The sequence below is a fragment of the Sphaeramia orbicularis genome, unplaced genomic scaffold (genome assembly GCF_902148855.1).
Source record: "Sphaeramia orbicularis unplaced genomic scaffold, fSphaOr1.1, whole genome shotgun sequence".
Lineage (NCBI taxonomy): Eukaryota > Metazoa > Chordata > Actinopteri > Kurtiformes > Apogonidae > Sphaeramia > Sphaeramia orbicularis.
Window position 1 is genome coordinate 53009 of NW_021941653.1, and position 72089 is coordinate 125097.

Below are 72089 nucleotides of genomic sequence, written 5' to 3' on the forward strand. Positions count from 1 at the left end.
GTGACACTGGACTGACAGGGGAGACACTGGTCTAACAGGGTGACACTGGTCTGTCAGGGGTGACACTGGTCTAACAGGGTGACACTGGTCTGACAGGGGTGACACTGGTCTAACAGGGTGACACTGGTCTGACAGGGGTGACACTGGACTGACAGGGGTGACACTGGTCTAACAGGGGTGACACTGGACTAACAGGGTGACACTGGTCTAACAGGGGTGACACTGGTCTGACAGGGGTGACACTGGTCTAACAGGGGTGACACTGGTCTAACAGGGTGACACTGGTCTAACAGGGGTGACACTGGTCTGACAAGGGTGACACTGGTCTAACAGGGTGACACTGGTCTAACAGGGTGACACTGGTCTGACAGGGGTGACACTGGTCTGTCAGGGGTGACACTGGTCTGTCAGGGGGGACACTGGTCTGACAGGGGTGACACTGGTCTGACAGGGGGGACACTGGTCTGTCAGGGGGGACACTGGACTGACAGGGGTGACACTGGTCTAACAGGGGTGACACTAGACTGACAGGGGGGACACTGGACTGACCAGGGTGACACTGGTCTGACAGGGATGACACTGGTCTGACAGGGTGACACTGGACTGACAGGGGGGACACTGGTCTGACAGGGGTGACACTGGTCTGACAGGGGGGACACTGGTCTGACAGGGGTGACACTGGTCTGACAGGGGGGACACTGGTGTGACAGGGGGGACACTGGTCTGACAGGGGTGACACTCGTCTGACAGGGGGGACACTGGTCTGACAGGGGTGACACTGGTCTGTCAGGGTGACACTGGACTGACAGGGGGACACTGGTCTGACAGGGGTGACACTGGTCTGTCAGGGGGGACACTGGTCTGACAGGGGTGACACTGGTCTGACAGGGGTGACACTGGTCTTTCAGGGGGGACACTGGTCTGACAGGGGTGACACTGGTCTAACAGGGTGACACTGGTCTGACAGGGGTGACACTGGTCTAACAGGGGTGACACTGGTCTGACAGGGGTGACACTGTCTAACAGGGTGACACTGGTCTAACAGGGTGACACTGGTCTGACAGGGGTGACACTGGTCTAACAGGGTGACACTGGTCTTACAGGGGTGACACTGGTCTAACAGGGGTGAACACTGGTCTAACAGGGTGACAACGGGTCTAACAGGGTGACACTGGTCTAACAGGGGTGACACTGGTCTGACAGGGGTGGACACTGGTCTAACAGGGGTGACACTGACTTACGGGGGGACACTGGTCTAACAGGGGTGACACTGGTCTGACAGGGGTGACACTGGTCTAACAGGGGTGACACTGGTCTAACAGGGGTGACACTGGTCTGACAGGGGTGACACTGGTCTAACAGGGTGACACTGGTCTAACAGGGGTGACACTGGTCTAACAGGGGTGACACTGGTCTGACAGGGGTGACACTGGTCTAACAGGGTGACACTGGTCTTACAGGGGTGACACTGGTCTAACAGGGGTGACACTGGTCTAACAGGGTGACACTGGTCTAACAGGGGTGACACTGGTCTAACAGGGGTGACACTGGTCTGACAGGGGTGACACTGGTCTAACAGGGGTGACTGGGATCAGTCCCCCAGGTAAATGTATAGTTAGTGTTAGTGTCCGTCACACATTAGTTCATTCTATGGGTCCTCAGTCTGATCACAGATAAACTAGATAAAGGTTCATGTGGGATCATGTCAGGAAATCAAAGTCTTCAACTTGTCTTTAACTCCTCCATTCTCAAAAGACACTGAGACAGAAGACGGTCAGATACAGTCTCATCCTGTCACAGACTGTGGGTTTCCTCTGGTCCAACAGCTGCTGACGTCCGTCCTCACCCGTCCTCACCTATCCTCACCTGTCCTCACCCGTCCACATCCGTCCTCACCTGTCCTCACCCGTCCTCACCCGTCCTCACCCGTCCTGACCCGAGTCACCAGAGGACATTGTGAGGACAATGGGTGGAGTCGATGAGTTCCTGGACCGACTGATAAATGTTCCACAGACATGAATATGAGATTAAATGCATTTATCACCCAGTGAACTCTGGGTCCTTGTCTCTTCTGACTTCTTGACTTCTTCTGGTTCTGGTTCAGGGGTTAGGGTTAGTCTGATGGGGGTTAGGGTTAGGGGGTTAGGGTGTGTCTGATGTGTTCATCAGTCAGAGGAACCTTTGTCACATTCCTCTCAGGTTCTCAGTGTCTCGTCTGGTTCTAAAACACTAGACACCTGTGAACTCCAGCTGTGGACTTGGAGTGGAGCCCCACACATTTCCATGGTCATTTCACTCTTTATACACCCGAACGCGAGCGTGGAAAAGGATGTATGCCAGGTTTTTGTGCATAAGCAGGCTTTATACATGAGGCCCCTGGACTCCACAGGGTTAGAGTGTGTTTAATATACTCACCTGGACCCTCATGTTCACAGACTTGTGTGGATTTCATACATCAACCTGGTGTACGCTTTAATCCAGAAAAGTCCGTACGCACAAAAAAATCCAGATGAACAAACCTGAGCGTACGCCTGAATCCAAACACACTGCCTTTATTCATCCAATCAGCTGCAACTGAGCGCATGTGTTGGAGCACCTGACTCCTCCCTCTCCACGCCCACATTTAAATATGCAAATCAGGATAAACAGGGTCTGCAGGTGGGATTAACTCTGGGATTCACCTGCACGATCACATGATGACGACAAGGAGGACGAGAAGAGGAGGACGAAACAGACGGAAGAAGAAAAGAGACGAACTGAGACTGAGCAGAGAGAGGGGGGATTCACCTGCACGATCACATGACGATGTCAAGGTGGAACAGAACACACCAGCAGCAGCAATGGCAGCTTTGGCACTGTTAGAAGATCTACCAGTGGAGCAGACTGAAGGGAGCGGCTCATCACAGGCTGAGGATGACGACTGGCTCAGCAGCCTTCAGCTTCCCCAGGCCAGTCCTCTAAGAACTATGGGTGGAGCTGCGGACATGCTCAGAGCGCCACACAGCCGAGAGCCACGCCCTACCTGTGCCCATACAGAGCCACGCCCACGCCCTACCTATGCCCTTACAGAGCCACGCCCACGCCCTACCTATGCCCATACAGAGCCACGCCCTACCTATGCCCTTACAGAGCCACGCCCACGCCCTACCTATGCCCTTACAGAGCCACGCCCACGCCCTACCTATGCCCTTACAGAGCCACGCCCACGCCCTACCTATGCCCATACAGAGCCACGCCCTACCTATGCCCTTACAGAGCCACGCCCACGCCCTACCTGTGCCCATACAGAGCCACGCCCTACCTGTGCCCATACAGAGCCACGCCCTACCTATGCCCTTACAGAGCCACGCCCACGCCCTACCTAAGCCCATACAGAGCCACGCCCACGCCCTACCTGTGCCCATACAGAGCCACGCCCTACGTATGCCCTTACAGAGCCACGCCCACGCCCTACCTAAGCCCATACAGAGCCACGCCCACGCCCTACCTGAGCCCATACAGAGCCACGCCCTACCTGTGCCCATACAGAGCCACGCCCACGCCCTACCTGAGCCCATACAGAGCCACGCCCACGCCCTACCTGTGCCCATACAGAGCCACGCCCTACCTGTGCCCTTACAGAGCCACGCCCACGCCCTACCTGAGCCCATACAGAGCCACGCCCACGCCCTACCTGAGCCCATACAGAGCCATGCCCACGCCCTACCTGTGCCCATACAGAGCCACGCCCACGCCCTACCTGAGCCCATACAGAGCCACGCCCACGCCCTACCTGAGCCCATACAGAGCCACGCCCACGCCCTACCTGTGCCCATACAGAGCCACGCCCACACCCTACCTGTGCCCATACAGAGCCACGCCCTACCTATGCCCTTACAGAGCCACGCCCACGCCCTACCTGAGCCCATACAGAGCCACGCCCACGCCCTACCTGAGCCCATACAGAGCCACGCCCACGCCCTACCTGTGCCCATACAGAGCCACGCCCACGCCCTACCTGAGCCCATACAGAGCCACGCCCACGCCCTACCTGTGCCCATACAGAGCCACGCCCATGCCCTACCTGTGCCCATACAGAGCCACGCCCATGCCCTACCTGTGCCCATACAGAGCCACGCCCATGCCCTACCTGAGCCCATACAGAGCCACGCCCACGCCGTACCTGTGCCCATACAGAGCCACGCCCATGCCCTACCTGTGCCCATACAGGGGCTGACCACACTGGGCTTCCTAGAGCCACGGGGTCATTTCAGAGGGAGCTGGCTGACCGATCAGGACTGTGCCAGTGGACAGTGAGCCGAGCCATGCCAGCTGTGTAGGATGGCATCACCTGAATGTCACCCAGGCAGGTTCAGGTCCCATCCCCTGCAGCTGAACAGGCAGAGCTGGTTTCCCCAGTGTCACTGGAGCTGTCCACTGCACACACACTGCTGTGAAGGCACCATCACAAGATGAATGTGTGTTTGTCAACAGGACGCATTTCCATTTCATCAACGTACAGATCATCTGTGATGCGCAAATGCAATTATTTAACATTGTTGCGAGGTGGCCTGGATCAACACGATTCATTCATCTGAACCAACAGCGTGGTTGGGAACAGGCTACAAGCGTGCACAGTGCCGGATGGGGGGCTGCTGGGTGACTGAATCATTTAATTGTCCAAATTTTAATCCCCCTGATACGCACTGAGCATGTGCGGCCCTGAATGTCCTCCTGCTGTCACAGCACCATTACTGGTCAGTGGTCAGAGTTAATGACTTGCTGTTTTCGCTGCTTAAACTAGAGTCAGAGCTTCCACCAGCCCCTCCTTGTCTGTGTGTGTTGAAGTCATGTCAGTAAACGTGTGTGTGAAGTTCCAAAGTGACTGGATCAGCCTCACGTAGCCTCCAGTGCACAACTGCATTCACTTCTAATGTGAGCCATGTTAGCGGTGTGCCTAGTGACCTAATGCAAACCACAAAGTCATGTAGAAACTGGACAGACGTCAACTCTTTAACTGACCCCAGCTGACCGCGGCTGCCCTCTGAAAACCTGGCAGATGACCCCCAGACTGACCCAGAGCGCAGGTACAATGATGCCCATTCACGCACTCCATCAGTCGTCGAGATGTCAATGGGTGTGAAGGGCCAGTGGTGCTGCCTGGACTAGACTTGGGGAGGGGGGGGGGGTCTACAGAACTGAAAAGGTGTGCCGTATTGTGATGGCATGTGGCGTCCTCCACAGTGTGGCACACATGCACGCCATCCCACTGCCAGAGCAGCACACCCCCCCCACCACCACATGGTGGTGGGACACTAGACCCATCGATGCTAACCCCGCCTGGGGGGCCATGCGGGCCCGGCAACATGTGATTACTACCATGTAATGAGGTAAGGACAAGGAATTCACTGTTAAGAAAAGGATTCAGTGTGTTATTGATGTCACCAACTGCCCTGACCATCTCATCTACAGACTCCAGCACAGCACAGGTGAGGACACAGGTGAGGACACGGGTGAGGACACAGGTGAGGACACAGGTGAGGACACAGGTGAGGACACGGGTGAGGACACGGGTGAGGACACAGGTGAGGACACAGGTGAGGACACAGGTGAGGACACGGGTGAGGACACAGGTGAGGACACGGGTGAGGACACGGGTGAGGACACAGGTGAGGACACGGGTGAGGACACGGGTGAGGACACAGGTGAGGACACAGGTGAGGACACAGGTGAGGACACGGGTGAGGACACAGGTGAGGACACGGGTGAGGACACGGGTGAGGACACAGGTGAGGACACAGGTGAGGACACGGGTGAGGACACAGGTGAGGACACAGGTGAGGACACGGGTGAGGACACGGGTGAGGACACAGGTGAGGACACAGGTGAGGACACAGGTGAGGACACGGGTGAGGACACAGGTGAGGACACAGGTGAGGACACAGGTGAGGACACGGGTGAGGACACAGGTGAGGACACAGGTGAGGACACGGGTGAGGACACGGGTGAGGACTCAGGTGCGGACACAGGTGAGGACACGGGTGAGGACACAGGTGAGGACACAGGTGAGGACACAGGTGAGGACACGGGTGAGGACACAGGTGAGGACACGGGTGAGGACACAGGTGAGGACACGGGTGAGGACACAGGTGAGGACACAGGTGAGGACACAGGTGAGGACACAGGTGAGGACACGGGTGAGGACACAGGTGAGGACAGGGCCGGTGGGACGGGCATCCACAGCTGAACCGGAGGATCGGCTGAGGCTGGGGAGGCTGGAAGAACATCCCGCTGTGTGACACCAGAGCTGGCCTGCATGTGGCAGTCTCCTCTGTGTAGAAATAATAAACTGAATAATTTTCCCCTGTAAGTGGCTTTGGAAAACAGCGTCTGCCAAATGCATACATGAAAATGGAATTACACACGAGTCAGTGTCTGTGACTTCCTGACATGATCACACATGAACATTATCTTGTCCAGCTGTGGTCAGACTGTTGGATGACCAGTACTATCAACTAACATGTGACTAACACAAATACAACATGTGTATTGACCTTGGGGGTGATCCCAGTCACCTACATGTGCTCCCCCCACCCCTGACAGAGCAGTGTCACCCACGACTGTGGCGACCCTCTGCTCAAATGGGGGGGAGCTCATCCTCTCCTCTCCCCCCGCCCGTTTTGACCACGCTACGGCGGTGGGCGACAGCTTCACGTCCACCCTGAGGTCCGACCACTTCTGGAGCTCTGGGACGGTGCGCTGCTCGGACCCCACAGCCCTAACCCTAACCCCCTAACCCTAACCCCCTAACCCTAATCCCCTAAACCTAACCCCCTAACCCTAACCCCCTAACCCTAATCCCCTAACCCTAATCCCCTAACCCTAACCCCCTAACCCTAATCCCCTAACCCTAACCCCCTAACCCTAACCCCCTAACCCTCACACACTCTCCCACTCAGTCCTCTGTTGTTTTGTGTTGATGCCAGAGGACAACGCTCCAAAAACAATAGTTTGACCGGCCTCGACTTCATTAACCAACATCTCCAACTCACAATCAGTGAAGTTTCTCTTCTTCCCTGTTTTATTCTTGGCGTTTTCTCATTTTCTGATCATGCAGAGAGGGGAATCCCACCTGCAGACCCTGTTTATACTGATTTGCATATTTAAATGTGGGCGTTGAGAGGGAGGAGTCAGGTGCTCCAACACATGCGCTCAGTTGCAGCTGATTGGATGAATAAAGGCAGTGTGTTTGGATTCAGGCGTACGCTCAGGTTTGTTCATCTGGATTTTTTTGTGCGTACGGACTTTTCTGGATTTGAGCGTACACCAGGTTTATGTATGAAGTCCACACAAGTCTGTGAACATGTGGGCGCACAGGGTTCAAGTGTGTTTAATATACTCACCTGGACAGCACAGGGTTCAAGTGTGTTTAATATACTCACCTGGACAGCACAGGGTTCAAGTGTGTTTAATATACTCACCTGGACAGCACAGGGTTCAAGTGTGTTTAATATACTCACCTGGACAGCACAGGGTTCAAGTGTGTTTAATATACTCACCTGGACAGCACAGGGTTCAAGTGTGTTTAATATACTCACCTGGACAGCACAGGGTTCAAGTGTGTTTAATATACTCACCTGGACAGCACAGGGTAAAACTTCTGTCTCTGTCTCTAGAACGTCTTAGAGTCAACAATGAAACAGCTGATGAAGAGGAGACAAGAAGCAGAAAAGGCACTGAGAGACCTGGAAATGCAGTACTCACAAATACTGGTACTACATCCAACACAGTACTCACAAATACTGGTACTACATCCAACACAGTACTCACAAATACTGGTACTACATCCAACACAGTACTCACAAATACTGGTACTACATCCAACACAGTACTCACAAATACTGGTACTACATCCAACACAGTACTCACATATACTGGTACTACATCAAACACAGTACTCACAAATACTGGTACTACATCCAACACAGTACTCACAAATACTGGTACTACATCCAACACAGTACTCACAAATACTGGTACTACATCCAACACAGTACTCACAAATACTGGTACTACATCCAACACAGTACTCACAAATACTGGTACTACATCCAACACAGTACTCACATATACTGGTACTACATCAAACACAGTACTCACAAATACTGGTACTACATCCAACACAGTACTCACAAATACTGGTACTACATCCAACACAGTACTCACAAATACTGGTACTACATCCAACACAGTACTCACAAATACTGGTACTACATCCAACACAGTACTCACAAATACTGGTACTACATCCAACACAGTACTCACATATACTGGTACTACATCAAACACAGTACTCACAAATACTGGTACTACACACTGCATGAAAAACCAGATTATCGACCCCGTAAACGCCCGCCAACTTCAAAGATTCCCGGTAATTATCGTGCGTTTACAGAAAAGTTCAGCTGTGCCGGAAACTGCCGCAAACGGAGCCAACGGGGGAGGAGGAGCGGGGCAGGTGTGGGGGCGAGCGGGTGCGGGGGTTAACAGCTCGCAGAGGTGTGAACGACCCTCATTTACATTTGAATGTCACTGGTGCCTGCCATGTCCGACCACAGAGACACACATTGGATGTTTTTTTTTTTTCTTTTTATAGCATCCCATTGGATGTTACCACAAAGGACAGCTCACATGTGATTGGTCATCTGTGCAGCATTATAATATGCCCCACCCATTAAAAATATTATTATTATTGTTATTATTATGTTTATTATTCAGATATTTATTTACATATGTATTTATTGTTGCAGGGTAATAATTCACATACTGAAAACATCACCACCAATATCAATTAAGAAAGAACACGACTGCCAAGATCATGTTAAAAAATAAAGACAAGCTTTAATAAAATGTAGAATGCAAAAAGCACACTTACATATTTAAGAAAACAGTGCCAACACTTTCAGATTAAACACACTTAGAATGTCCACAGTCAGTTCAGTCAGATGTGCTGTCCTCACAACATGTGTCTGTGCAGCTCCAGCCACAAACAACAACACAGTACAGTCCAAACAAGGCTTTCTGTTCTGAGCTGGAGCTTCTCCTTTACTTGACGTTTTCTGAAACGTTTTTGTAAGTGCAACATATAAAATACATCCAACTTAAATAACTAACAGACAGTTATTATTAATTACTCTACACACGTAATGCACTCACACTGCTAGCTTGAATAGCATAAACGTTAGCTTCAGTACACGTTCACAGAACAGTTTCAATCAACCAACATCTAGAACCTAATGTTGTTTTCGGATATATACACTTACAAAAAAGAAAATTTTCCAAGGCACACAGTAGTAGAGCACACTTAACGAACATGAGTTTTTCTGAACTTTAACTGCAGAGAAAAGAACGAACGGAAATATACGGCAAAGATCATCTCTAGCAAAAGAGCGCCCACTCTGTATACAACCTGAGTGCACACAGAACACAAAGATCCTTAAGGAGAAGACATCTCACTCCTATCAATTCTTAAGCCAACTGCATTTTAACAGATTTTAACTGATTTATCTATTATCAACTTATTGTAACTTATGAAAGTAATTTATACAACGTATGAAATAAGTTTGATCTTTGACCTAAAAACATCACATCAGACAAGTGTTGGTGCCATCTTCTCTGAGGGTGGTCCAGTCCAGTCTTCTGTGGTGGTAGAACATGTGTTGGTTCTGCTGTAGTGTCTGTGGTGGTAGAACATGTGTTGGTTCTGCTGTAGTGTCTGTGGTGGTAGAACATGTGTTGGTTCTGCTGTAGTGTCTGTGGTGGTAGAACATGTGTTGGTTCTGCTGTAGTGTCTGTGGTGGTAGAACATGTGTTGGTTCTGCTGTAGTGTCTGCGGTGGTAGAACATGTGTTGGTTCTGCTGTAGTGTCTGTGGTGGTAGAACATGTGTTGGTTCTGCTGTAGTGTCTGTGGTGGTAGAACATGTGTTGGTTCTGCTGTAGTGTGTGTGGTGGTAGAACATGTGTTGGTTCTGCTGTAGTGTCTGCGGTGGTAGAACATGTGTTGGTTCTGCTGTAGTGTCTGTGGTGGTAGAACATGTGTTGGTTCTGCTGTAGTGTGTGTGGTGGTAGAACATATGTTGGTTCTGCTGTAGTGTCTGTGGTGGTAGAACATGTGTTGGTTCTGCTGTAGTGTCTGCGGTGGTAGAACATGTGTTGGTTCTGCTGTAGTGTATGCGGTGGTAGAACATGTGTTGGTTCTGCTGTAGTGTCTGCGGTGGTAGAACATGTGTTGGTTCTGTAGTGTCTGCGGTGGTAGAACATGTGTTGGTTCTGCTGTAGTGTCTGCGGTGGTAGAACATGTGTTGGTTCTGCTGTAGTGTGTGTGGTGGTAGAACATGTGTTGGTTCTGCTGTAGTGTGTGTGGTGGTAGAACATGTGTTGGTTCTGCTGTAGTGTCTGCGGTGGTGGAACATGTGTTGGTTCTGCTGTAGTGTCTGTTGTGGTAGAACATGTGTTGGTTCTGCTGTAGTGTCTGCGGTGGTAGAACATGTGTTGGTTCTGCTGTAGTGTCTGTGGTGGTAGAACATGTGTTGGTTCTGCTGTAGTGTCTGTGGTGGTAGAACATGTGTTGGTTCTGCTGTAGTGTCTGCGGTGGTAGAACATGTGTTGGTTCTGCTGTAGTGTCTGTGGTGGTAGAACATGTGTTGGTTCTGCTGTAGTGTCTGCGGTGGTAGAACATGTGTTGGTTCTGCTGTAGTGTCTGCGGTGGTAGAACATGTGTTGGTTCTGCTGTAGTGTGTGTGGTGGTAGAACATGTGTTGGTTCTGCTGTAGTGTCTGCGGTGGTAGAACATGTGTTGGTTCTGCTGTAGTGTCTGTGGTGGTAGAACATGTGTTGGTTCTGCTGTAGTGTCTGCGGTGGTAGAACATGTGTTGGTTCTGCTGTAGTGTCTGTGGTGGTAGAACATGTGTTGGTTCTGCTGTAGTGTCTGCGGTGGTAGAACATGTGTTGGTTCTGCTGTAGTGTCTGTGGTGGTAGAACATGTGTTGGTTCTGCTGTAGTGTCTGCGGTGGTAGAACATGTGTTGGTTCTGCTGTAGTGTCTGCGGTGGTAGAACATGTGTTGGTTCTGCTGTAGTGTGTGTGGTGGTAGAACATGTGTTGGTTCTGTTGTAGTGTGTGTGGTGGTAGAACATGTGTTGGTTCTGCTGTAGTGTGTGTGGTGGTAGAACATGTGTTGGTTCTGCTGTAGTGTGTGTGGTGGTAGAACATGTGTTGGTTCTGCTGTAGTGTGTGTGGTGGTAGAACATGTGTTGGTTCTGCTGTAGTGTCTGTGGTGGTAGAACATATGCTGGTTCTGCTGTAGTGTGTGTGGTGGTAGAACATATGTTGGTTCTGCTGTAGTGTCTGTGGTGGTAGAACATATGCTGGTTCTGCTGTAGTGTGTGTGGTGGTAGAACATGTGTTGGTTCTGCTGTAGTGTCTGTGGTGGTAGAACATATGCTGGTTCTGCTGTAGTGTGTGTGGTGGTAGAAAATATGCTGGTTCTGCTGTAGTGTCTGTGGTGGTAGAACATATGCTGGTTCTGCTGTAGTGTCTGTGGTGGTAGAACATATGTTGGTTCTGCTGTAGTGTCTGTGGTGGTAGAACATGTGTTGGTTCTGCTGTAGTGTGTGTGGTGGTGGAACATGTGTTGGTTCTGCTGTAGTGTCTGTGGTGGTGGAACATGTGTTGGTTCTGCTGTAGTGTCTGTGGTGGTAGAACATGTGTTGGTTCTGCTGTAGTGTCTGTGGTGGTAGAACATGTGTTGGTTCTGCTGTAGTGTCTGTGGTGGTAGAACATGTGTTGGTTCTGCTGTAGTGTGTGTGGTGGTAGAACATATGCTGGTTCTGCTGTAGTGTCTGTGGTGGTAGAACATATGCTGGTTCTGCTGTAGTGTGTGTGGTGGTAGAACATGTGTTGGTTCTGCTGTAGTGTCTGTGGTGGTAGAACATATGCTGGTTCTGCTGTAGTGTCTGTGGTGGTAGAACATGTGTTGGTTCTGCTGTAGTGTGTGTGGTGGTAGAACATGTGTTGGTTCTGCTGTAGTGTCTGCGGTGGTGGAACATGTGTTGGTTCTGCTGTAGTGTCTGTTGTGGTAGAACATGTGTTGGTTCTGCTGTAGTGTCTGCGGTGGTAGAACATGTGTTGGTTCTGCTGTAGTGTCTGTGGTGGTAGAACATGTGTTGGTTCTGCTGTAGTGTCTGTGGTGGTAGAACATGTGTTGGTTCTGCTGTAGTGTCTGCGGTGGTAGAACATGTGTTGGTTCTGCTGTAGTGTCTGTGGTGGTAGAACATGTGTTGGTTCTGCTGTAGTGTCTGCGGTGGTAGAACATGTGTTGGTTCTGCTGTAGTGTCTGCGGTGGTAGAACATGTGTTGGTTCTGCTGTAGTGTGTGTGGTGGTAGAACATGTGTTGGTTCTGCTGTAGTGTCTGCGGTGGTAGAACATGTGTTGGTTCTGCTGTAGTGTCTGTGGTGGTAGAACATGTGTTGGTTCTGCTGTAGTGTCTGCGGTGGTAGAACATGTGTTGGTTCTGCTGTAGTGTCTGTGGTGGTAGAACATGTGTTGGTTCTGCTGTAGTGTCTGCGGTGGTAGAACATGTGTGGTTCTGCTGTAGTGTCTGTGGTGGTAGAACATGTGTTGGTTCTGCTGTAGTGTCTGCGGTGGTAGAACATGTGTTGGTTCTGCTGTAGTGTCTGCGGTGGTAGAACATGTGTTGGTTCTGCTGTAGTGTGTGTGGTGGTAGAACATGTGTTGGTTCTGTTGTAGTGTGTGTGGTGGTAGAACATGTGTTGGTTCTGCTGTAGTGTGTGTGGTGGTAGAACATGTGTTGGTTCTGCTGTAGTGTGTGTGGTGGTAGAACATGTGTTGGTTCTGCTGTAGTGTGTGTGGTGGTAGAACATGTGTTGGTTCTGCTGTAGTGTCTGTGGTGGTAGAACATATGCTGGTTCTGCTGTAGTGTGTGTGGTGGTAGAACATATGTTGGTTCTGCTGTAGTGTCTGTGGTGGTAGAACATATGCTGGTTCTGCTGTAGTGTGTGTGGTGGTAGAACATGTGTTGGTTCTGCTGTAGTGTCTGTGGTGGTAGAACATATGCTGGTTCTGCTGTAGTGTGTGTGGTGGTAGAAAATATGCTGGTTCTGCTGTAGTGTCTGTGGTGGTAGAACATATGCTGGTTCTGCTGTAGTGTCTGTGGTGGTAGAACATATGTTGGTTCTGCTGTAGTGTCTGTGGTGGTAGAACATGTGTTGGTTCTGCTGTAGTGTGTGTGGTGGTGGAACATGTGTTGGTTCTGCTGTAGTGTCTGTGGTGGTGGAACATGTGTTGGTTCTGCTGTAGTGTCTGTGGTGGTAGAACATGTGTTGGTTCTGCTGTAGTGTCTGTGGTGGTAGAACATGTGTTGGTTCTGCTGTAGTGTCTGTGGTGGTAGAACATGTGTTGGTTCTGCTGTAGTGTGTGTGGTGGTAGAACATATGCTGGTTCTGCTGTAGTGTCTGTGGTGGTAGAACATATGCTGGTTCTGCTGTAGTGTGTGTGGTGGTAGAACATGTGTTGGTTCTGCTGTAGTGTCTGTGGTGGTAGAACATATGCTGGTTCTGCTGTAGTGTCTGTGGTGGTAGAACATGTGTTGGTTCTGCTGTAGTGTCTGTGGTGGTAGAACATATGCTGGTTCTGCTGTAGTGTCTGTGGTGGTAGAACATATGCTGGTTCTGCTGTAGTGTGTGTGGTGGTAGAACATATGCTGGTTCTGCTGTAGTGTGTGTGGTGGTAGAACATATGCTGGTTCTGCTGTAGTGTCTGTGGTGGTAGAACATGTGTTGGTTCTGCTGTAGTGTCTGTGGTGGTAGAACATGTGTTGGTTCTGCTGTAGTGTGTGTTAGAGTGCAGCTCATAGGTTAGAGCTCCAGACTCTGGAAGGATGGAGGCCTTCCAGTCCACCCAGATGTCCCATCAGTGCCATCTTCTTCATCAGACCTCATATCCATTGTGATCCCCTCCATAAATCTCCTCCTTGTCGTCCAGTTCCTCCTCTTTTTCCTCCAGCTGCTGTCCAGACAGAAGTACCATCAGTGCTGCACTGTGAGGCTAACAGTAGTAGAATGTGGTGTTTGTGTCAGATTCAGATTAAACACAGATTCTTCTAAATCTTCCCGTCTTTCTTCTCTGCTGTGGGCTGAAATGTTCATGTCTTCTGCCTGGACTGTTAGATCTGGTCGGCTGTATGTGGAGTTCCATTGGACTGTTTGATTATGTCTTACAGGCCACTGGAATTAAAATATACAAGTTAGGAAGAGTAAAAAAAATAGATGCATAGGATTAGAACAATAGAGAAACAAAACACAACAAACTATTAAAGTTCCTTCATCAGCAGGACTCCACTTTCTACTCCATTCAAGCCTGGACCTTCAGCTGGAGCTGCCATTAAATGAGCAGTCACTGCTTCACTGTGGGTGAGCTCAGTCTGAAAACCAAATAGAAATAGTTCAGAAAAAGCAGACATTAAAGGCATACATTTACTTCTACAGAGCAGAATGGATCCAAACTCTTTAAAATCTGACCCTTGCTCTGGTTCATACCATCTGTTGTTTCCTTCACTGTTTTGCAGACGGCGCACACCTTCCTAAAAAAATACCAGACTAAGTCACTTTGAGGAACAAACCCCTCCAGGTTCCAGCAGGTCAATGTGACAGATTCATGACTTTAATCAGTTCCACCAGTCAAACCACACTATCATACACTGTGCAATTAACTAAGAAAGTCACACTAAGATCAAATTCCACCCAAATAGCACATATGTAATAATTAATTGAATATATACTTACCACAGTTTGTGGATTGTGCTCCAGCCTTTTTGTGGTTCAGGTCCACAGTCTGGTGGCTCATCCAGTGTCTGCCTGGTTCAAGTCAGTCAGTTGTTGTGTCACCTCCACTGTAAACTGCTGTGTCATGTACGACTCCATTTGCATTTGTATAGCTCACAGCAGGACCATTTACATACGAAAACCTCACAAAGCCCAAGGGGCTGGGGAGGGGTTACTGCCAAGGCTCTGTAACCAGAGGGGGGGGATTCACGGCAATTCCCGGCAGTTAGAGAGAATTTTCTGTGGTGACTTCAAATTCCCACCAGTAGGCGTTAATTTCAAGTTCCACAGCAATTTACAGGGACGTTAACTGACGACAACCCCACTGTTCATGCAATGACATCCAACACAGTACTCACAAATACTGGTACTACATCCAACACAGTACTCACATATACTGGTACTACATCCAACACAGTACTCACATATACTGGTACTACATCCAACACAGTACTCACAAATACTGGTACTACATCCAACACAGTACTCACAAATACTGGTACTACATCCAACACAGTACTCACATATACTGGTACTACATCCAACACAGTACTCACAAATACTGGTACTACATCCAACACAGTACTCACAAATACTGGTACTACATCCAACACAGTACTCACATATACTGGTACTACATCCAACACAGTACTCACATATACTGGTACTACATCCAACACAGTACTCACAAATACTGGTACTACATCCAACACAGTACTCACAAATACTGGTACTACATCCAACACAGTACTCACATGTACTGGTACTACATCAAACACAGTACTCACATATACTGGTACTACATCCAACACAGTACTCACATATACTGGTACTACATCAAACACAGTACTCACAAATACTGGTACTACATCCAACACAGTACTCACAAATACTGGTACTACATCCAACACAGTACTCACATGTACTGGTACTACATCCAACACAGTACTCACAAATACTGGTACTACATCCAACACAGTACTCACATGTACTGGTACTACATCCAACACAGTACTCACATATACTGGTACTACATCAAACACAGTACTCACAAATACTGGTACTACATCCAACACAGTACTCACATGTACTGGTACTACATCCAACACAGTACTCACAAATACTGGTACTACATCCAACACAGTACTCACATGTACTGGTACTACATCCAACACAGTACTCACATATACTGGTACTACATCAAACACAGTACTCACAAATACTGGTACTACATCAAACACAGTACTCACATGTACTGGTACTACATCCAACACAGTACTCACAAATACTGGTACTACATCCAACACAGTACTCACATATACTGGTACTACATCAAACACAGTACTCACAAATACTGGTACTACATCCAACACAGTACTCACATGTACTGGTACTACATCAAACACAGTACTCACAAATACTGGTACTACATCCAACACAGTACTCACATGTACTGGTACTACATCAAACACAGTACTCACATGTACTGGTACTACATCCAACACAGTACTCACATATACTGGTACTACATGAAACACAGTACTCACAAATACTGGTACTACATCCAACACAGTACTCACATGTACTGGTACTACATCCAACACAGTACTCACATATACTGGTACTACATCAAACACAGTACTCACAAATACTGGTACTACATCCAACACAGTACTCACAAATACTGGTACTACATCAAACACAGTACTCACAAATACTGGTACTACATCCAACACAGTACTCACAAATACTGGTACTACATCCAACACAGTACTTACATATACTGGTACTACATCAAACACAGTACTCACAAATACTGGTACTACATCCAACACAGTACTCACAAATACTGGTACTACATCCAACACAGTACTCACATATACTGGTACTACATCAAACACAGTACTCACAAATACTGGTACTACATCCAGCACAGTACTCACATGTACTGGTACTACATCCAACACAGTACTCACATGTACTGTTACTACATCCAGCACAGTACTCACATGTACTGGTACTACATCCAGCACAGTACTCACATGTACTGGTACTACATCCAACACAGTACTCACATGTACTGGTACTACATCCAACACAGTACCCACATGTACTGGTACTACATCCAACACAGTACTCACATGTACTGGTACTACATCCAACACAGTACTCACATGTACTGGTACTACATCCACCACAGTACTCACATGTACTGGTACTACATCCAGCACAGTACTCACATGTACTGGTACTACATCCAACACAGTACTCACAAATACTGGTACTACATCCAACGCAGTACTCACAAATACTGGTACTACATCCAACACAGTACTCACATATACTGGTACTACATCCAACACAGTACTCACAAATACTGGTACTACATCCAACACAGTACTCACAAATACTGGTACTACATCCAACACAGTACTCACATGTACTGGTACTACATCCAACACAGTACTCACAAATACTGGTACTACATCCAACACAGTACTCACATGTACTGTTACTACATCCAGCACAGTACTCACATGTACTGGTACTACATCCAGCACAGTACTCACATGTACTGGTACTACATCCAACACAGTACTCACATGTACTGGTACTACATCCAACACAGTACCCACATGTACTGGTACTACATCCAACACAGTACTCAACATGTACTGGTACTACATCCAACACAGTACTCACATGTACTGGTACTACATCCAACACAGTACTCACATATACTGGTACTACATCAAACACAGTACTCACAAATACTGGTACTACATCCAGCACAGTACTCACATATACTGGTACTACATCCAACACAGTACTCACAAATACTGGTACTACATCCAGCACAGTACTCACATGTACTGGTACTACATCCAACACAGTACTCACAAATACTGGTACTCCATCCAACACAGTACTCACATGTACTGTTACTACATCCAGCACAGTACTCACATGTACTGGTACTACATCCAGCACAGTACTCACATGTACTGGTACTACATCCAACACAGTACCCACATGTACTGGTACTACATCCAACACAGTACTCACATGTACTGGTACTACATCCAACGCAGTACTCACATGTACTGGTACTACATCCAGCACAGTACTCACATGTACTGGTACTACATCCAACACAGTACTCACATGTACTGGTACTACATCAAACACAGTACTCACATGTACTGGTACTACATCCAGCACAGTACTCATATGTACTGGTACTACATCCAACACAGTACTCACATGTACTGGTACTACATCCAACACAGTACTCACATGTACTGGTACTACATCCAACACAGTACTCATATGTACTGGTACTACATCCAACACAGTACTCACATGTACTGGTACTACATCCAACACAGTACTCACATGTACTGGTACTACATCCAACACAGTACTCATATGTACTGGTACTACATCCAACACAGTACTCACATGTACTGGTACTACATCCAACACAGTACTCACATGTACTGGTACTACATCCAACACAGTACTCACATGTACTGGTACTACATCCAACACAGTACTCACATGTACTGGTACTACATCCAACACAGTACTCACATGTACTAGTACTACATCCAACACAGTACTCATATGTACTGGTACTACATCCAACACAGTACTCACATGTACTGGTACTACATCCAACACAGTACTCACATGTACTGGTACTACATCCAACACAGTACTCACATGTACTGGTACTACATCCAACACAGTACTCATATGTACTGGTACTACATCCAACACAGTACTCACATGTACTGGTACTACATCCAACACAGTACTCACATGTACTGGTACTACATCCAACACAGTACTCATATGTACTGGTACTACATCCAACACAGTACTCACATGTACTGGTACTACATCCAACACAGTACTCATATGTACTGGTACTACATCCAACACAGTACTCACATGTACTGGTACTACATCCAACACAGTACTCACATGTACTGGTACTACATACTGGCACACATTTCTTCAATTCTCAGCCTGACCTTCTTCAAACTCCATTTCCCAGAATTCCGCAGCTGAATGCCGGGAGCGGATCTCAGAAAAATACAGTCGTATCCACGTGGTTCTGGACGGGGATGAGCGTCTGATGCTGCAGATCATCGACGCAGAGGAGGCGTCCATGACGGAGTGGCTGGAGGCGCAGAGGGGGCTGGTGGAGGCCCAGATCCAGGACATAGACCGCCTCCGAGCCTCCAGCCAATCACTGCTGCAGGAAGCGAACAACCTGCGATTCCTCCAGGTAGACCGCAGACTAATCGCTGGAATCACACACATATGATGAGACTGAATGTGTAGACATGACTTGTTTATTCTCAACAGCAAATCACAGCCCAGAACCTTTGGTGAGTCCGTTGTTTGAGACATTCTTTCACATTCATGGACCGGTCTGTGTTTCTGAGGGCTTTCGTTGTCATTTCCATTGCAGCGACCCTTTGGATCTACCTCCGATCCAGGACGTAGACCGAGCCCTGTATGATCCAGAGAAGCTGAGGACGTTGGAGAAGCTGGTGGACGACCTGTCCACGGCTCTGTCCACACACTTCCCAAGGATGTGGTCATGTCAGTACAAACATCTGCACACTCTGCACCCCTACTGTGGAAGTAACTGAGTATATGAAGGATTTACTCTGTACTCCTACTGTAGAAGTAACAGAGTATATGAAGGATTTACTCTGTACTCCTACTGTAGAAGTAACAGAGTATATGAAGGATTTACTCTGTACTCCTACTGTAGAAGTAACTGAGTATATGAAGGATTTACTCTGTACTCCTACTGTAGAAGTAACTGAGTATATGAAGGATTTACTCTGTACTCCTACTGTAGAAGTAACTGAGTATATGAAGGATTTACTCTGTACTCCCTCTGTGGAAGTAACAGAGTATATGAAGGATTTACTCTGCACCCCTACTGTGGAAGTAACTGAGTATATGAAGGATTTACTCTGTACTCCTACTGTAGAAGTAACTGAGTATATGAAGGATTTACTCTGTACTCCTACTGTAGAAGTAACTGAGTATATGAAGGATTTACTCTGTACTCCTACTGTAGAAGTAACTGAGTATATGAAGGATTTACTCTGTACTCCCTCTGTGGAAGTAACAGAGTATATGAAGGATTTACTCTGCACCCCTACTGTGGAAGTAACTGAGTATATGAAGGATTTACTCTGTACTCCTACTGTAGAAGTAACTGAGTATATGAAGGATTTACTCTGTACTCCCTCTGTGGAAGTAACAGAGTATATGAAGGATTTACTCTGTACTCCTACTGTAGAAGTAACTGAGTATATGAAGGATTTACTCTGTACTCCTACTGTAGAAGTAACTGAGTATATGAAGGATTTACTCTGTACTCCCTCTGTGGAAGTAACAGAGTATATGAAGGATTTACTCTGTACTCCTACTGTAGAAGTAACAGAGTATATGAAGGATTTACTCTGTACTCCCTCTGTGGAAGTAACTGAGTATATGAAGTATTTACTCTGCACCCCTACTGTAGAAGTAACTGAGTATATGAAGGATTTACTCTGTACTCCTACTGTAGAAGTAACAGAGTATATGAAGGATTTACTCTGTACTCCTACTGTAGAAGTAACTGAGTATATGAAGGATTTACTCTGTACTCCCTCTGTGGAAGTAACAGAGTATATGAAGGATTTACTCTGTACTCCTACTGTAGAAGTAACTGAGTATATGAAGGATTTACTCTGTACTCCTACTGTAGAAGTAACTGAGTATATGAAGGATTTACTCTGTACTCCCTCTGTGGAAGTAACAGAGTATATGAAGGATTTACTCTGTACTCCTACTGTAGAAGTAACAGAGTATATGAAGGATTTACTCTGTACTCCCTCTGTGGAAGTAACTGAGTATATGAAGTATTTACTCTGTACTCCTACTGTAGAAGTAACTGAGTATTTGAAGGATTTACTCTGTACTCCTACTGTAGAAGTAACAGAGTATATGAAGTATTTACTCTGTACTCCTACTGTGGAAGTAACAGAGTATATGAAGGATTTACTCTGTACCCCCTCTGTGGAAGTAACAGAGTATATGAAGGATTTACTCTGTACTCCCTCTGTGGAAGTAACAGAGTATATGAACTATTTACTCTGTACCCCCTCTGTGGAAGTAACAGAGTAGCTGAAGGATTTACTCTGCACCCCTACTGTGGAAGTAACAGAGTATATGAAGGATTTACTCTGTACTCCCTCTGTGGAAGTAACAGAGTATATGAAGTATTTACTCTGTACTCCCTCTGTGGAAGTAACCGAGTATATGAACTATTTACTCTGTACCCCCTCTGTGGAAGTAACAGAGTAGCTGAAGGATTTACTCTGCACCCCTACTGTGGAAGTAACAGAGTATATGAAGGATTTACTCTGTACTCCCTCTGTGGAAGTAACAGAGTATATGAACTATTTACTCTGTACCCCCTCTGTGGAAGTAACAGAGTATATGAAGTATTTACTCTGTACTCCCTCTGTGGAAGTAACAGAGTATATGAAGGATTTACTCTGTACTCCCTCTGTGGAAGTAACTGAGTATATGAAGGATTTACTCTGTACTCCTACTGTAGAAGTAACTGAGTATATGAAGGATTTACTCTGTACTCCCTCTGTGGAAGTAACAGAGTATATGAAGGATTTACTCTGCACCCCTACTGTGGAAGTAACTGAGTATATGAAGGATTTACTCTGTACTCCTACTGTAGAAGTAACTGAGTATATGAAGGATTTACTCTGCACCCCTACTGTGGAAGTAACTGAGTATATGAAGGATTTACTCTGTACTCCTACTGTAGAAGTAACTGAGTAAATGAAGGATTTACTCTGTACTCCTACTGTAGAAGTAACTGAGTATATGAAGGATTTACTCTGTACTCCCTCTGTGGAAGTAACAGAGTATATGAAGGATTTACTCTGCACCCCTACTGTGGAAGTAACTGAGTATATGAAGGATTTACTCTGTACTCCTACTGTAGAAGTAACTGAGTATATGAAGGATTTACTCTGCACCCCTACTGTGGAAGTAACTGAGTATATGAAGGATTTACTCTGTACCCCTACTGTGGAAGTAACAGAGTATATGAAGGATTTACTCTGTACCCCTACTGTGGAAGTAACTGAGTATATGAAGGATTTACTCTGTACTCCTACTGTAGAAGTAACTGAGTATATGAAGGATTTACTCTGCACCCCTACTGTGGAAGTAACAGAGTATATGAAGTATTTACTCTGTACTCCCTCTGTGGAAGTAACAGAGTATATCAAGTATTTACTCTGTACTCCCTCTGTGGAAGTAACAGAGTATATCAAGTATTTACTCTGTACCCCCTCTGTGGAAGTAACAGAGTATATGAAGGATTTACTCTGTACTCCCTCTGTGGAAGTAACAGATTATATCAAGTATTTACTCTGTACTCCCTCTGTGGAAGTAACAGAGTATATGAAGGATTTACTCTGTACCCCGTCTGTGGAAATAACAGAGTAAATGAAGTATTTACTCTGTACTCCTTCTGTGGAAATAACAGAGTATATGAAGTATTTACTCTGTAGTCCTTCTGTGGAAGTAACAAAGTATATGAAGTATTTACTCTGTACTCCCTCTGTGGAAGTAACAGAGTATATGAACTATTTACTCTGTACCCCCTCTGTGGAAGTAACAGAGTATATGAACTATTTACTCTGTACCCCTACTGTGGAAGTAACAGAGTATATGAAGTATTTACTCTGTACTCCCTCTGTGGAAGTAACAGAGTATATCAAGTATTTACTCATTACTCCCTCTGTGGAAGTAACAGAGTATATCAAGTATTTACTCTGTACTCCCTCTGTGGAAGTAACAGAGTATATGAAGGATTTACTCTGTACCCCCTCTGTGGAAGTAACAGAGTATATGAAGGATTTACTCTGCACCCCTACTGTGGAAGTAACAGAGTATATCAAGTATTTACTCTGTACTCCCTCTGTGGAAGTAACAGAGTATATCAAGTATTTACTCTGTACTCCCTCTGTGGAAGTAACAGAGTATATCAAGTATTTACTCTGTACCCCCTCTGTGGAAGTAACAGAGTATATGAAGGATTTACTCTGTACTCCCTCTGTGGAAGTAACAGATTATATCAAGTATTTACTCTGTACTCCCTCTGTGGAAGTAACAGAGTATATGAAGGATTTACTCTGTACCCCGTCTGTGGAAATAACAGAGTATATGAAGGATTTACTCTGTACTCCTTCTGTGGAAATAACAGAGTATATGAAGTATTTACTCTGTACTCCCTCTGTGGAAGTAACAGAGTATATGAACTATTTACTCTGTACCCCCTCTGTGGAAGTAACAGAGTATATGAACTATTTACTCTGTACCCCCTCTGTGGAAGTAACAGAGTATATGAAGTATTTACTCTGTACTCCCTCTGTGGAAGTAACAGAGTATATCAAGTATTTACTCATTACTCCCTCTGTGGAAGTAACAGAGTATATCAAGTATTTACTCTGTACTCCCTCTGTGGAAGTAACAGAGTATATGAAGGATTTACTCTGTACCCCCTCTGTGGAAGTAACAGAGTATATGAAGGATTTACTCTGCACCCCTACTGTGGAAGTAACAGAGTATATGAAGGATTTACTCTGTGCCCCTACTGTGGAAGTAACAGAGTATATGAAGGATTTACTCTGTACCAACAGAGTATATGAAGGATTTACTCTGTACCCCTACTGTGGAAGTAACAGAGTATATGAAGGATTTACTCTGTACCCCTACTGTGGAAGTAACAGAGTATATGAAGGATTTACTCTGTACCCCTACTGTGGAAGTAACAGAGTATATGAAGGATTTACTCTGCACCCCTACTGTGGAAGTAACAGAGTATATGAAGGATTTACTCTGTACTCCCTCTGTGGAAGTAACAGAGTATATGAAGGATTTACTCTGCACCCCTACTGTGGAAGTAACAGAGTATATGAAGGATTTACTCTGGACTCCCTCTGTGGAAGTAATAGAGTATATGAAGGATTTACTCTGTACCCCCTCTGTGGAAATAACAGAGTATATGAAGTATTTAATCTGTACTCCTTCTGTGGAAATAACAGAGTATATGAAGTATTTACTCTGTTGTCCTTCTGTGGAAATAACAAAGTATATGAAGTATTTACTCTGTACTCCCTCTGTGGAAGTAACAGAGTATATGAACTATTTACTCTGTACCCCCTCTGTGGAAGTAACCGAGTATATGAACTATTTACTCTGTACTCCTTCTGTGGAAATAACAGAGTATATGAACTATTTACTCTGTACCCCCTCTGCGGAAGTAACAGAGTATATGAAGTATTTACTCTGTACTCCCTCTGTGGAAATAACAGAGTATATGAAGTATTTACTCTGTACTCCTACTGTGGAAGTAACAGAGTATATGAAGGATTTACTCTGTACCCCCTCTGTGGAAGTAACAGAGTATATGAAGGATTTACTCTGTACTCCCTCTGTGGAAGTAACAGAGTATATGAACTATTTACTCTGTACCCCCTCTGTGGAAGTAACAGAGTATATGAAGTATTTACTCTGTACTCCTACTGTGGAAGTAACAGAGTATATGAAGGATTTACTCTGTACTCCCTCTGTGGAAGTAACAGAGTATATGAACTATTTACTCTGTACCCCCTCTGTGGAAGTAACAGAGTAGCTGAAGGATTTACTCTGCACCCCTACTGTGGAAGTAACAGAGTATATGAAGGATTTACTCTGTACTCCCTCTGTGGAAGTAACAGAGTATATGAAGTATTTACTCTGTACTCCCTCTGTGGAAGTAACCGAGTATATGAACTATTTACTCTGTACCCCCTCTGTGGAAGTAACAGAGTAGCTGAAGGATTTACTCTGCACCCCTACTGTGGAAGTAACAGAGTATATGAAGGATTTACTCTGTACTCCCTCTGTGGAAGTAACAGAGTATATGAACTATTTACTCTGTACCCCCTCTGTGGAAGTAACAGAGTATATGAAGTATTTACTCTGTACTCCCTCTGTGGAAGTAACAGAGTATATGAAGGATTTACTCTGTACTCCCTCTGTGGAAGTAACTGAGTATATGAAGGATTTACTCTGTACTCCTACTGTAGAAGTAACTGAGTATATGAAGGATTTACTCTGTACTCCTACTGTAGAAGTAACTGAGTATATGAAGGATTTACTCTGTACTCCCTCTGTGGAAGTAACTGAGTATATGAAGGATTTACTCTGTACTCCTACTGTAGAAGTAACTGAGTATTTGAAGGATTTACTCTGTACTCCTACTGTAGAAGTAACAGAGTATATGAAGTATTTACTCTGTACCCCTACTGTGGAAGTAACTGAGTATATGAAGGATTTACTCTGTACTCCTACTGTAGAAGTAACAGAGTATATGAAGGATTTACTCTGCACCCCTACTGTGGAAGTAACTGAGTATATGAAGGATTTACTCTGTACTCCTACTGTAGAAGTAACAGAGTATATGAAGGATTTACTCTGCACCCCTACTGTGGAAGTAACTGAGTATATGAAGGATTTACTCTGTACCCCTACTGTGGAAGTAACAGAGTATATGAAGGATTTACTCTGTACTCCTACTGTAGAAGTAACAGAGTATATGAAGGATTTACTCTGTACCCCTACTGTGGAAGTAACTGAGTATATGAAGGATTTACTCTGTACTCCTACTGTAGAAGTAACTGAGTATATGAAGGATTTACTCTGCACCCCTACTGTGGAAGTAACAGAGTATATGAAGTATTTACTCTGTACTCCCTCTGTGGAAGTAACAGAGTATATCAAGTATTTACTCTGTACTCCCTCTGTGGAAGTAACAGAGTATATGAAGTATTTACTCTGTACTCCTACTGTGGAAGTAACAGAGTATATGAAGGATTTACTCTGTACCCCCTCTGTGGAAGTAACAGAGTATATGAAGGATTTACTCTGTACTCCCTCTGTGGAAGTAACAGAGTATATGAACTATTTACTCTGTACCCCCTCTGTGGAAGTAACAGAGTATATGAAGTATTTACTCTGTACTCCTACTGTGGAAGTAACAGAGTATATGAAGGATTTACTCTGTACTCCCTCTGTGGAAGTAACAGAGTATATGAACTATTTACTCTGTACCCCCTCTGTGGAAGTAACAGAGTAGCTGAAGGATTTACTCTGCACCCCTACTGTGGAAGTAACAGAGTATATGAAGGATTTACTCTGTACTCCCTCTGTGGAAGTAACAGAGTATATGAAGTATTTACTCTGTACTCCCTCTGTGGAAGTAACCGAGTATATGAACTATTTACTCTGTACCCCCTCTGTGGAAGTAACAGAGTAGCTGAAGGATTTACTCTGCACCCCTACTGTGGAAGTAACAGAGTATATGAAGGATTTACTCTGTACTCCCTCTGTGGAAGTAACAGAGTATATGAACTATTTACTCTGTACCCCCTCTGTGGAAGTAACAGAGTATATGAAGGATTTACTCTGTACTCCCTCTGTGGAAGTAACAGAGTATATGAAGGATTTACTCTGTACTCCCTCTGTGGAAGTAACTGAGTATATGAAGGATTTACTCTGTACTCCTACTGTAGAAGTAACTGAGTATATGAAGGATTTACTCTGTACTCCTACTGTAGAAGTAACTGAGTATATGAAGGATTTACTCTGTACTCCCTCTGTGGAAGTAACTGAGTATATGAAGGATTTACTCTGTACTCCTACTGTAGAAGTAACTGAGTATTTGAAGGATTTACTCTGTACTCCTACTGTGGAAGTAACAGAGTATATGAAGGATTTACTCTGTACCCCTACTGTGGAAGTAACTGAGTATATGAACTATTTACTCTTTACTCCTACTGTAGAAGTAACTGAGTATATGAAGGATTTACTCTGCACCCCTACTGTGGAAGTAACAGAGTATATGAAGTATTTACTCTGTACTCCCTCTGTGGAAGTAACAGAGTATATCAAGTATTTACTCTGTACTCCCTCTGTGGAAGTAACAGAGTATATCAAGTATTTACTCTGTACCCCCTCTGTGGAAGTAACAGAGTATATGAAGGATTTACTCTGTACTCCCTCTGTGGAAGTAACAGATTATATCAAGTATTTACTCTGTACTCCCTCTGTGGAAGTAACAGAGTATATGAAGGATTTACTCTGTACCCCGTCTGTGGAAATAACAGAGTATATCAAGTATTTACTCTGTACTCCTTCTGTGGAAATAACAGAGTATATGAACTATTTACTCTGTACTCCCTCTGTGGAAATAACAGAGTATATGAAGTATTTACTCTGTACTCCTTCTGTGGAAGTAACAGAGTATATCAAGTATTTACTCATTACTCCCTCTGTGGAAGTAACAGAGTATATGAAGTATTTAATCTGTACTCCTTCTGTGGAAATAACAGAGTATATGAAGTATTTACTCTGTTGTCCTTCTGTGGAAATAACAAAGTATATGAAGTATTTACTCTGTACTCCCTCTGTGGAAGTAACAGAGTATATGAACTATTTACTCTGTACCCCCTCTGTGGAAGTAACCGAGTATATGAACTATTTACTCTGTACTCCTTCTGTGGAAATAACAGAGTATATGAACTATTTACTCTGTACCCCCTCTGCGGAAGTAACAGAGTATATGAAGTATTTACTCTGTACTCCCTCTGTGGAAATAACAGAGTATATGAAGTATTTACTCTGTACTCCTACTGTGGAAGTAACAGAGTATATGAAGGATTTACTCTGTACCCCCTCTGTGGAAGTAACAGAGTATATGAAGGATTTACTCTGTACTCCCTCTGTGGAAGTAACAGAGTATATGAACTATTTACTCTGTACCCCCTCTGTGGAAGTAACAGAGTATATGAAGTATTTACTCTGTACTCCTACTGTGGAAGTAACAGAGTATATGAAGGATTTACTCTGCACCCCTACTGTGGAAGTAACTGAGTATATGAAGGATTTACTCTGTACCCCCTTTGTGGAAGTAACAGAGTATATGAAGTATTTACTCTGTACTCCTACTGTGGAAGTAACAGAGTATATGAAGGATTTACTCTGTACCCCCTCTGTGGAAGTAACAGAGTATATGAAGGATTTACTCTGTACCCCCTCTGTGGAAGTAACAGAGTATATGAAGGATTTACTCTGTACTCCCTCTGTGGAAGTAACAGAGTATATGAAGGATTTACTCTGCACCCCTACTGTGGAAGTAACAGAGTATATGAAGGATTTACTCTGTACTCCCTCTGTGGAAGTAACAGAGTATATGAAGTATTTACTCTGTACTCCCTCTGTGGAAGTAACAGAGTATATGAAGTATTTACTCTGTACTCCCTCTGTGGAAGTAACCGAGTATATGAACTATTTACTCTGTACCCCCTCTGTGGAAGTAACAGAGTAGCTGAAGGATTTACTCTGCACCCCTACTGTGGAAGTAACAGAGTATATGAAGGATTTACTCTGTACTCCCTCTGTGGAAGTAACAGAGTATATGAACTATTTACTCTGTACCCCCTCTGTGGAAGTAACAGAGTATATGAAGTATTTACTCTGTACTCCCTCTGTGGAAGTAACAGAGTATATGAAGGATTTACTCTGTACTCCCTCTGTGGAAGTAACAGAGTATATGAACTATTTACTCTGTACCCCCTCTGTGGAAGTAACAGAGTAGCTGAAGGATTTACTCTGCACCCCTACTGTGGAAGTAACAGAGTATATGAAGGATTTACTCTGTACTCCCTCTGTGGAAGTAACAGAGTACATGAAGTATTTATTCTGTACTCCCTTTGTGGAAATAACAGAGTATATGAAGTATTTACTCTGTACTCCTACTGTGGAAGTAACAGAGTATATGAAGGATTTACTCTGTACCCCCTCTGTGGAAGTAACAGAGTATATGAAGGATTTACTCTGTACTCCCTCTGTGGAAGTAACAGAGTATATGAACTATTTACTCTGTACCCCCTCTGCGGAAGTAACAGAGTATATGAAGTATTTACTCTGTACTCCCTCTGTGGAAGTAACAGAGTATATGAAGTATTTATTCTGTACTCCCTTTGTGGAAATAACAGAGTATATGAAGTATTTACTCTGTACTCCTACTGTGGAAGTAACAGAGTATATGAAGGATTTACTCTGTACCCCCTCTGTGGAAGTAACAGAGTATATGATGGATTTACTCTGTACTCCCTCTGTGGAAGTAACAGAGTATATGAACTATTTACTCTGTACTCCCTCTGTGGAAGTAACAGAGTATATGAAGTATTTACTCTGTACTCCTTCTGTGGAAGTAACAGAGTATATGAAGGATTTACTCTATACTCCTTCTGTGGAAATAACAGAGTATATGAAGTATTTACTCTGTAGTCCTTCTGTGGAAATAACAAAGGATATGAAGTATTTACTCTGTACTCCCTCTGTGGAAGTAACAGAGTAAATGAAGTATTTACTCTGTACTCCCTCTGTGGATATAACAGAGTATATGAAGTATTTACTCTGTACTCCTTCTGTGGAAGTAACAGAGTATATGAAGGATTTACTCTGTAGTCCTTCTGTGGAAATAACACTCATTAGAGTATTTTGTCGTATTTCTTTGTGTACTTGTACACAGTTCTGTGTACTTTCTTGCAGGTTTTCTCGTCATCTTTACGTCACTGTGTGTTTGTGTTTGCAGATCTAAGTTGTCCAGTTCTAGATTCTAGAACCGCTCATCCTCAGTTGCAGATCTCCGCAGATCGGAGGCGGGTCTCATGGGGGCGGCGTCCTGCCTCTGTCTCCGCCTCCGTGGACGCTCGTCCGTTCGACTCCCAGTTCAGCATCCTGGCCGAGGACGGCTTCACCTGCGGACGCCGATACTGGGAGGTCATCGTCCAGGACAAACCTTATTGGCTGATCGGCGTCACCACGGGGACCGACTTGGGGCCCGGGACCACCCCCGGGCCCGGCTCCGCCCCCAGGCCCGGCGTGGGCGGGACGTCGTGGTGCATCTACCACGCGGAGGGGCGGTACGTGGCCTGTCACGACGCCCAGGAGGAGCAGCTGTCTGTGGGGAAGAGGGTGAGGAAGCTGGGGGTCCTGCTGGACCTCCACCAGGGGGAGGGGCCGCTGGACCTCCACCAGGGGGAGGTGCTGTTCTACGACGCAGACGCCATGACCCGCCTCCACTCCTTCAACGTCCAATGGAACGAGCCCATGTTTCCGATGTTCAACCCATGCATTAATGTGAACGGACTGAACCACCAACCACTGAGTGTGTTCTGGATCAAAGAACCCTGGGACTGGGACGGACAGCAACTGCACAACTACAACAACAACAATAATGATAATAATAATAGAAACGAACTAGAATAATTATGGAATCAATAACAATAACAACAGTAATAATTAACAAAAATAATTATAAAAAATAAGAAATGTAAGCGAGTAAATTCTACTCCTACTAATCCAGATGGTCCCACTGATAGAATATTCTTCTTCATTCATTCGACGTACAGACCTTATGGAGCTTCTTTTCATTTACAGGTCGTTTGTTTTGGTCACATGATGACATTTGGTCATTGTTGTTTTTGCTGTCGTTTCTCAGATGAAACAGAATGGTGTTCAAATTCTACTGATGTGTTTGAATAAGTTTGAGGTCGTTGATGTTCCTTTCATTTTAAAGGTTTGTAGATGCTTTTATTTGACTTTCATGTGGAGTTAGTCGAACTTTTCTGTCATTTTTGTGTTAATTTTTGTTTTTTTACACTCAGAGGTTTGATGTGAGGTCAAATGTGTGAAAGTGCACATGAACACACATGTGATGTGGCCGGTCCAAGGCAGTCCCATGGGTCTGACTGAACATGCTGTTGGTGTTTCCAGGTGTGCACACGTTCTGCTAGGAAAACTCATTTCAAGGAAACTCAGTGAAATCAAACATCAGCTCATTTATTTTTTCATAGAATAGAAAAATACAACAGATCTGAGTCCAACAGGCTCGGTTCAGGACCCAGGTCCAGGTCCAGGTCCTGGTCCACATGATGCTGGCATCTAAACAGCTGCAGGCGGCGTCAGACCTGTCTGGACCCGGATCCAGTCCAGGAAGTGGGTGACCCTGGTGTAGACCCCAGGTTTGTTCTTCTTCCCACACTGGTCCCCCCAACTGACCAGACCATAGACCACATGGACCCCCTGGTCCACACAGGTAAGAGGACCACCAGAGTCCCCCTGGAGGAGGAGGAAGATGATGAGTAACGGACAGTGCAGTATATATAATCTCTGTTTCATCTCTGTATAATCTCATTATAATCTCTGTATAATCTTTCGTCTCTGTATAATCTCATTATAATCTCTGTATAATCTGTTTCATCTCTGTATAATCTCATTATAATCTCTGTATAATCTGTTTCATCTCTGTATAATCTCATTATAATCTCTATGTAATCTCTGTTTAATCTCGTTATAATCTTGTTATAATCTTATTAGTGAATCCTCTCCAGTTGAAGGTGAATGATTCTAAAGTTAATTAAACCTTATTTAGTTTAAATGAAACTGATGTGAATAAACAATGACAGTTCAACTCAAAACAGTTGAAATAAAAACAGAAAATGGACTAACAATAAACAGTAGAAATCTGATTTAAAGTCAGCCCACTCAGGTCTGATCAAATGTTTCTGTAAATGCTGTGAAATAAATCCGATGTGAGTGGAAATAAATAAACTTGAATAAACCCTGGGTTAAATATGTGAATATAAACGTATAAAACAGATCTGTCTAAATATGGGCATGGGCGGGGCTTCCTGTCTGACCTGGCAGGAGTCCACGCCCCCCTGCAGGTGTCCGGCGCAGAACATGCTCATGTCCAGGACGCTGCCGTAAACGTCCGCCTCGCTGCATTTGTCCTGATTTATGAGAAGAACTCTGGCATCCAGGAGGTGGGTAGAGCCCAACTGAGCTGAAAACAACAAACAAACAAACAAAACAAAAACAAAGAAACACAACACACAAACAAAGAAACAAATACAACAAAAACAACAGAGACACAAACAAAACAAACAACAAACAAAACAACAAAAACAAAACAAACGGAAAAAAGAACAAACAATCAATCAAACAACAGTTGAAGGGTCAGTGTTAAACAGACTAGTGTTAAATTCCCACAGTTGAAGGGTCAGTGTTAAACAGACTAGTGTTAAATTCCCACAGTTGAAGGGTCAGTGTTAAACAGACTAGTGTTAGTTCTCCTTACATTCCTCGGTGGCCCCCCACCCAGAGATGGTACATTCCTTCCCATCAGGCAGTGCGGCGTCAGGCAGACAGGCTGACTTCACAAACTGAGTCTCGTTGGCACAAACTCCATCGGCTCCGTTCAGACGCAACAAAGCTGAAAAAAACAACAACAAACAGACGACAGGACCAATAAACAAACACTGGATTCAACTGGAAACACATGAAATACTATAGAATTAGACCAGTGAGGAATAATAATAATAATAATAATAATAATAATAATAATAATAATAATAATAATAGGAATTATTGTGTCTGACCCTATCTGATCCCCCTCTGCAAACCTGGTCCTCTTTCGACCCAGTGACACTGGAGGACATCTCAGCACTTTTATCCAAAATGAGACCCTCCTCCAACTCTGCAGACCTCCTCCCCCATAAGCTCTTGTCGGTGTCTTTGACACTATTGGACCATGGGTCACAAAGTTTTTTAACCTGTCGCTCTCAAGTGGTTTGTTTCCCAGCTCCCTCAAACAGGCCATCATAGAACCTAAACTAAAGAAAACCACACTGGACCCCACAGACTTCAAAAGCTCCAGGCCCATTTCAAAGCTCCCCCTATTGGCCAAAATCCTTGAGAAGGCAGTGTCTAAACAACTGACAGCTTTTCTGGAGACACACCAGATCTATGACACTTTTCAGTCTGGGTTTAGACAACGCCACTCAACAGAAACCGCACTATTAAAAGTGTCTAGTGACATCCTGATGGAGGCTGACTCCGGGAAATCCACGGTCTTGGTCCTGCTAGATCTGTCCTCAGCCTTTGACACAGTGGACCATACCATAATGATTGAGAGACTGAGGGACCTGGTAGGGATGTCAGGTCATGTGCTAGACTGGTTCTCCTCTTACCTGACCGGCAGAAGCTTCACTGTGTCAATAAACAACTTCCAATCTGACTCAGCGGATCTACTGTGTGGTGTGCCCCAAGGCTCTGTCCTGGGACCAGTGCTATTCTTACTCTATGTCCTCCCACTTGGCCACATTATCCGACAGTACAGTGATGTCTCCTATCATCTATTCGCGGATGACATCCAGATGTACTGCTCCTTTAACTCCTCTGAGCCCCACAAACTGAGTTCCTTAATCATCTGCTTGTCAGAGCTGAAGCAGTGGCTAAATGAGAACAGCCTCCAGCTGAACTCCAGTCAAACACAGACCCTCATCATTGCCCCGGACAGTGCAATCCCAGGGATCAAACATCACCTTGGAGACCTGAGTTCCTCGGTAAAGACCAAACTGAGGAATCTGGGTGTCATCTTTGACCAGGACATGTCTTTAGAATTCTACTCCAAACACCTAGTCAAAAACTGTTTCTTCCAACTACGCAACATCTCCAAACTCAGATCTATGGTGTCCACAAATGAGCTCGAGATGATCGTTCACGCTTTTGTGTCTTCTGGCTCAGACTACTGCAACAGCCTGTTTACATGCTTAAACAAGAAGGAGCTGGCCCGTCTACAGTTTGTCCAGAACTCTGCTGAAGGCTCCTGACCCGCACAAACAGGAGAACCCACATCACTCCCATCCTTAAATCTCTCCACTGGCTCCTGTTCTAGATCGTCTTCATTTCAAAATTCTGGTGCTAACTTTCCGGGCCCTACATGGCCAGGCCCCTGCATACATTGCTTCTCTGATCCAGCCCTACAGCTCGACTCGTAGCTTGAGGTCTTCAGGACAGCACCTGCTGATGGTTCCACACACCTGCTGATGGTTCCACACACCTGCTGATGGTTCCACACACCTGCTGATGGTTCCACACACCTGCTGATGGTTCCACGGACCTGTTTTAGCACACGCGGTGACAGGTCTGTTAAAGCTGTGGACCACGTCTATGGAATGACCTGCCTCTACACCTACGGTCCATGGACTCTGTACAGAGCTTTAAGAAACACCTCCAAACCCTCCTGTTCAAAAAGGCTTTTTAGTCTCCCACCTGACCCAGGACCACCACAGACTGATTACACTCTATGTATTCATCATAACATACTCCATGTGTCATCCCCCCCCCCCCCCCCCCCCAGTCTCTCTATATCTCTATCGCTCTCTCTTTTCTCCTCCTTTACTCTCTCTCTCTCTCTTTAACCCCACTGGTCCAGGCAGACGTCCATCCTTCAGGAGTCTGGGTCTGCTCCAGGTTTCTGCTGTTAAAGGGAAGTTTTTCCTTCCACTGTCACCAATCACAAGTGTTTGTTCCTGAAGGATTCTGTTGGGTCTGGAAACGTAATTTGATTCTGATTTGAACTGATAAAGCACTTTGTGACTCTGTCTGTGAAAAGTACTCTAGAAATAAAATTTACTTACTACTACTACTACTACTACTAATAATAATAATAATATTATCATTATTATTATTATTATTATTATTATTATCATCATTATTATTATTATTATTATTATTATTATTTACTTTACTCTGTTTATTCTGTTTTATTTTTTTATCAGTTTTTGGCTAAACCTGTGTTTGTTTGTTTGTTTGTTTGTTTGTTTGTTTGTTTGTTTGTTTGTTTGTTTGTTTGTTTGTTTGTGTTCCTTTTCCACAGGTCTGTATTCAGAGCCTGGACAGACTGGATCTTGTTACCTATGTCGTTGTAAACAGCCACAGGTGTTTCTCGGTAGTCTGGGTGTCTGATGACCCGCTCCACCGTCAGAACCTGCTCTGTGGGTTCGGTGTGGTCCAGGTTCTGCCCACCCAGAACCACCTGCATGTCCTTCTGCGGTTCTCTGCACAAACACACACACACACACACGTCTGTTTGACCTGCTGACCTCTGACACAACCAGGTCCAACCCACTCAGAACCAACATTTCTATTCTATTCTATTCTATTCTATTCTATTCTATTCTATTTTTTTCCATTTTTTTCTATTCTATTCTTTTTTATATGATTCTCTTCTACCTTTTTGGGGGGGGGTTGTGCTTACATGCAGTGTCCTGCGGTCAACACCCAGCAGCTGTCGATGACCACCCCCCCACAGATGTGTCTGTAGGGGCCGCTGGACCCCCCTGGTCTGACCTGGACCGAGGCCTGCCAGGGCAGGGCCCCAGGCGGGACCTTCAGGCCCCCATAGATCCGTGTGATCTGCTTCTTAGGTTGAGGTCGTCCACAAGTGAGGAACCGAGGGGGCGGGGCCGGGGCGGTGGTGGGCGGGGCTGTGGGCAGGGCTGTGGCGGTCTGGGTGGGGGTCAGGGTAGGACTCTGGGACGGGGACTCGGTGGCGGTGGGTTCTGTGGTAGGTTCAGGTTCAGATCCAGGTTGGGTGGGTTGGGGGGTCTGTGGGGTCTGTGGGGTCTGTGGGGTCTGTGGGGTCTCGGGGGTCTGAGGGGTCTCGGGTGCGTTTGTTGAATGTTCTGTTGGATCTGGATCTGATGTCGGAGACACGTCTGAAAAACAGGAACACAAGGAGAAGGTTTTTGTCCTGGACGTGGACCCGTGGACCAGCTCTAAACCTTTGCTGGGGGACTGAAGGGGTCATGGGGGTCTGTCCATCCAGTCCCCAGGGACATCCTGTGGGGGGGCGGGGGGGGCTCCAGGAGGACAGGGTGTTAGTGGACATTCAGTCCCTGGACCCAAGGACTGGGAGTCTGCCTGTTGTGTGTTTTTGTGTTGTTGTTGTGTGTTTGTGTGTTGTTGTTGTTGTGTAGTTGTTGTGTGTTTGTGTGTAGTTGTTGTGTGTTTGTGTGTTGTTGTGTAGTTGTTGTGTGTTTGTGTGTAGTTGTGTGTTTGTGTGTTGTTGTGTAGTTGTTGTGTGTTTGTGTGTAGTTGTTGTGTGTTTGTGTGTTGTGTGTAGTTGCTGTGTGTTTGTGTGTTGTTGTGTAGTTGTTGTGTGTTTGTGTGTAGTTGTTGTGTGTTTGTGTGTTGTTGTGTAGTTGTTGTGTGTTTGTGTGTAGTTGTGTGTTTGTGTGTTGTGTGTAGTTGCTGTGTGTTTGTGTGTTGTTGTGTAGTTGTTGTGTGTTTGTGTGTAGTTGTTGTGTGTTTGTGTGTTGTGTGTAGTTGCTGTGTGTTTGTGTGTTGTTGTGTAGTTGTTGTGTGTTTGTGTGTTGTGTGTAGTTGCTGTGTGTTTGTGTGTTGTTGTGTAGTTGTTGTGTTGTTGTGTAGTTGTTGTTGTGTCTTTTTGTGTGTAGTTGTGTTGTGGTATTTGTGTAGTTGTGTGTTTTCACCGGTGGTCTCTGCACACTCCAGGACGTCGCAGTAGTCCCACAGTAGTTTTCGTCCCTTCCTGTAGAAACACCAGGGCATGGAGTCCCCGTCTGGGTTCCTGCAGCAGAGAGAACCTTCAGGTCAGAACCTTCTACTGGTTCTGCTGGTTCTGCTGGTTCTACTGGTTCTAGTTGTTCTAGGGGTTCTACTGGTTCTAGCTGTTCTAGGGGTTCTCATGGTTCTAGTTGTTCTAAGGGTTCTAGCTGTTCTAGGGGTTCTCATGGTTCTAGTTGTTCTAGTGGTTCTATTGGTTCTAGTTGTTCTAGTGGTTCTTGTGGCTCTACTGGTTCTAGGGTTCTGAGGGTGTGGTCCAGTTGTGGTGGACCGGTGTGGTCCGATTGTGGTGGACTGTGGTGGACCGCTGTGGTCCAGTTGCGGTGGACCTGCAGACCTGCAGAAGTTGTGCGGTCCCAGTCCGTCCTGGTCCTCGTAGGAGTTGAAGGGGTCGGCTCCGTTCTCCAGGATGAAGTGGGAGTTCCAGAACAGACACTCAGAACCGTCGTCCGTCTCGCTCACGTTACCGCGGTACGACTCCCCGTCCTCCACGAAGCAGTCGTTTGGACCTGAGGATGGACCGCACTGACTGGGTTAGAGGACAGGGGCCTGTGGACCAAAACCGGCCTTTTAAGGGGTCCAATCAGGCCCTTTAAAGGGTCCAATCAGGCCCTTTAAAGGGTCCAATCAGGCCCTTTAAGGGGTCCAATCAGGCCCTTTAAAGGGTCCAATCAGGCCCTTTAAAGGGTCCAATCAGGCCCTTTAAGGGGTCCAATCAGGCCCTTTAAAGGGTCCAATCAGGCCCTTTAAGGGGTCCAATCAGGCCCTTTAAAGGGTCCAATCAGGCCCTTTAAGGGGTCCAATCAGGCCCTTTAAAGGGTCCAATCAGGCCCTTTAAGGGGTCCAATCAGGCCCTTTAAAGGGTCCAATCAGGCCCTTTAAAGGGTCCAATCAGGCCCTTTAAGGGGTCCAATCAGGCCCTTTAAAGGGTCCAATCAGGCCCTTTAAGGGGTCCAATCAGGCCCTTTAAAGGGTCCAATCAGGCCCTTTAAGGGGTCCAATCAGGCCCTTTAAAGGGTCCAATCAGGCCCTTTAAGGGGTCCAATCAGGCCCTTTAAAGGGTCCAATCAGGCCCTTTAAAGGGTCCAATCAGGCCCTTTAAGGGGTCCAATCAGGCCCTTTAAAGGGTCCAATCAGGCCCTTTAAGGGGTCCAATCAAGCCCTTTAAGGGGTCCAATCAGGCCCTTTAAGGGGTCCAATCAGGCCCTTTAAGGGGTCTGCTCCGGCCCTTTAAGGGGTCTGCTCCGGCCCTTTAAAGGTGCACGAACGGAAACACATTTCTGTTCCGATGGAAGCTTTTGTGTCAGAACCACTTAAATTTAATGCCAAGTTTCAGTTCGCTGAAACTTCAACCGTCAAGAAAAAGATGTAAACGAGATGATGCCAAAAAGTGGATTTAAAAGATGAACCAATCTGAAAATAATGGAAAAAACAAGACGAAAAGGACGTAGAGACAAACATAAAAAACACGTAGGATTAAAACTAAAACTGGGAAAAAAAGACAAGAGTGACGTAAACGATGAAAAAGACTAGACAAAAACCAGCAAAAATGACAAAAAGTGAAACATAGAAAGATGAAAGATAAATACGAAACAAGCACTGAAATTAAATAAAGACATTCAAACAGATGAAAACAAAAAAGGACAGAAGAGAAAAATAAAGAAAAAGATAGAAACATTTACAAGAAAAAACAAAAAGACAAAAGTGACAGAAGATGAAAACTATACAAGGATGAAAAGAACAGAAAAAAGAGTCACATGTTCGAAAACAGTCATATTAGCTGTGGTCCAGGTCCAGGTCCAGTCCAGTCCAGTCGTTTCTGTATGTGTGTTTGTGGATCATTAATGTGGAACCATCTGATTAAACTCAGCTCCACTAATAAAACTGACCTGAACTGTCCATCCATCCATCATCTGCCTCTTATCTGGGGCCGGGTCACAGGGGCAACAGTCTAATCATGGATGCCCAGACTTCCCTCTCCTCAGACTCCTCCCTCTCATCAGACTCCTCCTCCAGCTCTTCCGGGAGGACCCCAAGGCGTTCCCAGTCCAGTCCACAGACATAGTCTCTCCAACGTGTCCTAGGTCTTCCCTCAGGTCTCCTCCTGGTGGGACATGCCCAGAACACCTCCCCAGGGAGGAGTCCAAGAGACATCCCAAACAGATGTCTGATCCACCTCAGCTGGTTCCTCTGGACATGGAGGAGCAGCAGCTCAACTCCGAACTCCTCTCTGGCCACTGAGCTCCTCCCCCTATCCCTAAGGGTCCGCCCACCCACCCTACAGAGGAAACTCATTTGGAAGCTTGTGTCTGGGATCTGGTCCTTTGGGTCCTGACCCAAAGCTCAAGACCACAGGTGAGGGTCTGAACGTAGACTGAGGGTAAATCCAGAGCTTCTCCTTTGAGCTCAGCTCCTTCTGAACCACAACAGACCCGTACAAGCACTGCAGACGCTGCACCCACCCACCTGTCAATCTGAACCTCCATCCTTCCCTCACTGTGAACCAGACCCAGACACTTGAACTCCTCCACTTGGACCAAAGACTCCCCACCGACCCAGAGAGGGCAGACCACCTTTTTCCAGTCCAGAACCATGGTCTCAGATTTGGAGGTGCAGATCCTCATCCCACTGGCTTCACACTCGGCTGCAAACTGCCCCAGATCACACTGAAGGTCCAGGTTCCATGAGGCCAACAGGACAATGTCATCTGCAAAAAGCAGAGACGAAATCCTGTGGTCCCTAAACCGGACCCCCTCTGGCCCCTGGCTGCGCCGAGAAATTCTGTCCAAAAAAAAAAAATTACGAACAGAACCGGTGCCAAAGGGCAGCCCTCCCAGAGTCCCATATGCACTTGGAACAGGTCTGACTTACTGCCGGCAATGCAAACCAGGCTCCTGCTTCAGTCATACAAGGACCGGACTGCCCGTAGCAGAGGGCCCCGGACCCCATACTCCGGAAGCACCTCCCACAGGATACCACAAGGGACATGGTCGAACACCTTCTCCAGATCCACAAAACACATGTGGACCGGTGGGGCACACTCCCATGAACCCTCGAGCACCCGATGGAGAGTGTAAAGCTGGTCCAGTGTTCCGCAACCGGGATGAAAACCTGAATCCAAGGTTCTACTTTGGGTGGGATCCTCCTCTCCAGTACCTGGAATAGACTTTCCCCGGGAGGCTCAGGAGTGGGATCCCCCTGTGGTTGGAGCGGATCCTCCGGACCCCCTTCTTAAAAAGGGGGACCCCCACCCTGGTCTGCCCATCCAGAGGTACTGTCCCCGACTGCCACGCCATGTTACAGAGACGTGTCAGCCAAGACAGTCCTGCACATCCAGAGATTTAAGGTACTCAGGGTGAACCTCATCCACCCCTGGTGCTCTGCCACCAAGGAGCTGTCCAACCACCTCAGCGTGGGTGATGGACCAGTCCACCTCTGAGACCTCAGCCTCTGCTTCCTCCATGGGAGACGTGACAGTGGGATTGAGGAGACCCTCCAAGTATTCCTTACACTGTCCGACCACATCCCCAGTGGAGGTCAGCTCCTCCCATTCCACTGGAGACAGTGTTGGTGGCGCACTGCTTTCCCCTCCTGAGGCGCCGGATGGTTTGCCAGAATTTCCTCGAGGCCGACCGATAGTCCTCCTCCATGACCTCCTCAAACTCCACCCAGACCAGAGATTTGCCTCCACAACCGCTTGGGCTGCAGTACACCTGGCCTGCCGGTACCCATCAGCTGCCTCTGGAGTCCCACGGGCCAACAAGGCTCGATAAGACTCCCTCTTCAGCTTGACGGCATCCCTTACTTCCGGGGTCCACCACCAGGTTCGGGGATTGCCGCCACAACAGGCACCGGAGACCCTGCAACCACAGCTCCGATCAGCCGCTTCGACAATGGAGGTGGAGAACATGGTCCACTCGGACTCAATGTCCCCAGCCTCCCCCGGGATCTAGGAGAAGCTCTCCTGGAGGTGGGAGCTGAAGACCACACTGACATCGGGCTCTGCCAGATGTTCCCAGCAGACCCTCACAACACGTTTGGGCCTGCCGAGTCGGTCCGGTTTCCTCCTTTGCCAGCGGATCAAACTCACCACCAGGTGGTGATCGGTTGACAGCTCTGCCCCTCTCTTCACCCGAGTGTCCAAAACATGCGGTCGGAGGTCTGATGATACGACAACGAAGTCGATCATCGACCTCCGGCCCAGGGTGTCCTGGTGCCAAGTGCACTTATGGACATCCCTGTGTTGGAACATGGTGTTTGTTCTGGACAAACTGTGACTAGCACAGAAGTCCAAGAACAGAACACCACTGGGGTTCAGATCGGGGGGGCCGTTCCTCCCCATCACCCCCCTCCAGGTCTCACTGTCGTTACCCATGTGGGCATTGAAGTCACCCAGGAGAACAATGGAGTCCCCAGTCGGAGCACCATCCAGCACCCCTCCCAGGGACTCCAAGAAGGCTGGGTACTCTGCACTGCTGTTCAGCCTGTAGGCCGAAACAACAGTGAGGCACCTGTCCCTGACCTGAAGGCGTAGGGACGCGACCCTCTTGTTCACCGGGGTGAACTCCAACACATGGTGGCTGAGCTGAGAGGCTATGACCACGCCCACACCAGCCCGCCGCCTCTCACCGCGGGCAACGCCAGAGAAGTGGAGAGTCCAGCCCCTTTTGAGGGGTTGGGTTCCAGAGCCCAAGCTGTGTGTGGAGGTGAGCCCGACTATATCTAGACAGTATCTCTCAACCTCCCTCACATGCTCTGGCTCCTTCCCCCCCAGCGAAGTGACATTCCATGTCCCAAGAGCTACACTCTGTGTCCAGGGATCGGATTGTCGAGCTCCCTGCCGTCGAATGCTACCCAATCCACACTGCACCCGACCCCTACGATTCCCTCGGTAGGTGGTGAGTCCACCAGAGGGAGACCTGAACTGAACTGACTTTATTCCTGTTATTCTTGTGCAGAGCCCTGACCTCTGACCTCTGACCCCTGACTAGGGATGGGAATTGAGAATCAGTTCTTTTTGAGAACCAGATCCCAGTAGCTCCATTCCTTGGAATCGTTTGCCTGCCTGCTTAATGATTCTGCTTATCGATTTCACCTTCATGTGCAATGACGTCACGCGTACGCTGCATTGTTTTGGTCAGGACGTAGCTAACATGGTGTTGAGGCAGAAATGATCTAAACAGACCACACCAGGTCTAAACAGACCACACCAGGTCTAAACAGACCACACCAGGTCCAAACAGACCACACCAGGTCTAAACAGAACACACCAGGTCTAAACAGACCACACCAGGTCTAAACAGACCACACCAGGTCCAAACAGACCACACCAGGTCTAAACAGACCACACCAGGTCCAAACAGACCACACCAGGTCTAAACAGACCACACCAGGTCCACTGGAACTCTGTCAAAGCTTCCATGTCTTCAAAAGGGTGGAATCCCTCCAGTCTGTTCAAACGTTTGTCCACAGCATGTGATTCATTTACAGGAATGTCGCGTATTTGATTCCCTACTGAGCGACGCTTGTGAACGTAGCGGCAGAGTGAACGCCCAGTTCCGGTTCCGTTTCTGGTGCAGCCAACAAACATCATACCCCCTCAAATAGAAGTTTCCGAAGGAAGGGGAAATGAAATGAGGTGCACAACAACAGGAGACGGGCCAAGTCCAGTCGAACTGGTTCCATGTAGTGGAAATGCGGTAATAGAGGAATTAGTAAAGAGTCTGTAGTTTCACTTTCACTGTACGCCCCCCCACCCCCCGCATCATCTGTTCTTATTATTTGTTCATACTGTATATGTTCTATTTTCTGTGCATTTGGAAATATAAAAGACAGTTAATGCAAACACACCTGTTTGGACTCTTCTATTCCCTCAGCCAATGAGAATCAATAAGGAATTGGATCGATAAGCAAAATCGATAATGGAATTAGAATCGTTAACTTCTTATTGATTCCCATCCCTACCCCTGACCTCTGACCCCTGTAGACTGTGTGTGTGTATTTACCGACATGGCAGAAGCGTCCTCTGAAGCCCCGAGGACAGTCACAGTCGAAGTCGTTCCCGTCCTGAACGCAGCGTCCACCGTTTCTGCACGGGTTTGGATCGCACACAGAGTCTGGAACACGCACACAATACACACACACAAACACAATACACACACACAAACACAACACACACACAAACATCACACATTAACACACACTCTGGATTTAGTCCAAATATATTTATTAGAAACAGATTTAGTAAAAGCAGATTTATTAAAGTCACATTTATTAAAAATATGTATTCAAACCCTGTTTGTTCAAACCATATTCTTAGGAATATTCGTATGAATTCCAGGGTTTCGTACTCACAGCTCCTACAGTTGGGAGGTTGGAACGGTGCCTTGCATTTACACTCATAGAACGGGGGCGTCGACGTCAGCACACATTCACCACGCCCACAACGGCCTCTTTTACAGGCTTTAGGACCTGAACAGTTCAAACAGACGCTTAGGACAACCAGCAAGAACTGGGAAAAACTGTTCAAAAAAACCATTAAAACCAGCAAGAACTGGGAAAAACTGTTCAAAAAAACCATTAAAACCAGCAAGAACTGGGAAAAACTGTTCAAAAAAACATTAAAACCAGCAAGAACTGGGAAAAACTGTTCAAAAAAACCATTAAAACCAGCAAGAACTGGGAAAAACTGTTCAAAAAACCCATTAAAACCAGCAAGAACTGGGAAAAACTGTTAAAAAAAACATTAAAACCAAGAAGAACTGGGAAAAACTGTTCAAAAAAGCATTAAAACCAGCAAGAACTGGGAAAAACTGTTCAAAAAACCATTAAAACCAGCAAGAACTGGGAAAAACTGTTAAAAAAAAAACCATTAAAACCAGCAAGAACTGGGAAAAACTGTTCAAAAAACCATTAAAACCAGCAAGAACTGGGAAAAACTGTTAAAAAAAACCCATTAAAACCAGCAAGAACTGGGAAAAACTGTTAAAAAAAAAAACAAAAAAACATTAAAACCAGCAAGAACTGGGAAAAACTGTTCAAAAAACCATTAAAACCAGCAAGAACTGGGAAAAACTGTTCAAAAATAAAAATAAAAAAATAAATAAAAAAAACTTTAAAACCATTAAAAACATCATTAAGAACTGTTCAAAACTGTTAAAAAAAAAAAAAAAATTAAAACCAGCAAGAACTGGGAAAAACTGTCCAAAAAACCCTCATTAAAACCATTGAAAAAAACATTAAGAACTATTCAGAACTGTTAAAAAAAAAGCCATTAAAAAAAAACATTAAAAAAACCCCCAAAACATTAAGAACTGTGAGAAAAAAAAAACTGTTAAAAAAAAAAAACATTAAAAACAATTAAAAACTTTTGAAAACCATAAAAAAAAACTGTTAAGAACTGTTAAGAACAGTTGAAAACTGTTCAAACCCATTCAGAACAGTTGAAAGTGTGTCCCACCTTTCTCACACCTCTTCCCTTTGAAGGGTTTGGGACAGTCACATTTGTATTTCCTTTTGGCCTTTTCCTCACACACACCGTTGTTGAAGCAGGGGTTTGGGTTACACTGGCCTGGAAACAAAACCAACCACCCAACCAAAACAAACAAACAACCAAAACAACCAACCAACCAAAACAAACAAACGACCGACCAAGCAAACAAACAACCCAACATACATTTAGAAGAAGAAAGACACGTCCAATCACAGGTCAGCATCAAACACCAGCAGGAAACCAACCAACAGCGACACACAGGTTATCATTATTATTATTTATTTGTTGTTGTTGTTGTTACTGATGACTGTGTTTCTCACCTTCTGGGTCTTGCAGATCAAACAGCCAGTCCAGACCACCGTGGTCATCATCATCATCTTCATCATCGTTTATAAACTGAAAGATTAAGTCTGAAAATACACACACACCAGGCAAATACAAACTAGTTATATATATATACACACACACACACACACACACACACACACACACACACACACACACACTATATTTCCAAAAGTCTTGTCTCCTCCATCCCAATCCTCAGACTCAGCTGTTCCAGTCCCTTCCATGTCCACAGGTGGATTAAATCCAGCCCTAGGCATGCAGACTGCTTTTACAAACATTTGGGACAGAATGGGTCTCTCTCAGGAGCTCAGTGAATTCCAGCGTGGAACTGTGATAGGATGCCACCTGTGACACAAATCCAGTGGTGAACTTTCCTGGCTCCTAAATATTCCACAGTCAGCTGTCAGCTGGATTATAAGAAAGTGGAAGTGTTTGGGAACGACAGCGACTCAGCCACGCAGTGGTAGGCCACGGAAACTGACGGAGCGGGGTCAGCGGATGCTGAGGCGCAGAGTGTGAAGAGGTGGACGACTTTCTGCAGAGTCAATGGTACAGACCTCCAAACTTCATGTGTCCTTCAGATTAGCTCCAGAACAGTGCGCACAGAGCTTCATGGAATGGGTTTCCGTGGCCGAGCGGCCGCATCCGAGCCATACATCAGTAAGTGCAATGCACAGCGGTGCATGCAGTGGTGTAAAGCACGCCGCCACTGGACTGTAGAGCAGGGGAGGAGCCTTCTCTGGACTGACCAATCACACCTCTCCATCTGGAAATCTGACGGACGGGTCTGGGTTTGGCGGTCTCCAGGAGAACGATACTTGTGGGAGCGCATTGTGCCGAGTGTAAAGTTTGGTGGAGGGGGGGTTATGGTGTGGGGTTGTTTTTCAGGAGCTGGGCTGGGCCCCTTAGTTCCAGTGAAAGGAACTGGGAATGCTTCAGCAGAACAAGACATTTGGGACAATTCCACGCTCCCAACTTTGTGGGAACAGTTTGGAGCCGGCCCCTTCCTCTTCCAACATGACTGTGCACCAGTGCACAAAGCAAGGTCCATTTGGACATGGAGGACAGAGTCTGGTGTGGATGAACTGGACTGGCCTGCACACAGTCCTGACCTCAACCCCATAGAACACCTTTGGATGAATTAGAGCGCAGACTGAGAGCCAGGCCTTCTGTCCAACATCAGTGTGGGACCTCACAAATGCGCTTCTGGAAGAACGGTCCAAAATTCCCATGAACACACTCCTAAACCTTGTGGACAGCCTTCCCAGAAGAGTTGAAGCTGTTAGAGCTGCAAAGGGTGGAGCCACGTCAGACTGAACCCATAGACTAGGAATGGGATGGACCTGACATTCATATGTGAGTCAAAGCAGGAGAGGGAATACTGTTGGAAATAGAGTGTGTGTATGTATATATATATATATATATATATATATATATGTATATGAATATGGATGAGTACTGAGAGGAAGAGTAATGAAACAATCTATCTATCTATCTATCTGTGTGTCAGAGGCTGTTTCTGTGTGTTTTGCTTCTACTTGTTCTTCATCTATCCTAAACTGTCCTGCTGTAGCTGTACCCCTGCCATCTGGTCCACATGTCCTGGTCCAACCTGGTCCAACCAGGTCCAACCAGGTCCAACCAGGTCCAGTACAGTTTGATTAAACATGGACACTGACCTCGGATGATGTCCTCAAACCGTTCCGTCTTCTTATGTCGTCCTCGGTGTCGTTCAGGCGCTGATGACGAATGTCTGTGTTTGTGTTTTCCACGTTTCATCTGAGGAAAAAAAAAACACACACACAAGGACCCTGTAACCACCCACAGACCATAATATGCACAGGCTGTTCAGTGCATTTGTTTTGAACTTTTTTACACTTTTTAAATATGTCATCACCTTCATCCATAAATAAAAAACCCAAATCTTCAGTAACTGAACTCATATTGAATGCTTTAAATGACAGGTTTGGAACAGAAACAAAACCGGTTAAAACAAAAAATACAAAAAACTATTTTATTCCAATTTTCTACATTTGAATTCTATTAGTTCTGTTTTTTCGTATTATTCTTCCTGTCACATGTCAGTGATTCACACCAACACTGGTTCAAACAGTAGCATTTATGATTTAAAAAAAAAAAAAAAAACATGAACAAGTGTTGAATTCTGTCTAAAAACAAACTAAAAAATATGATGAAAATAACGTGACCTTAAATAACAGGAAGTGGAATGTGTGTTTAATATACTCACCTGGACAGCAGAGGGTTAAAGTGTGTTTAATATACTCACCTGGACAGCACAGGGTTCAAGTGTGTTTAATATACTCACCTGGACAGCACAGGGTTCAAGTGTGTTTAATATACTCACCTGGACAGCACAGGGTTCAAGTGTGTTTAATATACTCACCTGGACAGCACAGGGTTCAAGTGTGTTTAATATACTCACCTGGACAGCACAGGGTTCAAGTGTGTTTAATATACTCACCTGGACAGCACAGGGTTCAAGTGTGTTTAATATACTCACCTGGACAGCACAGGGTTCAAGTGTGTTTAATATACTCACCTGGACAGCACAGGGTTAAAGTGTGTTTAATATACTCACCTGGACAGCACAGGGTTCAAGTGTGTTTAATATACTCACCTGGACAGCACAGGGTTCAAGTGTGTTTAATATACTCACCTGGACAGCACAGGGTTAAAGTGTGTTTAATATACTCACCTGGACAGCACAGGGTTAAAGTGTGTTTAATATACTCACCTGGACAGCACAGGGTTAAAGTGTGTTTAATATACTCACCTGGACAGCACAGGGTTCAAGTGTGTTTAATATACTCACCTGGACAGCACAGGGTTCAAGTGTGTTTAATATACTCACCTGGACAGCACAGGGTTAAAGTGTGTTTAATATACTCACCTGGACAGCACAGGGTTAAACTACTGATCATTTGCTTCAGAAAAGTCATGGTATTCAACATGTAACGGCTGCAGATTGAGTGGGTTTTTTTAGCGTTTCGTCATCGTCGTGGATACGTACTTCTGCAGGGAGGACGAACGCTGCCAGGACCAGGCAGACGAGCAGGAGCTGGACCTTCATGTCGGATCACGGGTGACCGTCCCAGACTGACCGTCCCAGACTGAGTGTCCTGGCGTTGAAGCCGACTTTAAACACACAAACCTTTGGCTCGTGGGCGTTGAACATCCCCCGCCTCGTCATGTGACCTCTGACCTCAGCTCTGTTTAACAGGTTTATTCAGTTTTTCTGTTTTTAGTCGGAATAGGACACAGGTTTGGTCTGGTTTTCTGAACGGTGTTGAACAGCAAATGGAAGTTGGAGGTGAGTTTGTGTGGATTTGACTTAGTTTATGATTGAAATGGACGGATCAGTCGACGTGTTTGTTTGAAGTGTTTGTTTTAAATCAGACTTTGGATTCGTTTGAACTCAGTCTGAGGTCATGGACTTATATAACCAAGCAAAAACTGAAGAGCTGACCCTGAAAAAGAACTGAAAAAGTGCTGACAAAGAACTGAAAAAGAGCTGAAAAAGAACTGAAAAAGAATTGAAAAAGAACTGAAAAAGAATTGAAAAAGATCTGAAAAAGAGCTGAAAAAGAGCCGGAAAAGAACTGAAAAAGAGCCAGAAAAAAACTGAAAAAGAGCTGAAAAAGAGCTGACAACGAGCTGAAAAACACCTGAAAAAGAAATGAAAAAGAACTGAAAGAGAGATTTAAAAAAAAAAGAAAAAGAGTTGAAAAGGAACTGAAAAAGATCTGAAAAAGAGCCGAAAAAGAGCCGAAAAAGAACTGAAAAAGAGCCAGAAAAGAGCCAGAAAAAAACTGAAAAAGAGCTGAAAAAGAGCTGACAACGAGCTGAAAAACACCTGAAAAAGAGCTGAAAAAGAAATGAAAAAGAACTGAAAAAGAGATTAAAAAAAAAAAGAAAAAGAGTTGAAAAGGAACTGAAAAAGAGCTGAAAAAGAACTGAAAAAGAACCGAAAAAGAGCTGAAAAAGAACTAAAAAAGAACTGAAAAAGAGCTGAAAAAGAACTAAAAAAGAACTGAAAAAGAGCTGGAAAAAAAATGAAAAAGAGCTGAAAAAGAGCTGGAAAAAAAATGAAAAAGAGCTGAGAAAAAAATGAAAAAGAACTGACAACGAGCTGAAAAACAACTGAAAAAGAAATGAAAAAGAATTGAAAAAGAAGTGAAAACTAGCTGAAAAAGAGCTGAAAAAGAACTGAAAAAGAAATGATAAAGTGTTAAGACTGGTAGTACGAGGACTGAACCCAAATGCCAGACCCACAGACAGGAATACAATGTAAGGGTGTTCATTAAACACAGTAAATACAGTTCACACAAGCAGGTAACGGATGAGTCTTCGGTGAAACTGTCATGTCTGCTCCCAGACTGTGTCTGTCTTTTCTGTTTTGTTTGTCATTTCCTGTTTTATTTTGTTAAGTTTCCCTCATGTGTCTTGTCTGTTGTCTTTACTTCCTCTCCCTGATCGTGTTCACCTTTTCCCTGATTACCTGGCTCCACCCTGATGTGTTCCACCTGTGTCCAATTGTCTTCCCGCCCTCTTGTGTATTTAAACCCTGTGTCTTCCCCTGTCTAGTTGCCAGTTTGTGTTCTACAACTTGTTGTGCTCACTCATCAACGTTTTTTGGATCCCGTTTGTTTGTCTGCCGTTTTTGACCCGCTTTCGTCCTTCGACCACTGATTCAGCCTGTGCCTATCCTGCCTGCTCGTCAACGACCTGGTTCGTGTACCCGACTCTGTCTCTGCCTTCTCCCTTTAATACCTCAGCCTCCTCCGATTACCTGTGCTTCGACCTTCGCCTGGATTACTGACCGTGAGTTCTGTCTGTCCCCCATGTACCGTTGCTTGTTTGATTGTTTCCCCGTGTATGACCTGGCTTGTTTTTTGACCACCCTCTGTTTGTCCCTAGTGGGGATTCCATTGGGGTTTTCCCGGCTCGGCCAAGCCGGTCGTCAGCCGTATCCACCCAGACGTTTATCCCCGGATTCGGTGGCATCGCAGAATTTCTATTATCTCTGTGTTGTATTATTCCACCTGTTAGTGTTAAATAAAAACACTCAACTTTATTTGTACGTTGTGGTCTTGCTTTTGGGTTCAGCCTTTGTACTTAGCCTATCACAGAAACTGCTCTGGGGATTCGTCACGGATTCCGAATCCAAATGATAAGCTTCACAGCCCGGGTCGGGAGCACACGAGGGGAACCCGACTAGGAGGAAGCAAACGAGAGTCAGGAGACAGACCAGGTCCTACACAGGAGGACAAGCAGACAGGCAAACGTACACTGGGGAAAGGCAGGTTCACGTACCGAAAATCCAGGCTGAAGGTGGAACACAGGAATGGTCACAGAGGCAGAGGCACCGACAGGGGACAGGCAAAAACTCAGGCATCGAGGAAACAATCCGGGTCAAAACAGACAGACAGGATCTGAGGAAACACTGGTAAATAGACACACTAGGCAAATACGAACTGGCAACGAACACACAGAAACACAGCGCTTATATACACAGGAGGGAGGGAAGACAATGAGACACAGGTGGAACAATCAGGGAAGGGAAGCTAAGACACCAGACATGACACAAGAGGAGGACTGAACAAAATAAAACAGGAAATGACAGACATGACAGACAAAACAGGCAGAAGTCCAGGGACTGATATGACATAAAGAGCTGAAAAGGAACTGAAACAGAGCTAAAAAAGAGAAGAAAAAGAACTGAAAAGGAACTGAAAAAGAACTGAAACAGAGCTGAAAAAGAACTGAAAAAGAGCTGAAAAAGAGAAGAAAAAGAACTGAAAAGGAACTGAAAAAGAACTGAAACAGAGCTGAAAAAGAACTGAAAAAGAGCTGAAAAAGAGAAGAAAAAGAACTGAAAAAGAGCTGAAAAAGAGCTGAAAAAGAACTGAAAAAGAGCTGAAAAAGAACTGAAAAAGAGCTGAAAAAGAGAAGAAAAAGAACTGAAAAGGAACTGAAAAAGAACTGAAACAGAGCTGAAAAAGAACTGAAAAAGAGCTGAAAAAGAGAAGAAAAAGAACTGAAAAAGAACTGAGAAAGAGCTGAAAAGGAACTGACAAAGAAGTGAAAAAGAGCTGAAAAAGAGAAGAAAAAGAGCTGAAAAAGAACTGAAAAAGAGAAGAAAAAGAGCTGAAAAAGAACTGAAAAAGAGAAGAAAAAGAACTGAAAAAGAGAAGAAAAAGAGCTGAAAAAGAACTGAAAAAGAGAAGAAAAAGAGCTGAAAAAGAACTGAAAAAGAGAAGAAAAAGAACTGAAAAAGAACTGAAAAAGAACTGAAACAGAGCTGAAAAAGAACTGAAAAAGAGCTGAAAAAGAGAAGAAAAAGAACTGAAAAAGAGCTGAAAAAGAGCTGAAAAAGAACTGAAAAAGAGCTGAAAAAGAGAAGAAAAAGAACTGAAAAGGAACTGAAAAAGAACTGAAACAGAGCTGAAAAAGAACTGAAAAAGAGCTGAAAAAGAGAAGAAAAAGAACTGAAAAAGAGCTGAAAAAGAGCTGAAAAAGAGCTGAAAAAGAACTGAAAAAGAGCTGAAAAAGAACTGAAAAAGAGCTGAAAAAGAGAAGAAAAAGAACTGAAAAGGAACTGAAAAAGAACTGAAACAGAGCTGAAAAAGAACTGAAAAAGAGCTGAAAAAGAGAAGAAAAAGAACTGAAAAAGAACTGAGAAAGAGCTGAAAAGGAACTGACAAAGAAGTGAAAAAGAGCTGAAAAAGAGAAGAAAAAGAGCTGAAAAAGAACTGAAAAAGAGAAGAAAAAGAGCTGAAAAAGAACTGAAAAAGAGAAGAAAAAGAACTGAAAAAGAGAAGAAAAAGAACTGAAAAGGAACTGAAAAAGAACTGAAACAGAGCTGAAAAAGAACTGAAAAAGAGCTGAAAAAGAGAAGAAAAAGAACTGAAAAAGAGCTGAAAAAGAGCTGAAAAAGAGCTGAAAAAGAACTGAAAAAGAGCTGAAAAAGAACTGAAAAAGAGCTGAAAAAGAGAAGAAAAAGAACTGAAAAGGAACTGAAAAAGAACTGAAACAGAGCTGAAAAAGAACTGAAAAAGAGCTGAAAAAGAGAAGAAAAAGAACTGAAAAAGAACTGAGAAAGAGCTGAAAAGGAACTGACAAAGAAGTGAAAAAGAGCTGAAAAAGAGAAGAAAAAGAGCTGAAAAAGAACTGAAAAAGAGAAGAAAAAGAGCTGAAAAAGAACTGAAAAAGAGAAGAAAAAGAACTGAAAAAGAGAAGAAAAAGAACTGAAAAGGAACTGAAAAAGAACTGAAACAGAGCTGAAAAAGAACTGAAAAAGAGCTGAAAAAGAACTGAAAAAGAGCTGAAAAAGAGAAGAAAAAGAACTGAAAAAGAACTGAGAAAGAGCTGAAAAGGAACTGACAAAGAAGTGAAAAAGAGCTGAAAAAGAGAAGAAAAAGAGCTGAAAAAGAACTGAAAAAGAGAAGAAAAAGAGCTGAAAAAGAACTGAAAAAGAGAAGAAAAAGAACTGAAAAAGAGAAGAAAAAGAACTGAAAAGGAACTGAAAAAGAACTGAAACAGAGCTGAAAAAGAACTGAAAAAGAGCTGAAAAAGAACTGAAAAAGAGCTGAAAAAGAGAAGAAAAAGAACTGAGAAAGAGCTGAAAAGGAACTGATAAAGAAGTGAAAAAGAGCTGAAAAAGAGAAGAAAAAGAGCTGAAAAAGAACTGAAAAAGAGAAGAAAAAGAGCTGAAAAAGAACTGAAAAAGAGAAGAAAAAGAACTGAAAAAGAACTGAAAAAGAGAAGAAAAGGAACTGAGAAAGAGCTGAAAAGGAATTGATAAAGAAATGAAAAAGAGATGAAAAAGAGATGAAAAAGAGCTGGGAAAAAAAATTAAGAAGAGCTGAGAAAAAACTGAAAAAGAACTGAAAAGAACTGAAAAAGAACTGACAAAGAACTGAAAGACAACTGAAAGAGATGAAAAAGAACTGAAAAAAAACTTAAAAAGTATGGAAGCGAATCCGTGTCATCAGATTTGTAGCTGAAGAAAAGTTTTGACACACGTAAAAAAAAAAAAAAAGAGGTTTTAAAAATAATTTGTGCAAGTGTAGACCATATTTGTGTCATTGGGAATGTTTCTTTCACATGTCGAACTAAATCTGGTAGAGGCACAACTCTGACACCCTCAGGTACAACGCTGAAGTTACGAGTTACGAATCTGAAGTTACGGATCACCAAATACAAGTTACGAATTACGAGTTTTGGCCTTGTTCTCATGTCTGAGCGAATAACCAATCAGAGCGTTATTCACTGACCTGCCAATCAACATTACCCCACCTATATGCAAATTTCCACCCAATCAAATAGTAGCAGTAAATTTCTCGCACACATTTGAATATCAAATAGAAACTCGGCGGCACTAAGGTACCGAGAAAAAGGGGGCGTTCCCGAGTATCGCATATTTTAAAAAAGGGCTCGAGCTCCTCCATTGGATCCCCTCAGTTCAACAAGCACGAGCCCAACACTAGAACCATCAGCCTAGGACAACATTTAGCCTAATAATAAGACCATCTAGGCCCGTTAGTGATCAGTCACAGCCTCGTTGGTTAGATTATTTCCTTTATATTTCTCATCACAGTCTTACGGAGCCCAGGAATGGACATGAAGAAAAAAAAAATTATTGTGTTGTAACGCAATACTTTTGCGTTACAACACAATCATATCTGCTCTGTCTTGCTTGAGGTCCGTACATATTACGTTGTGGTCCAGTTCGGGTCCGACCGTGTCAGGTCTGACACGCCCCCTGTCCTGTGTAGTATGACCGGAACTCTTTCATTATTTGTCCGATCGGAAAAATTCCAACGGTTTCTGAATGACATTTCTATTTGCCCAGCTTCACGTCTGTGTGCAGCTTCATGGATCCAGGTGGATGTGTTCAGAGTGTGAATGGTCTGTGAGACAGGAGGATGTGAGCAGTGGATTCAAATCCTTTATAACCTGAGCCTCAGATGGTCCACCTGGACTGGTTTTCTTATTTTGACCATAAAAAGGTCCGAAAACATGCTTTGAGTCCTTTTGTCCATTTTTGCAGAACACTTCGAACATTCAATATATTTATAACATTAATATTAACATTAACATTTATATATTTATAATTCACTGTTTGTTTCAATACTGTAATAACAGTTTAAAATGACGAAAACACAAAAACGGAATTAGTTTTTTGTTTGTTTGTTTTAGCAGAAAAACACTGAAATTACACATGGATACAAGATTTGAAAGTTCAATATGAACTTTGAAAAGTATAAAAAGTATTTACAACAAACTGTGAGTATTTTCCTTTTATTGCAAAAACAGGGTAAAAATCCAAACTCTATAGGTGTTTTACCCCCCCCCCCCCCCCCCCCCCCCCCCCCCACACACACACACACACACACACACACACACAGGGCATTTGTCCGTTCTGTGTCTGCAGAGTTCCTTCATGTTCATGGTTCTGCAGAAACAGTTGTGTCAGTTCACAGCTCTGATCCAGACAGAGCTCCTATGGCCCAGTCTGAACATGGAAAAGAGTCTGTGCACACCTGAGGTCAGTCCTCCTGTGGATGTGTTCACTGTCTGTGGGAAAAGTCAGTCCTCCTGTGGATGTGTTCACTGTCTGTGGGAAAAGTCAGTCCTCCTGTGGATGTGTTCACCGTCTGTGGGAAAAGTCAGTCCTCCTGTGGATGTGTTCACTGTCTGTGGGAAAAGTCAGTCCTCCTGTGGATGCGTTCACTGTCTGTGGGAAAAGTCAGTCCTCCTGTGGATGTGTTCACTGTCTGTGGGAAAAGTCCGTCCTCCTGTGGATGTGTTCACCGTCTGTGGGAAAAGTCAGTCCTCCTGTGGATGTGTTCACTGTCTGTGGGAAAAGTCAGTCCTCCTGTGGATGTGTTCACTGTCTGTGGGAAAAGTCAGTCCTCCTGTGGATGTGTTCACTGTCTGTGGGAAAAGTCCGTCCTCCTGTGGATGTGTTCACCGTCTGTGGGAAAAGTCAGTCCTCCTGTGGATGCGTTCACTGTCTGTGGGAAAAGTCAGTCCTCCTGTGGATGCGTTCACTGTCTGTGGGAAAAGTCAGTCCTCCTGTGGATGCGTTCACTGTCTGTGGGAAAAGTCAGTCCTCCTGTGGATGCGTTCACTGTCTGTGGTAAAAGTCAGTCCTCCTGTGGATGTGTTCACTGTCTGTGGGAAAAGTCAGTCCTCCTGTGGATGCGTTCACTGTCTGTGGTAAAAGTCCGTCCTCCTGTGGATGCGTTCACTGTCTGTGGTAAAAGTCAGTCCTCCTGTGGATGCATTCACTGTCTGTGGTAAAAGTCCGTCCTCCTGTGGATGTGTTGACTGTCTGTGGTCTTTGAACTCATCATCAGTCTCTTCCTCCGTCCTTCATCTGTGTGTGGACAGTCTTCAGTCTCTGCTCTCATCACCACAGCCTTTGTTCATCACCGTGGCTCCTCCCTCTTCATCCTTGAATGTAACTTCCGGTGGACACATGGAAAAATAACACACACAGAACAATGTATCAGACAAACAAAACAAGGTCAAATTGTACTATTGAAGAAAAAAAGTCTCCGAACATCAGCGCATGCGCTCTTATTTTGTAGAGCGTCATGCGCACTTTTACGCACAGAAAGTCCAACATACTCCAAACTAACACAGATTCTACATGGTTCCTACTTTATTCTCTAAAACCACCATGCAGTAGAAACCTCAGTTTACACAAACAATAAAGTAAAACCAGTAAAAACTGCACAGACAAAAGCAGACAGTGCTTCAGTCCTGTAGACAGTCCACTAAATGGAACTGGTGTCATATCAGTCCCTGGACTCTTGTACGTTTTGTCTGTCTTGTGTCGTTTCCTGTTTTATTTTGTTCAGTCCTCCTCTTGTGTCATGTCTGCTGTCTTTGCTTCCCTTCCCTGATTGTTCCACCTGTGTTGATTACCTGTCTCCGCCCTGATTTGTTCCACCTGTGTCTCATTGTCTTCCCTCCCTTCTGTGTATATCAGTCCTGTGTTTTCCCCTGTCCTGTGCCAGTTCCTATTCCTCCCTCGTGGTGTGTCTACCTACCAGCGTTTCCTCTGATCCTGTTTGTTTGCCTGCCTGTCTGTTCCTGACCTGGATTGTTTCCTCGACCTCTGAGATTTGCCTGACCCCCTGCCTGTACTTCAGCCTGATCTGCCACTTCTGTGTTCGACCTTTTCGCCCAGTTTTATGGTACGTGACTCAGCCTTATCCCCTATGTACTGTTGCCTGTCTGTTAGTCTCCCCGTGCATGACCTGGTCTGTCCCCTGACTTTGTTTTTTCCCAGTCGGGTTCCCCTTGTGTGCTCCTGACCCGGGCTGTGGGTTTTTCCCCTTGGATTCGGACGACGTGACGAATCCACAGAGTCAATACACCAAGGACTCACTCAAACCCTCTTTTTGTGAACTGTTTACCCTGTCTGTTTTTTTTTTTTTTTTTTTAAACTTTTTATTTATTCCACTCATAACACACATGGAGATGTACAAAAATCATACCAGCCTCAGTCTATAAATCACTCGATCCATATCACATTACTTTCACTCATAACTACTTATACTACGCCTTTTACATATAGGTCAAAAACATGTCAAGATCACATTTTATACAGATACCGACAACATTCTTGAAATCTGACTTCTAATATTCCATCAGCACAAATAAATGTATTTGCAAAACCAAAACAGGTGCTACTGAGGAAAAGAAATAGAATAAAATAATTGAGTTACAAAAAAAAAGCAATATTAAAAACAAAAAGAGGTATTTAGAGCTCTTGTATCGCTTGAATTATTGGTTTCCATCTTCTCTCAAATTTTTCTAGTTTCAGTTGTAACCTTGCAGTAGTTTTTTCCATAATAACAACCTTTTTTTACTTTGTCTATCCATTGCGTTATGTTGGGAGGGGGGGGGGTGGTTTCAGCCAGTTAATTGTGATCATTTTCTTTGCTATTACGAGTCAGACTTTCAATAAAAAGCTACAATCTCTGTCTATCAGATCTTCAGGTAATATTCCAAGTATATACAGGGTTAAATCCAGATGTAGGTCAATACCAAGAAATCTTTTTATTTCTGTTTTCACACACCTCCAAAAATCTTTGATCTGTGGCGATCCCAAAATATATGAGTGAAGTCACCCACCGTTCCACAGTTCCTCCAACATAAATCTGATGTTTTACTGTATTTTGCAGTGACAAATGGAGTGTTAAAGTAACGCATCTTCACTTTCCATTCAAACTCCCTCCATGTTGGACTGTTAGTTAGTTTGTGTCCAGATTTGAATGTTTCTTCCCAATCATCATTCGTTATTAATACATTTGCTTCCAGTTCCCATCTCTCTTTAACATCTATATTATTGTCATTGGATTCATATTGTAGTGCTTTATATATTTTTGAAATCAGCCCCTTTTTTGACTCTTCTTCTGTAAACGACATGAACAGCTCTTCAACCTTAGTTGGTACTTTTCTTATTCTTTCCCATTCATTGTGTTTCTGGAGGTAGTGTCTCAGTTGTAAGTATTTATAAAAATCATTATTTGGTAAGTTAAATTCCTGTTTGAGTTGTTCAAATGATTTCAAAGTTTGCCCTATAAAGATTTATGCTATATATATATTAACCCCTTATTAGTCCATTTCGCAAATCCTGCATCCATAGTACATGGTACAAAATCTGGATTTTTGGCTATTTTTGTAGCTTTACTTACAGAACTTGATATCCTTAATTTCTTTTGTATTGTCGACCATATTTTCATTGTTTCTATGATCAAATTGTTTTTAATTTTAAGCTTCTTTTGTACCGACCTAGTTGTAAATGGTAGTGACTCCAAAGACACATCAGGACAAGCCCTTTGCTCCATCTCCACCCATATTGCATTTTTATCGTTAGTTATCCATAGAATAAGAGCTCTAACTTGAGCAGCCCAGTAATAGTTCCTTAGATTTGGTAAATTAAGCCCTCCTTTATTCTTGGGGGCTAAAAGTGTCTTATATTTAATTCTTGCTTTTTTGTTTTGCCATAAAAATCTTGATATACTTTTGTCCAGCATTTTAAAGGTGGAACCAGAAACCATAACAGGAAGTAACTGAAACAGAAACAATAATCTTGGCAAGACATTCATTCTAATGGTTTCTACCCTCCCAATGAGAGTCTGGGGTAAAACTGTCCATCTATCTAAGTCTTTTTTTATTTCCTTTATCAATTTTCCATAATTTGCATCAAATAACTGTGAAACATTGGGAGTAATAATAACACCAAGATATCGAAACCCTTTGTCAGTCCATTTAAACCCAACTTTTTCTTTTAACCCTGCTGGACATTTACCTGAGATCATCATAGCAATTGATTTGCTTTCATTAGTCAAATACCCTGAAATTTTTCCATATTCTCCAAGATTCTCTTACAGGGCTGGTATTGATAAGGATGGGTCATTCAAAAGTATAAGCAAATCGTCTGCAAATAGTGATATTTTATGTTCCACCCCCCCTTCATCCCTTATTCCCAATATTTTATTGTTTTGTCTTATTGATTCGGCCAATGGTTCAATACTTACAGCGAACAACAGTGGACTCAAACAATCCCCTTGTCTGACTCCTCTTTTGAGACAGAAGAAATCTGAGCAACATCCGTTAACTCTAACCCGTGATTTGGGGTCTTTGTATATTATTTTTACCCATTCTATATAATTCTGGGGAAATCCAAAAGCCGATAATGTCTGGTACAAGAAACTCCATTTCACCCTTCTGGGCATCAAGACTAAGCAACATAGAATTCAGAGATTTGTATTTTGTGCATGAAATAATATTAAATATTCTCCTAATGTTATTTGTCCCCTGCCTACCTAGGATGAATCCAGTTTGATCTATGTTAATTAATTTAGTTATGTATTTTTGCATTCGTTTTGCCAGTATACTTGTAAGAATCTTTAAATCCATGCAGAGTAGACTCACAGGTCTATATCCTTCACATAGAGTTGGATCTTTTCCTTCTTTATGCAAGACTGATATGATGGCTTCTGACCATGACCTGGGTGGGTCCCCAGATGTTAGAGCATAATTGAATACTTTGTATAGCACAGGTGTTATCTCTTCTCTAAAACTTTTGTAAAACTCCCCCGGGAACTCATCAGTCCCAGGTGATTTATTATTTTTGAGAGTTTTTATAGTATCCAATATTTCCTGTGTAGAGACTGGTCGAATCATTTCAGATGCCTCTTCTCTTGATAGGGTTGGTAAGTTTATTTTTTTAAGAAAGGTTTGTGTGTCCACATCATTGTAGTCAGATTCAGAGTCATCATATAAGCCTTTAAAATACTCCGCAAAGGCCTCTGCAATTTCTTTAGGTTTTAACAGAATTTGTTTAGATGTGGGATGTTTTATTTTTGATATTATTCTATTTGTTTGAGCCTTTCTAAGTTGGAATGCTAATAAGCGACTAGCTCTATTACCCATTTCGTAGTATCTCTGGTTTATAAAACGTAGGGACCCTTCTGCTTTAACTGTCAAGAGTTCATCTAATTTACCTCTAACTATTTTTAATTCACGAAAAATAGATTCATCTGATGTTCTTTTATGTTCTATCTCCAATTCTTCAATCTTATCCTCCAATTCTTTTTGTTTTTTTAGTCGAGCTTTCTTCAGTCGAGATGATATTTCTATTATCTTCCCTCTTATCACAGCTTTCCCACCATCCCATAATATTGCTGGTGTTACTTCCCCATTATCATTTATTTGAAAGTATTCCTTTAGATTCTGCTTTATTTCTTTTACTACACTTGCACTCGACAGAATAGAAACATTCATCCTCCAATATCTAAAAAGGGCTCATTACCCAGATCTACAGTTGGGACAACAGGTGCATGGTCACTTATAGTTATATTTTCTATTCTACAGTTCAATACTTTGTGTATATGTTGTTGTGATACATAAAAAAAAATCTATCCTCGAATAGCTACCATGCGGGTTTGAATAAAATGTATAGTCTCTCCTCTTTGGATTGTTATCCCTCCATGGATCAGTCAGACCGAGTTCTTTAGTCATGTTATTCAATACTGTAGATTTTTTTGCACTTGGTCCCTGGTCTGGAGGAAACCTGTCTAATCTGCCATTTTGTATTGTATTAAAATCTCCGCCCATCATTACCATCCCCTTTGCTTCACTGGATATTACTTCAGCTATCTCTTTGAAGAATGTTTCTTTCTCCTCATTTGGGGCATATACATTTAATATTGAAATAGTCATGTCTCCAATAGACCCCACAATCATTACATATCGTCCAGTTTTATCCTTAACCTCTTTTTCAACCTTAACTGGTGTACCTTTACTAATTAAAATAGCTACCCCTCTCCTTTTGCCAAATGAGGCATAAAAAACCTGATCCACCCATTCCCTTTTCAATTTTCTATGTTCAATGTCTGTCAAATGTGTCTCCTGTAGCAAAGCTATCGAACATTGTAATTTTTTCAGTTGGCTCAGTATCTTCTTCCTCTTAATGGGATGATTCAGACCATGTACATTGTATGACACAAGATTAAGCTTATTCATATTATTTTCAAATGAGATCCGCAAGCTTCATACAAAAGTAAGACATTGCATAAAACTTTGCATAATAAAGAAAACAGACAAACAAACAAAAAATGTACATCTCCATCAGAACCAGAACCCTTGTATAACAGAAACATGAACATGTGTCTTCCAAAAGTCCCATCATCTGAGAGTCGTGGCGTTTTGTCTCTGGGGAAAAAGCACTGTGTGCAGCTACAACTTATTGTCTAAAGTTGTTAAGAACTCAAAGTTTTAAATTCACTCTCCACAAAACCAATATTCCTGTCTGTTTAACAAGTAATGTTTAAACTAGGTTCTCAATTTTACACCAGTCCTTGTATTAAAGGCAGGTATGGATTTTTTTCCCATTCTGAATTATTCAACGTTGTAATTCACCTTTATATGTATTTATTTTTGTCCATACTATACCGGTAGACATGTTGAGTTTACTGGATGAGGGCATGTACGTCTGCTTCTGTGATGCGGGGCTGTCTCCGCCTCTCTCTCTGTCCTGTCGCCGTGGTCCATCTGCTCTGTATCATCACTCTCTGCAGCATCTCCATCCTGTCTTCTTCTACATTAATCCCCATGTCTTTTAACATGGGTGCCGCATCCGTTAGTGTAGCAAATGTCTTTGTCCCTGAGTCCAAAAACACTTTAAGCTGAGCTGGGTAGGGGGACTATGCCTTCACGTTTTTCTCCTTCAACTTTTTGATGACATCTCTCACCTGTTTCCTCTTTTTTTGGACCTCCGTTGTGTAATCTTGATTAAAGTAGATGGTTTGTCCTTCGTATGTAATCTTCTGTTTCCAGGCTTGCTGTATCACATATTCCTTAATTTTGTAATCCAAAAAGCGTACAATAATCGCTCTCGGGGGGGCTGCGCTGTCCTTAGGTTTAGCCACCAGTGACCAGTGCGCCCTCTCGATGCATATTTCCCTGTCACCTGTGCTCTGGATGTTGGATTTAATGAATCTCATTATGAAGTCTATAGTATCGTTCTTCTCTGCTCCCTCCAGGATGCCGTGTATCCGTATATTATCGCGTCTCATTCTTGACTCCAAGTCATCGCACTTAGCAGATAGTTTGGCCGTTTCCTGGAGTGAGAAGGCGGCGGAGCGCTCCAGTCGTGTCGCTCTGTCCTCTGTATTTCCAATTCTCTCCTCCATGTGGCCCGCTCTTTGCTCCAGCGATGCCGTTCTTTCCACAAGCTCATTCATGTTCTTTTCCATTCTGGCCATAGCTCTCTTGTTGTCACTTGCTGCTTCGGTATGCTCCTGTCTTAATTTGCGCAGCTCCATTAATATGACCGAATCATGTTCATTGCTAGCCGACTTTGGCTGCTCCGTTTCTGGACTCACCCCCTCTGCTAACTCGATACTACTTGCCTGTGCATCCCCTTCCTCCCCAGTCTTCCCTATCTTAACCATATTTTCCACAAACGTCGTTTATCTTCTTATTTTTCAAATTTCTGTACTTACTGCCGTTTTGCTTTAGTTAATCGCTAGTTTTAATTGGTTTTCTGTAGAGCTACTTTCTCGCTACCGTTCACAACATGGCGCCACCGGAAGTCCCACCCTGTCTGTGTTTAATAAACACTGTTTAACTGTATTTTTGTCTGCGGGTCGTGCATTTGGGTCCAGACCTCGTACTTCTGGTTCTAACAGTACAAACTGGCCAAGCATGGACCCAGCCGACCCAGACCAGGTCAGGGAGGCTCTCCTCTCACAGGGGCAACGGTTAGGGGGGCATGAGCAAGTACTACACTCGCTGCTGGACAAGATGAACCAATTATCTGTCCAGATGTCCCAAATCACTACCACCCGGGCCTCTGAGCCGTCTCAATCTGTCGGACCTGTGGCTTCAGCTTCATCGGTTCGTTCCGCCGATGAGCCGAACATTCCCCCGCCTAATAAGTATGCTGGTGATCCGGAAACCTGTAGGAACTTTTTCACTCAGCTTCAGTTAATGTTTGAGGCTCAGTCTCGCCGTTTTTCATGTGATGCAGCCAAAATAGCCTATGCTGCTAGCTTATTGGAAGGCCCTCCCTTAAGCTATTTCAACGCTCTTTTTGAAAGCAATTCTCCTGTAACACGCTCCTATGACAACCTATGTTCTGAACTGAAGCGTGTGTATGATCACCCCGTTCGGGGTCAACAGGCGGGCCAGCAACTAATGAGGCTGAGGCAGGGGAGTAATTCTATTAGGCAATATGTGTGTCTTTTCCGTTCTCTGACAGTCGAGTCTGAGTGGAACGAGCAAGCACTAATCAGTGCTTTTCAGTCGGGCCTTCACCGCTCCATCGGCCGGGAGATGGCTCTCCAGCAGGAACTGAAGATGCTGGAGGAGGTCATCGCGGCGGCCATTCGAACCTCGGACCAGATGTCGGTTTGGCAGTCCAAACCAGCGGGAGAGCGACCTCCAACTCGACCGGCTGCTAGCTCATCCACTCACCAGCTCTCTATTCCGGTGGCTGAGGCAGGAGACGGCGCTGGAGGGGAGGCCATGCAACTGGGTCACACCCGGCTCTCGGCAGAGGAACATCGGCGCCGGCTTGCGGCGGGTCTCTGTCTTTACTGCGGTCAAGATGGTCATCGAGTCAGTAACTGCCCTAATAAGAAGAAATCCGCCGCAGGTGAGGATAAACTGCTGCGTCGAACAGTGTGTATGTCTAATCTTTTCCATCAGCTTCCCCTGGTCTGCCTCTGTTCTGAATCTCTGTCTTTACAGCATCCTGTGTTGATAGACTCCGGCTCGGACACTAATCTTATGGACAATAAACTCGCCCTGAAGCTGGGACTCACCCTGTCATCCCTCGAACGGCCACTAGAGGCAAGAGCTCTGGACGACCACATTATCTGCCGGATCAGTCATCAGACCCAGCCTGTGACCGTCCGTTTCGCTGACGGACATACGGAAGCTTTTCCTTTCCATATTTACCGCTCAGAGGCTCACCCACTCATTCTGGGTTTCCCATGGCTCCAGCGCCACAATCTTCAACTGGACTGGAGCACGGGGGAGATCCGGGCCTGGGGAAAAGACTGTTTTTCATGTGGTGTTAGATACAATGACTCTGATTTTTTGTCTCCGGCCGTTTCAGCTTCAGTGGTTCCTGTTCAGGTGGTTACAGAAGAGGTGGCGGATTTCCCTGCTCTGAATAAGGTGTCTGCACATTATCACAATCTGAAGCAGGTGTTCAGTAAGTCCAGAGCCACTTCTTTACCCCCCCACAGGCCTTATGACTGTGCTATAGACCTTCGCCCTGGTACCTGCCCCCCCAGGGGAAGGTTATATTCCCTGTCTGGTCCTGAGACTGTAGCTATGCAAAAGTACATTGACGAGTCTTTGGCGGCGGGGCTGATTCGGCCGTCTTCGTCCCCGGCGGGGGCGGGGTTCTTTTTCGTTGACAAAAAAGACAAGACTCTGAGACCCTGTATTGACTATAGGGGCCTCAATGATATAACCATCCGGAACCGTTACCCGCTACCCCTGATGTCTTCGGCTTTCGAGCTCTTGCACAGGGCTCGAATTTTCACTAAATTAGACCTCAGAAACGCTTATCACCTGGTGAGAATTGGAGAAGGAGATGAGTGGAAGACCACATTTAACACCCCTAACGGTCACTACGAGTATTTAGTGATGCCATTTGGTCTGACAAATGCTCCAGCCGTTTTTCAGGCTCTGGTAAATGATGTCCTCCGTGACATGTTGAATCAGTTTGTTTTTGTCTACCTGGACGTTATTTTGATTTTCTCCCCAGATGAAGAGACTCATATCCAGCACGTTCGTCAGGTCCTGCAGAAGCTACTGCAGAACCAGCTATATGTTAAAGCTGAAAAGTGCGAATTCCACCGGCCGTCTGTGTCATTCCTTGGTTTCGTCATCGGTGAGGGAAGCGTTCAGACGGACCCGGACAAGATCAGTGCGGTCAGGGATTGGTCAACCCCCATGTAGCCTCATGAACAGAGTCAAAAACAGAATTATAAATTATATTATCTTCCTCTCCGGGTCAAACCAAATTCCTGAACAACCATGCTGATTGGTTGGTTAGCTGGTCAGTGCACGGACATCCTCTGCAAATGACATTTACGAAGACGGATGATCTTAAAGAATTGGCCTAATGGACTTTAGACAATGAAACTTAGGCTCATTTTCGTTCTGTTCTTCATCAAGAGCCATTTCCCTTGTCGTGGTAATTGAGAGCACCCCGGAACTTGTGTTTACACTTAGCTGACTCTGTCTTCTCAACATCTGTGTTTTATTATGTTGCTTATCCAGAGGTGAAGATGAATCCAGAAATGAACAAAGGACTGAATGATAAAATCCCTATATGTGCCATGTTAATAATGTATTACATTATGTGTTAATGTTGATTAACTCAGCATGTTAACTCTTTTATGTAGACGTAAGACTTCAGCCATTTGCCTGACCTGTGGTTTCACATATGTGTGTCCTGATCATGTTCACGGTGAATTATGTGAAAGTAAGAGTATCACTGCTTATAGCATGTCTGAATAATCATGCTGTTATTTTACTGATGCTTAAGTGAGGTTACAGGTGATGTATAAAGTTTGAGTGATCTTATTTAAGGATCTTATTTAAGGATGCAAAGTTTTCTTACAAGTCTGCACAACGTCCTCTCCCCCTCTGTCTTCCTAAGAGGGAAGAGAAATGTGATACTTTGAGATATGTAAATGACATACAAAGGACGTTGAATTCCTGCTGAAACAGACAAAGAAGGCAACGCCCCAAGGCATCGATGACTCATCAATATGCACGAGGGAGGCGTGCCGAGTTGGTTTTTGGACAGAACTATAAAAGTAAATGAAACCAACTTTTCAACAGAGTCTTTACCATCTCCTGGGCTCTCACCTACGCAAAGAGCAGAGCTGAGCTTTTTCCACCCTCGCTGCTCTCAACTTCAGCAAAGAGCTGTTCCACCTTCGCTGTTCTCCACTTCTCCTGGCGAGCTTTCCAGAACCAGCCGCCAGAGCCAGCTGTGAAACTCCTCCAGCCAGCAGAACTTCAGACCTTCAGACCTCCAGCGTGAGCATGTTGCTTCACAGCCTTTTCTGCTTCGAACTACGTCAGAAGACTGCATCCATTCTCCGTCAAGGCCTCTCCAGCCTACATCCTTCAGAAGGCCTCTAACTTGTAAGAAAACTTGCTCCTGATTTATCTGAGTTGGTGTTATTCCAATTTAAGTAGGTTTACCTCAACGTAACCTCACTAACATTATAATATCTTGAATATAGCTATCTGCCAACTTAATCTACGTATTCTCCTGTCCATAATTTCCTGCTCCTTTTATCGTATTTGTCTCTTATCTCTGTTATTTGTGTGTCTTAGTTTAGTTAATAAATTATTTATATGTGTATAAATCCATTGCCTCAGTTGTGCTTGTGTACTGTATATTTTCACACTCGGGTTCATCTGTGCAGTCAACGAACTATCAACCTATGCAAGATTTCCAAATTATTGTTTTGGGTTGATTTAAGTTTAAGCTTAGTTATAAATCTATAATTAAATTAATCAATAAATCAACACTCAATTAATCAATAAATTGGTATCCTGTTCTTGCTACACCCACGTCTCGTAAGGAGGTACAGAGATTCCTGGGGTTTGCTAACTTCTATCGCAAGTTCATTCGGGGTTTCCGCAATGTGGCAGCCCCTTTGCATGCGCTCACCTCTCTTAAGACTATTTTCAGGTGGAGCCCTGAAGCGGAGGAGGCGTTTCTACATCTTAAGAGGGCTTTCACTACAGCTCCCATCCTGTCCGTTCCTGACCCGTTTTTACAGTTTGTTGTTGAGGTGCATGCCTCTGATGTGGGGGTGGGGGCTGTTATATCACAGAGGTCCCCGAGTGATGGCAGGCTTCACTCCTGTGCCTTCCTGTCCCGGAAGTTATCCAAGTCTGAAAGGAACTATGACATCGGTAATGGAGAGTTGCTGGCCATCAAGGTGGCGCTGGAGGAGTGGAGGCACTGGCTGGAGGGAACGGAGATTCCGTTTTTGGTGTGGACTGATCACAAGAATTTGGAATACCTGCAGTCAGCTAAATGACTGAACTCCCGACAGGCCATGTGGGCTCTTTTTTTTTTTACCCAGTTCAATTTTTCCCTTTCCTACCGGCCGGGCTCTAAGAACAGCAAACCGGACGCTCTGTCCAGGAGATTTTCCCCCGCTAAATCTGGCTCTGAACCTGTCACTATTCTGCCCGATTCCTGTGTGGTGGGGACTTTTCAGTGGTCAATTGAGAAATCTGTGATGAATGCTCTTAAGGACTGTGGTGTGCCGGTGGGGGTACCGCCTGGTCGGTTGTTTGTCCCTGTGTGTCTCCGCCCTCAGGTTATTCACTGGGCCCATACCTCCAGGATGACATGCCACCCAGGAGTTCAGCGCACCATGTTCATCATCAAGCAACGGTTCTGGTGGCCCAATATGGACAAGGAGGTAGCTGAATATGTGGCGGCATGTCCCACTTGTGCTTCGTGCAAGGCTTTGCATTCGGCACCCGCTGGCCTGTTACACCCCCTGCCGGTTCCTAAGAGGCCCTGGTCAGACATCTCTCTGGACTTTGTAACCGGTCTCCCACCTTCTGACAGTAACACTACGGTGCTCACTATTGTAGATAGGTTCTCTAAAATGGTCCATTTTGTGGCTTTGCCCAAACTCCCCTCCGCTAAGGAAACGGCGGAGGCTGTTCTTTATAATGTCTGTACACTCCATGGTTTCCCTAAAGATGTGGTCTCTGATAGAGGACCTCAGTTTGTTGCCCGCTTCTGGCGAGCCTTTTGCGCCCTCATAGGGGCATCTGTCAGTTTGTCATCTGGTTATCATCCCCAGACCAACGGCCAGACGGAGCGGGTCAACCAGGTGCTGGAGGCCGGCCTGCGGATTCTGGCCTCTCACAATCCGGCTTCCTGGAGTCACCAGCTTATGTGGGTGGAGGTCGCCCACAACACCCTCCTCTGTGCCTCCTCAGGATTCTCCCCGTTCCATGTGGTTTACGGATATCAACCACCCCTGTTCTCCTCTTCAGAGAGGGAGGTCAGCGTCCCTTCGGCCCAAGCCCTCATCCGACGCTGTAGGAGGACCTGGTTACGGGCCAGACAGGCCCTGTTAAGATCTACCGGCTATTACAAGACCATGGCTGACCGCCGCAGGACCCCGGCGCCGGCCTATCAGCGGGACCAGCGGGTGTGGCTTTCCACGCGCCATCTGCCTCTGAGGGTGGAAAGCCATAAGCTGGCCCCCAGGTTTGTTGGACCGTTCCCCATCTCTAACGTCATTAATCCTGTGTCTGTTCGTTTAAAGTTGCCTAGGACCATGAGAATCCACCCTACGTTCCACGTTAGCCAAGTCAAACCTGTAAAGGAGAGCCGACTGGTACCCCCTACCCAGCCTCCACCACCGCCCCGGATCATCGATGGAGAACCAGTATACTCCGTTCATCGGCTCCTAGCGGCCCGTCGCCGTGGTCGTGGTTTCCAGTACCTGGTGGACTGGGAGGGCTACGGGCCAGAAGAACGGTCCTGGGTGCCAGCGTCCTTCATCTTGGACCCAGACCTCATCAGGGACTTCCACCAGCGCCACCCGGAGGTTCCTGGGCTGTCTGGGGGGGGGTACTGTCATATCAGTCCCTGGACTCTTGTACGTTTTGTCTGTCTTGTGTCGTTTCCTGTTTTATTTTGTTCAGTCCTCCTCTTGTGTCATGTCTGCTGTCTTTGCTTCCCTTCCCTGATTGTTCCACCTGTGTTGATTACCTGTCTCCGCCCTGATTTGTTCCACCTGTGTCTCATTGTCTTCCCTCCCTTCTGTGTATATCAGTCCTGTGTTTTCCCCTGTCCTGTGCCAGTTCCTATTCCTCCCTCGTGGTGTGTCTACCTACCAGCGTTTCCTCTGATCCTGTTTGTTTGCCTGCCTGTCTGTTCCTGACCTGGATTGTTTCCTCGACCTCTGAGATTTGCCTGACCCCCTGCCTGTACTTCAGCCTGATCTGCCACTTCTGTGTTCGACCTTTTCGCCCAGTTTTATGGTACGTGACTCAGCCTTATCCCCTATGTACTGTTGCCTGTCTGTTAGTCTCCCCGTGCATGACCTGGTCTGTCCCCTGACTTTGTTTTTCCCAGTCGGGTTCCCCTTGTGTGCTCCTGACCCGGGCTGTGGGTTTTCCCCCTTGGATTCGGACGACGTGACGAATCCACAGAGTCAATACACCAAGGACTCACTCAAACCCTCTTTTTGTGAACTGTTTACCCTGTCTGTGTTTATTAAACACTGTTTAACTGTATTTTTGTCTGTGGGTCATGCATTTGGGTCCAGACCTCGTACTTCTGGTTCTAACAACTGGTCAGCTTTACCTTTCTTCTTCAGATGTTGCTCCACCAGTCTCTCCTTCAGTCTCAGATCCATCCTAAACCTCCAGGCTGGTCTGGAGCTGTGGATGTCCGTCTGTTCTACATTCTCCAACTCTAGGTCTAATCCGTTATCCACTCCGTTGTGCGCTCCGGTTCTCCGCTCCGTGAATCCGCTCTGCTGTGTGTGTCTCCAGTCAGAGTGGCTTATGTTGCGGCTTCTAGGACGGGTGCCCGTGAAATTTTCGCATTGACCCAAGAATGTCCATAAGGCACAGAGTCTGAGGTTTCAGAAACTGTTGGAATTTTTCCGATCGGACAAATAATGAAAGAGTTCCGGTCATCTGAACTGCACATGCAGAGGACACAGGACTGCAGGTACAGGTGTGTCAGAGCTGACACGGTCCCATCCAGAATGCAGATCCCAGTGCGAAAACTAGTGCCTTATAACGCAATACTTTTGAACTATTGTGTTATAACGCCAAAAAATTTTTTTCTTCATGTCCATTCCTGGGCTCCGTAAGACTGTGATGAGAAATATAAAGGAAATAATCTAACCAACGAGGCTGTGACTGATCACTAACGGGCCTAGATGGTCTTATTATTAGGCTAAATGTTGTCCTAGGCTAATGCTTATCGTGTTGGGGTCGCGCTTGTTGAACTGAGGGGATCCAATGGAGGAGCTTGAGCCCTTTTTTTAAAAATATGCGATACTCGGGAACGCCCCCTTTTTCTCGGTACCTTAGTGCCGCCGAGTTTCTATTTGATATTCAAATGTGTGCGGGAAATTTGCGGCTACTATTTGATTGGGTGGAAATTTGCATATAGGTGGGGTAATGTTGATTGGCAGGTCAGTGAATAACGCTCTGATTGGTTATTCGCTCAGACATGAGAACAAGGCCAAAACTCGTAATTCGTAACTTGTATTTGATGATCCGTAACTTTAGATTCGTAACTCGTAACTTCAGATTCGTAACTTGTAACTTAAAGTTTCGAAACTCGTAACTTCAGCGTTGTACCTGAGGGTGTCAGAGTTGTGCCTCTATCAGATTTAGTTCGACATGTGAAAGAAACATTCCCAATGACACAAATATGGTCTACACTTGCACAAATTATTTTTACAGCCTTTTTTTATTTACGTGTTTCAAAACTTTTCTTCAGCTACAAATCTGATGACACGGATTTGCTTCCTTAAAAAAAGGAACTGAAAAAGAGCTGACAAAGAGCTGAAAAAGAACTGAAAGAGAAGTGAAAAAGAACTGAAAAAGAGCTGACAGAGCTGAAAAAGAGCTGAAAAAGAGCTGAAAAGGAACTGAAAGAGAAGTGAAAGAGATGAAAAAGAACTGAAAGAGAAGTGAAAAAGAACTGAAAAAGAGCTGACAGAGCTGAAAAAGAGCTGAAAAAGAGCTGAAAAGGAACTGAAAGAGAAGTGAAAAAGAGATGAAAAAGAACTGAAAGAGGTGAAAAAGAGCTGAAAAAGAGATGAAAAAGAACTGAAAAAGAATTGAAAGAGCTGAAAAAGAACTGAAAGAGAAGTGAAAAAGAGATGACAAAGAGCTGAAAAAGAGCTGAAAAAGTGTCATGTCTGCTCCCAGACTGTGTCTGTCTTTTCTGTTTTATTTTGTTCAGTTTCCCTCATGTGTCTGTCTGCTGTCTTTACTTCCTCCTCCTTGATTGTCTCCACCTGTGTGTGATTACCTGACTCCGCCCTGATGTGTTCCACCTGTGTGTGATTACCTGACTCCGCCCTGATGTGTTCCACCTGTGTGTGATTACCTGACTCCGCCCTGATGTGTTCCACCTGTGTGTGATTACCTGACTCCGCCCTGATGTGTTCCACCTGTGTCTGATTACCTGACTCCGCCCTGATGTGTTCCACCTGTGTTCCACCTGTGTGTGATTACCTGACTCCGCCCTGATGTGTTCCACCTGTGTGTGATTACCTGACTCCGCCCTGATGTGTTCCACCTGTGTCTGATTACCTGACTCCGCCCTGATGTGTTCCACCTGTGTTCCACCTGTGTGTGATTACCTGACTCCGCCCTGATGTGTTCCACCTGTGTGTGATTACCTGACTCCACCCTGATGTGTTCCACCTGTGTGTGATTACCTGACTCTGCCCTGATGTGTTCCACCTGTGTGTGATTACCTGACTCCGCCCTGATGTGTTCCACCTGTGCCTGATTACCTGACTCCGCCCTGATGTGTTCCACCTGTGCCTGATTACCTGACTCCACCCTGATGTGTTCCACCTGTGTCTGATTACCTGACTCCACCCTGATGTGTTCCACCTGTGCCTGATTACCTGACTCCGCCCTGATGTGTTCCACCTGTGCCTGATTACCTGACTCCGCCCTGATGTGTTCCACCTGTGCCTGATTACCTGACTCCGCCCTGATGTGTTCCACCTGTGTTCCACCTGTGCCTGATTACCTGACTCCGCCCTGATGTGTTCCACCTGTGTTCCACCTGTGCCTGATTACCTGACTCCGCCCTGATGTGTTCCACCTGTGCCTGATTACCTGACTCCGCCCTGATGTGTTCCACCTGTGCCTGATTACCTGACTCCGCCCTGATGTGTTCCACCTGTGTTCCACCTGTGTGTGATTACCTGACTCCGCCCTGATGTGTTCCACCTGTGTCTGGTTGTCTTCCTCCCTCTTGTGTATTTAAACCCTGTGTCTTCCCCTGTCTCTTTCCCAGTTTCTCTGCTACACTCGTTGTACTTACTCACCAGTGTTTGGATCCTGTCAGTCTGTCTGCCCGTTGTGACCCGTTTTTGTCTCCGACCACCGATTCGTCCAGTTCCTCGTCTGCCTGCTCGTCTGGTTCTGACCTGGTTCGTTCATCTGTCTTCTGCCTTTCCCCTGATTACCTCAGCCTCCAACGTGTTACCTGTGTTCTGACCCTCTCCTGGACTCTGACTGTGAGTAGCCTTCTCCTCATGTCCCGTTGCCTCCTGATCTGCTCTCCTGTGTATGACCTGGCCTGTTTTTTGACTATCCTCTGTTCTGCCCTAGTCGGGTTGCTGTCGGGATTTCTCCGGCTCGGCCGTGCTGACCGGCCGCTGACCCCGCTCACAGCCCGGACGACGAGTCCTGAATCACACGCCTTCGCAGACGTGTTAATAATTCTGAGCTGTGTTTTTTCTCCTGTGATTGTGTTTAATAAACACTCAACTGTTCATCTGCGTTCTGGTCTTGCATTTGGGTTCAGCCTTTGTACTCTGTCCGTTACAAAAAGAGATGAAGCCCACACGGCCCACAGAAGCAGCCTGGTGCGGGTCACTGGTTGTAGCTCCACACAGGGACAGGTGGAGTCCTTCCTTCATGGTGTCATGCTGTGGATCTTGGATGTTCTGGAGCCTACAGCAGGTCCAGTCTGGACCTCTGTTCTGTTCAGTGAATGTGTGTTTGTGATTCCTGTACACATGCTCAGTGTCTGCGGGGGTGGGGGTGGGGGGGCAGCTGCACATGGGTGCAGTCCATGACTCTATGACTCTGGGGAATCCAGCGGCTGCTAAGAAGCCTTGTTTGGTCTCATTAGGCCCTTTCCCACCAAAAGGCCCAGGAACTTATTTACCAGGAACTTTTTGGGGTAAGAGTTCCTGGTAACTGCATTTCCACCGCACCCCAAAGTTCAGGGTAATTTATTCAAATCAGGCTGATGATGTATGAGGAGCAGGAACAGAACCTGTAGTCCAGTTCATGTCCATTCACAAACTGACCTCTAGTTCAATAAAATGACACAGAACTGTAAGTGGACGGGTTGGGTTTAACATTTTACTGGTTATTGAATCACTGAATCCATCTGGAATACATTTTACATGAAGTTCACCATCAT

At 44.9% G+C, this 72089-nt stretch overlaps 1 protein-coding gene across 1 annotated transcript; it reads right to left on the reverse strand.

The window, feature by feature from the left end:
* Positions 1 to 30880: 30880 nt before the first annotated feature.
* On the reverse strand, positions 30881 to 47501 carry LOC115416716 (hyaluronan-binding protein 2). The gene is made up of 13 exons (XM_030130563.1): positions 47346 to 47501; positions 45994 to 46093; positions 44287 to 44376; positions 43934 to 44044; positions 42829 to 42945; positions 42480 to 42590; positions 36812 to 36983; positions 36381 to 36478; positions 35144 to 35603; positions 34801 to 34943; positions 32180 to 32314; positions 31740 to 31885; positions 30881 to 31158 (listed from the first exon to the last, which is right to left on the reverse strand). The coding sequence occupies exons 1-13, from the start codon at positions 47403 to 47405 to the stop codon at positions 30982 to 30984; spliced, it is 1920 nt and encodes a 639-aa protein (XP_029986423.1). The 5' UTR covers positions 47406 to 47501; the 3' UTR covers positions 30881 to 30981.
* Positions 47502 to 72089: the final 24588 nt, after the last annotated feature.

Bases quoted from the DNA above. Each gene is read 5' to 3' on its own strand.
- LOC115416716 (XM_030130563.1), bottom strand. From the start codon at position 47,405: ATGAAGGTCCAGCTCCTGCTCGTCTGCCTGGTCCTGGCAGCGTTCGTC. The intron at 42,946-43,933 runs GTGGGACACACT...TGAACTGTTCAG, and splicing joins AGGGAAGAGGTGTGAGAAAG to GTCCTAAAGCCTGTAAAAGA. The intron at 31,159-31,739 runs GTCAGACAGGAA...CTCCTCCTCCAG, and splicing joins GGGGCGTGGACTCCTGCCAG to GGGGACTCTGGTGGTCCTCT.